The sequence below is a fragment of the Lathyrus oleraceus genome, chromosome 5, assembly GCF_024323335.1.
Source record: "Lathyrus oleraceus cultivar Zhongwan6 chromosome 5, CAAS_Psat_ZW6_1.0, whole genome shotgun sequence".
NCBI lineage: Eukaryota > Viridiplantae > Streptophyta > Magnoliopsida > Fabales > Fabaceae > Lathyrus > Lathyrus oleraceus.
The window spans coordinates 640,619,937-640,692,025 of record NC_066583.1 but is presented as its reverse complement, the minus strand read 5'-3'; the positions used below and the strand labels follow the sequence as shown (position 1 = coordinate 640,692,025).

The following is a 72,089-nucleotide window of genomic DNA, read 5'->3' as shown; positions in this document are numbered from 1 at the left end:
TGTCTCATTGTTTCAGGGTTTCTTGAATGTTCTTCACATTATCCCAAGCAAAAAGAGACATGTTGCAATTCTTAAAGATGTTAATGGAATTATTAAACCTCGTAGGATGACACTACTTTTAGGTCCTCCTGGTTCAGGAAAGACTACACTCCTTTTAGCCTTATCAGGAAAGCTTGATCCAAGTCTTCAGGTAAATCCAATCTCATAATCGCCATCATTAACGTATAATTCATTAGTAGTTAAAAAAGTGTACTTAATATGTAAAATTATCTTATCTCCTAACCAATGTTCAATTCATACAGCTAACCGGGAGTGTGACTTACAATGGACATGGACTGAATGAGTTTGTACCTCAAAGAACTGCTGCTTATATCAGCCAGCATGATGTTCATATTGGAGAAATGACTGTGAGGGAAACCTTGGCCTTTTCAGCAAGGTGCCAAGGAGTTGGATCACGTTACGGTTAGTCAATTTTTACCAGTTCAGTTTTCAAAATCTAATTTGGGATGTGCATAAAGCTTGACTTGTTATTACTTGGGATCCGCAGACATGCTTTCTGAGTTGTCTAGAAGAGAGAAAGCAGCAAATATCAAGCCTGACCCAGATATTGATGTCTACATGAAGGTATGCATAAAGAAGCTATTATCAGTCTTGAAATAGTCTTTGGGATTACTATACTATCTTTGCATATCTAATTGTATTTTAATATAACAGGCAATTGCAACTGAAGGACAGGAGTATAGCATTTCAACAGATTATATACTCAAGGTAATATATTTAATACGGTTCTCATAATCGCCAGATAATTGGAAACATTTTGGCTTATTTGTTGACCGTGTAAAACTTTTAAAACTGACCGTGTATCAAAATTAAACTCATTTTGCAGTTTTGATTGATTGCTCCCAATTAATATTGTCCTTGCATAGGTTCTATCATGTCCTGCATGCCATAATAAAGTTTTGCTTCGTGCTGTATGTTGAATTTTCTTATAAGCCAAAGGTATTAAGTTTTACATTGTATCATTTTGCAGATTTTGGGGTTGGATATATGTGCTGATACGATGGTGGGAGACGAAATGTTGCGTGGTATCTCTGGAGGACAAAGGAAGCGTGTAACTACAGGAGAGATGTTGGTCGGACCGGCAAATGCATTATTCATGGATGAGATTTCTACTGGGCTTGACAGTTCCACAACTTTTCAGATTGCGAGCTCTCTCAGGCAATATGTTCATATTATGAATGGAACAGCAGTTATATCACTGCTCCAGCCAGCACCTGAGACTTATGATCTTTTTGATGACATTATCCTAATCTCTGATAGCCAAGTTGTGTACCATGGCCCCCGTGAATATGTTCTCGACTTTTTTGAATCTATGGGCTTCAAATGTCCTGACAGGAAAGGTGTTGCTGATTTTCTTCAAGAAGTAACATCAAAAAAGGATCAAGCACAATACTGGATGCACAGAGACCGACCATACAGATTTGTAACTGTTACTGAATTCGCTAAGGCATTTCAATCATTTCACATTGGTAGGAAACTTGCTGAGGAGCTTTCTGTTCCATTTGACAAGACAAAGAGCCATCCAGCTGCTTTGACCACCAAAGAGTACGGTCTTAACAAGCTGGAGCTCTTAAAGGCTAACTTCTCAAGAGAGTATTTGCTCATGAAAAGGAATTCATTTGTTTACATCTTCAAGCTAACTCAGGTTTGGAATCTATCTAGCTATTTTATTATAAATAAGTAAAAAGTTACTCTTTTTCATCCATGTATTCTGTGATTATGATTTTGAGTGACTAAACATATTGCTCTTGGTTTATGTTTTTCAGCTTTTCGTTATGGCATTGATGACAATGACACTGTTTTTTCGTACTGAGATGCACCACAATAATCAGGATGATGCGGGCGTTTATGCTGGTGCTTTATTTTTCACACTTATGAAAATTATGTTTAATGGAATGTCTGAGATTTCTATGACCATTGCTAAGCTTCCTGTTTTCTACAAACAACGAGACCTTCTCTTTTATCCCTCATGGGCATATGCTCTTCCTGCGTGGATTCTCAAGATTCCCATTAATTTAATGGAAGCTTCTCTTTGGGTGTTTCTTACCTACTACGTTATTGGATTTGATCCAAATGTTGGAAGGTAAAAGAAGTTGCTTTTATTCAGTTTGGAGCATGTAGTAATGATGTGAAGTCTTGAATTTTGGGCAGGTTGCTCAAGCAGTTCCTTGTAGTGATTTTCCTGAGTCAGATGGCTTCTGGATTGTTCCGAGCCATCGCAGCACTTGGTAGAAACATGATTGTTGCCAACACATTTGGGTCCTTTGCAATTCTCACATTTCTTACATTAGGTGGCTTCATTCTCTCAAGAAGTAAGTTAAATTGACAAACACATCATATTTTAATCAAAAATGAAAACTAATTTGCTAAACTTATTTCTTGTGACGAAAGGAAACCTTAGTTACTTGATGCTTATTGAATGTTATAACTGTAACAGAGGATGTCAAGAAGTGGTGGATTTGGGGCTACTGGATCTCACCTTTGATGTATGGGCAAAATGCTTTGATGGCCAATGAATTTCTTGGACACAGTTGGCACAATGTAATTTCTTGAGCTTTCTTGCATCTTTTTAATACATCTAACTTTTGATTGAGAAACTTACATGCCTGATTTACTTTACCTATAGGCTACTGTTGATTTGGGAAAACGATATCTCGATACCCGTGGGTTCTTCCCACATTCATATTGGTACTGGATTGGTGTCGCGGGATTGGCTGGATTTGTGTTCTTTTTCAATGTGGTGTTTGCTGTGGCTCTCGCTGTACTAGGTCCATTTGATAAGCCTCAAGCAACAATACCAGAAGATTCAGAAGATGATTCTTCTAATGACAGGACTGTACAAGAAGTTGAATTACCACACATAGGTGAACTTTCTTGATTATATGCATATCACTCATGATAGTTAACATATAGAAGTTTGTCATATAGTTTAGTAGCTGAACATTTTTTCTCTTCTCTTTCAGAAAGTTCAGGAAGAGGTGATTCTGTATCAGAGTCCAGCCACGGAAAGAAGAAAGGAATGGTTCTTCCATTTGAACCACATTCTATCACTTTTGATGATATTGTGTACTCTGTTGATATGCCAGCGGTAAGACTCACACAAAGTGATACATTCGGCATTTGGATATCTAACTAGACTCATGTTTAGTCAGACAAAAAGAATTTTTCTAACTTCAATTTCATCTGACAGGAAATGAAGGAACAAGGTGTTTCAGAGGACAGATTAGTACTTTTGAAGGGTGTTAGCGGCGCATTCAGGCCTGGTGTTCTCACAGCTTTGATGGGTGTAAGTGGAGCCGGAAAGACAACTCTGATGGATGTTCTGGCTGGTAGGAAAACAGGTGGATATATTGATGGAGACATCAAGGTTTCTGGTTACCCAAAAAAGCAGGAAACATTTGCTAGAATCTCTGGCTACTGTGAGCAGAATGATATCCATTCACCTCATGTAACAGTTTATGAGTCCCTGCTTTACTCAGCATGGCTTCGTTTACCTTCAGGAGTTGATTCCAAGACCAGAAAGGTCAGTTAATGCTTACAGCACAAGAGCTATGTCCTTTTAGGTTTCATTTCTACTAAAGAAAAGTTTAATCTACTTGAGTTTCATTGTTCTGACTTAACGGACATTACAAATGGTTGCAGATGTTTATTGATGAAGTGATGGACCTCGTGGAGCTGAATTCGTTGAGTAACTCCCTGGTAGGTTTGCCTGGCATTAGTGGTCTCTCAACTGAACAACGCAAGAGACTTACTATTGCAGTCGAACTAGTGGCTAATCCATCTATAATTTTCATGGATGAGCCTACGTCTGGTTTAGATGCTAGAGCTGCTGCAATTGTTATGAGAACTGTAAGGAACACAGTGGACACAGGAAGAACAGTTGTGTGTACTATCCATCAGCCTAGCATTGACATATTTGAAGCATTTGATGAGGTACGTAGTGAATAGCGATGATAAATAAATTTAATGACAAACGAAGCTGCCTTTAATAGTTCTTTTCCTCTCTATTATGCTTGAATTTGACATATTATTCATATGCAATTTAGCTATTCCTGATGAAGCGTGGAGGGCAAGAAATATATGTTGGACCACTTGGTCGTCATTCTACTCATTTGATCAAGTATTTCGAGGTAGGGTCCTATTTTAGTTTAACATTTACTCAAGTGAATGTCTCTATTTCTTGATTGCAATTAGTTGCTAAAGTTTTCAAATAACTTTCTTTGTCCAGAGCATTGACGGAGTGAATAAAATCAAAGACGGATATAACCCAGCAACATGGATGTTGGAAGTTACAAGTACGGCACAAGAATTTAATTTGGATGTTGATTTTACCGACTTGTACAAAAATTCAGATCTATATAGGTAAACTAGTGCATATCGATATGAATCTAAACTATAGTAGCTATTCCTGTCATTTTCGCAACATGCTCAAACTGTTCTGTATGGCTCTTCAGGAGAAACAAACAACTTATACAAGAACTTGGCCAGCCTGCTCCTGGTTCAAATGATCTTCATTTCCCTACTCAATTCTCGCAGTCCTTCTTGATCCAATGCCAGGCCTGCTTATGGAAGCAACGTTTGTCATATTGGCGTAATCCACCATACACTGCCGTGAGGTTTTTCTTCACTACATTCATAGGCTTGATGTTTGGAACAATGTTTTGGGACCTCGGCGGCAAACAGTAAGTCAAACTATTTATAATCAAAAAACAATTCCATATTATTCACCAAACATTATATTTTCTAATCTCTGTTTATTTACATTCAAATTATAATACCTTTTGGTGTCTTGCAGCGCAAGTAGACAAGACCTGTTGAATGCTGTGGGTTCAATGTATATTGCTGTTCTTTTCCTTGGAATACAAAATTCTTCTTCTGTGCAGCCAGTGGTTGCGGTTGAAAGAACTGTATTTTATCGAGAAAAAGCTGCTGGAATGTATTCTGCCTTACCCTATGCAATTTCACAGGTAATTAGTTGTAATCATCGTTTAATCTACAGACTTATTCTCTGCTTAATTTAATATCCAAACTAAAAATTCTGATATTAACACCTCCCTTTTCGTCACAGATTTTGGTAGAGCTACCTTATGTCTTTGCTCAAGCTATGGTATATGGAGTTATAGTCTATGCCATGATCGGATTTGACTGGACCGCAGAGAAATTCTTTTGGTATCTGTTCTTTATGTACTTCACATTGCTCTACTTTACCTTCTATGGTATGATGGCTGTGGCAGTGACACCAAATGCTCACGTTGCTTCTATCGTGGCTGCTGCATTTTATGCAATTTGGAACCTCTTTTCAGGATTCATCGTCCCGAGACCTGTAAGTATTAGCATTCCGAAAGACTGTTTGAAATAATGAATCTATATTCTATTATTGCTAATTATTGTGTTTGATAACAGAGCATTCCAGTATGGTGGAGATGGTACTACTGGGCATGTCCAGTTGCATGGACCATCTACGGATTGGTTGCATCTCAATTTGGAGACATAACTACTCCTATGGCTAGTGAAAGCGGAAAGGAGGTGAAAACTTTCCTTGAAGACTATTTTGGTATGAAACATGACTTCATAGGAGAGTGCGCAATTGTGGTTGCCGGTATTGCTGTTCTCTTTGCATTTATTTTCGCCGTTGCTATCAAATCCTTCAACTTCCAAAAGAGATAGATTGTACTCTCTCTCTCTCTTTCTCCAACAAGAATTCTTTATATTTTTTATTTTCCCTCCCCCCCTCAACTTTTCCTAGCTTGTATAATACTTGTATCTGTATTTCATACAGTAGTTTTTTAGGAAATTTATTTCCCCTTGTTTGACACAAGTTGAAGCTTGCTTTATAAATGTAAAAGCATTTGAATCTGAATAACACAATACTTTCTGTATTATTATTTTGATCATCAATGGAAGATAATGTATTTTGAGGCCAGCCTTCTGAGTTATTAATTCTTGGTTCCTTCTTGTTTCACTAAATGTTGAATTTGCATGCAACAAACTATGCATCAGCAGTGTCAATCTGTCCTGTGATTCAAGGCTGAAATATTAACTTCAGACTCTTCCATATGAAATATTAATTTGAAACTTTCACATTTATCAAGATAAATGATCAAAGAAACCTTTATAACAAAATTGTCACATAAAATATTTATAATTAAATTGTTTTTTTTAATTCATAATTTTAAGCCCCATTCAAGTATATCCGACATCCTATGTTTAGAATTTTTTTTAAATAATCATATTTTCAAAAATAATATCAAAATAATCAATTTTTAAAATTAATTATCAATGTAATCACTTTTCAAACAACAAAAATTATCCGTTTAAAGTAGTCGTCATACCAAATTGCGCATGCATTTGTTAGTTGCATTAAGACGTCATGCCTGGTGGCTCCTGCATGCACCACAAGCCAATGCAATTGGCGTATGTTTTGCCTTGTTCCACTATGGCGCCATTGCATATCGTGCATGCATGCATCACTTGGTGCATGCGCCACTCCATGTGGCTACTGCTTTTTTTGCACCTTTATAAATACAGCATCCCCTACCATTATTTTTCACACATCTTCTTCCATTTTTCTTCAATCTCCTTCAATTTTTCTTCAAAATATCTTCATATATGTGTCTTTATATTCACAAGAGAAATTTTGATTTAATTTATTCGAAAGTAAAGCCTCCGACGAAGACCCGACTGTGGAATATAGAAACGTTCGAATATCTTAACAGAACCTTGACCCGTTGGTTAGATGGAGACATTACAAAGGGTGAAAAGATCAGAAGAAATCAAAGGCTTGATACCACGTTCAACCAAAATGGAGAAGTTCATTTATGGGTGAATGTTAAAACTGACAGAGAATGTTCACATGATGATGTATAGTTCTCACAAAATTGTTTTGATGGTTGTAATCGCATTGTTATGTTGTTTAGTTGTTGTATTTGTTTGTGTTGTTGTTTAATTGATGTAGTTGTTTGTGTTGTTGTTTAAATTATTGTTTAGTTTTTGTTTTCAAGTTATTGTAACCGAATGTTATGATACTTATGAAATGAAAGTTGTTTTTAATATAAAACAAAACGGTTACATTTAAAATTATGTTGATGTGTTTGGTCCAACACTGTGACAGTTTGTACGATTATGTCCAGGATGACGACATGAACTACATAATCTCACCATTTTGTTCGTCGTATTCATTTCGGTTGAATACGGGGGTTGTTTGGGCGGCCATTTTTCTTTCTTCGCATTATTTCATTGTGGCAGAGTATTTTCCCTTGATATGTAGGCTAATAATCCTCTTTTGCTACCACCGAAAAGTTAATGTTGTAAACATTGCATATGTTTATGACTTTGTAAATGAAGGATAGTAAGTTGGAAGGATCCTGTCGAACCTTTGAACATGTCGATATGACATGGGAGCAAGGCATACGAAAGGCTTGGAACTTTTTGCAGTCACACCAACGTCTATCTAGTTCCACTCGATAGTGTCCCCTTGGCCTCCCTTGATTGTGATCCATTGACTCAGCAACACTGAACCAACCTTTAGTACAATCAAACATTGTGACCACATGTGTGTTAGCTTTAATAGCTTCCTCCTTAATGAATTTCATTGAAGCATCATTGAACAGTTGTCTCGATTGTAACACTGAACTCCATTTGGAACGTATGATCTAAAACAACGACCCTAACCTAAAATAGGTTGCTCGCACTAAAGCGGTTATTGGTAGATTTTAGATTCCTTTGAAGACAGAGTTCATTAATTCCACGAGATTTGTTGCCACGTGGCTCCACCATTGACCATTGTCGTATGCCCTAGTCCACTTCTCCAATGGAATATTGTTGATCCACCTTACTGCATATGCATTTGTCAATCTGATGTCTTTGCGGTAGTGTTTGAAGAAAGGTTCTGTTAATGCATACCCTGTGTTGACAACCTTCTTCTACAGTGTCTTGTATTTGATCTCCCGCATGTAATTTTGAGAGATATGCCTAATGCAGTAGACATGCATCGAAAGAGGATCCTGTCAGCCGCTATCAATGTTTTTATAGGCATTCACAATTGATAGATGTGTGTTTGAGATTAAACATAAGTTAGACTTTATACTAAGTTTATCTTAAATCTTCGAACTTGTTAGACTTTATACTACAACTGAGTATAACTAATATATTTTTAATCTTTTCGTTCTAGGTGGTCAGTTCTGAGGATCAACTACAACAGGTGTCCCAAACACGTTGTAGTAGTCTATCACAATCTTTTAGACCACATTGGACCACAAACACCTCAGGGAAATCGTGGGAGAACTCGATGGAAGACTAATGCACTGGGATGTGGAATAAGGGGCGTTTCGATTGGGCGGGTCATTGATTTTCTTGTAAATTGTTGTGTATTTTAATTTTATAACATAATATTATTAATTATTTTTTATTTTCTTTTTTATTTCAATTTTTTATAATTATAACTTAAAAATAAAAAAAAAATGTGCCACTTGCAATGACGCATGCTCTTAATGGCATAATGTATGCACCAATTGCATTGGCTTGAGTTGCATGTAGTAGTCATGCCTAGTGGCGCCTTAGTGCAACAACAAATGCATGTGCCATTTGATATGACGACTGCTTTAGACGAATAATTTTTTTTGTTTGAAAAGTGGTTATATTGATAATTAATTTGAAAAATAGATTATTTTGGTATTATTTTTTAAAATAGTGGCTATTTTAAATTTTAAAAAAAACATGTTTAACCATAATACTCTCATTTAAAAAAATATATCTTTCACAATTTGCAATATTATTTCTTGGAGTTTTTAAAAAACTTAAATTTCTATGACATTTTTTAAAAATTGTATCAGATATTAACAAGAAAGTGTAGTTTATTAATAAGAAAATGTAGTTTTTCATTAAATTTATGCATTTTTTAGTTTGCATTTATACATGATATTTTGTGAAAATCATGTTTTTTTATTGAATTTTTGAAATTGTTGCTAAAGAAGTACGGTCTTTTACCGACATTTTAGAAATGTCCGATAAACTACCAAAATTGTGCATGCATTTTTACCGGTATTTTTGAAATATATGATATATCTATATCTGTTTTATTGACGTTTTTGAAATTGTCGATAAAAATGCATACATGCATACCGAATACTTCGAAAAGTTCGATAAAACAAATGTAAAGGACCATATATTTTAAAAAAAATTGGTAGATAACTTTTTTGTTTTTGTTTTTTTGTCTGTAGTGAGGACAAGAGGAAGAGATGACAAGATTCTTTCTAGATTGATTGACAAAGCAGAGAGTGCAACTACAAAGTGCTCTGTTGGAGGCGACAAATGTGATAGAGTAGTTGCATATTAAGGCAGGTACAATACTCCCCACTTGTAGGAGGATTGAGCAGTCTCGTGCACCCTATAATCTTAAGTGTAGATGAGGTAAAGCTGGACAGGCTAGAGATTGTGATGTCGAACTAGATGTTGGGGTTGTTGATGATGTTGAGGTTGTACCTCATGATTGTATGGAGGTTCATCCTCATGTTGATATGGAGACTCCTACTCAGGATGATATGGAGGTTATTCCTCAATCTGATATGGCTGGGAGAGGTATAAATATTAAATTTTAAGTTATTTTTTATTTATGACGGGTTAATTGAATGTAATTGATTATTCATGATTTATTTGTTACAAAGTCTGGGCTCCTTTGAAAATGCACGCCCATGGGGAAAAGTTGAAGAAATTCTTAGACGTGTAGATGCTAGACGAGGTCAAGGTAATTGTTAGTGATGCCATTCTATTACCATTGGTAGATTTTTCCCTCACCATGCTTGACGATCCATTGTTGTCTGCTTTTGTTGAGCGATGACATAAGGAGCATCCTCCTTTCACCTTCCATTTGGTGAGATGACGATTACCTTTGATGATGTCTTCAGTCTCTTCCATCTCTCCCTTGCAGGTAACTACTTCACTGTTATAGTGATGAACCATGAGATTGTGAGTATGGTTTCTAAGACACACATGGGCGTTACACCAGGTTTGGTCTTGGATGAGTTTAGAGCTAACATGGATGCTCACTTCAGTCTAGGATTCAAGATATGTAGCAGCATCTAGTGGATCATTTTATGTATGAGGCACCCGCTAGGGTATACATGTTGCATCTTGTAGGATGTATTATCTTATAGAATAAGTCTTATGTATACATTGATGCCAGACAATATCTGATCGAAAAAATAGCAAGTGTACTATTTTTCCTATATAGTAATAATGGGGAAAGTTCCCCGAATGTCGATCTCAAGGACTGCTCGCAAATATTGAGTTCGAATTGTTGTTCAATTAAACAAAAACTTGTGTTTGGGGTTTTAGATTAAAATTTATAAAAATAATTGCAAATAAAATAAATAATGTTGTAAAAAGGGTATTCAAGGTAAAAGAACATGTCAGGAAGGTGTGTGATTTGTCCTTGTAACAACTCTGATCACTATTGCATCAACAAATATCAATTAATTACTACCAGTTCTCAAGGGTATTTTCTCCCAAGGCCTTGGTGAGAAAACCTTTAATCATTCAGCCTTAATCTCTATGTCCATAGAAAATTACCAGTGAAGTTAAGCCTTAATATATCGAGAATAATTTGGTTCCTACAGGGTATCCCTAGTCCTAGGTAATATCTACTGCAGAATAATCTTATGAAATAATTATCAACGGTGGTTCAGCCTAATTGATAATCATACAACAATCTTAATTATTCCGAAAGAGAAAGCATTAAGCACATCAAAAGATTAAGTAATTCTGAAAAACAATATTGTCATTGCAAATGTAAACTCAAAGTCATTACAGATTCAAATCAGGGGCATCCCCTAACATTGAGGGGTTTAGCTACTCATAATATTCAAGCAAATCAAAATATAATGGAATTGACATGCCACAGGATCAGAGACGCACTGAAGATCTAAAAGAATGGGGAAGCTCTGCCCTAGAGTTGTCATGTAATATGTACTTATGAGTTAGGATTTACAAATGGGAACATCTACCTAATGTTAGCATGCGAAAGAATGAGGGAATTCTACCTATGTTATCATACAAAAGAATGTGGGAACTCTATCTATGTTATCATACAAAGGGTTCTACCTAATGGGTGCTACCTAATCGGAACAAGAATCGACAAATGGAGCAAGGAAAAGAGTGGGGTAAAGGGTAGATGGCGATGCCTAGAGAAATCGACTTACATGTGGTAGATGGCGATTCCTGAAGCATTCGACTTACAAGATAAATGGCGATGCATGAAGCAATCGACTTACAAAAGGATGGATGAACACGTGCTGGTTATGTTAAGTTTGGAAAATGATTACTCGACGTTGGATCGAGGTTTTGATCTTATTATGAAATGGTTATCGGATGTTCATTTTATTTCTTGTATTAACAGATGAATAAAGAATGAAAGAATAAACATTATACAATTCATGGGAGAGGGATACATTTGTAATGAATGGGGATTGTTCATGGCAATCAGACAACAATAATATATGCCTCATACAACATACAAGTAGGCAACAGTTATCAAACAATAAGATATATAAACAAGTATATGATCAAATCAAATAATCAAAGAATGAAATGAATGAGCATTAGACAATGTATGAGAAGTATAGACATGTTAAACAATCAAACAATAGAAGCATGGATGAAATAAACAAGTATAAAAAATCTCAGATGAATCAGACAGGTGAAACTATGCACACAAAGGATCACTGAATAATTTAATCGGGAAATGATGCAAAGATCAAATTAAATCAAGATGAAAGGCCTCTAATATGTGGCATATGAGATGAACAAGGGAGGATCAAAAGATCTCTTCAATTGCCTTAAGCAATCCCTAAGTCAAACATCAATCATGGAAAAGTCAACTGAAAAGTCAAGTCAACTTGAAAATTATCAAATAAATAGTAAATTAATCAAGAAAATTATGAAAAATTAAAATAACTAAGATGGGGTCAGTACATCATCATCCCCCAAAAAGATTTTTAAAATAATGAAAATTGGTTATTGAATTAATTGAATCAAAACAAAGGTCAAACCAAAAGTCAAACAACAAGACTAGGTTAGAAATAAATCAAGAATAAATAGTAAATTAATCAAAAAAATTATGAAAAATTAAACTAAATAATGTGGGGTCAGAACATCATCATCCCCCAAAAATATTTTAAAAATAATGAAAATTAGTTATTGAATTAATTGAATCAAAACAAAGGTCAAACCAAAAGTCAAACAACAAGACTAGGTTAGAAATAAATCAAGAATAAATAGTAAATTAATCACAAAAATTATGAAAAATTAAAATAAATAAGGTGGGGTCAGGACATCATCATCCCCCAAAAAGATTTTAAAAATAATGAAAATTAGTGTATAATATAATTGAAATAAAAACAGAAGTCAAATGAAAAGTCAACCTAGCAAACTAGGTCAAAAATAAATCCAAAATAAATTAAAAATGGGAAATAAAATTCCAATAAAAGGTCAGGTTGACCATGAGACATTGGTCAACCCTCATTCCAAAAATCAGAATCTAAAAATAATTTTAAGTCATGAAAATAAAATTAATACAAATAAGTGTGTTAAAATGGACTATTTGAAACAAATAATTAAAATAAAATATTAACATTAAATAAATATGAAAATAAAAATTAAAAAAATTAAATAAAACATTAAAGAAAGTGAAAAATATTTTTTGGTATTTTTGTGAACAAATAAAATATTTTTATTAATTAAAAATCAAAACAGAAAATAAAATAAATAAAAGAATGGAAATAGAAATAAAATGAAGTGGAATTGGTAATGGGCCATGCATGTGGTGGTGCGAATAGCATCTGAGCGCGAAGGCCCGGTCCAAGCGTGATTAATGAACACGTGACAAAAAAATAAATGAACCAATTACATAAACCATGTAACATGCCCACGATCGGTCAACCTTGGAGTAAGTCACAAAATGACAAAAAAGCGGTTAGACGGATGAGATGAAAACTGGCACGCGGGATCCAGCGGACACAAGGGTGACACGTGTCTTTTTTCATGCAAACAAAACCTAAGCCCATGCAACATGAACGAAAACGCGAAAACGGCAGACAACTTTCTCCAACTTCCAATCCAAATATCTCACAACTCAAGGCACCAAATGGCATGATGTAAAAAGCAAAGTTCTAGTTTGAAATGAGTAGAACACAATGGTATCTTATTTCATTGAAAATAATGGCTTTAGCATGTAGAAAAGCGAACAACAAGGAGGCTTCATGCACCCGGATTCAACAAAAAATAATGTCACAAACTTAAAGTTAAAAGCAATGCCTCATGTTAAGGGCTTTGTAAGCATGCATAGCATATCATTTACATGGAAAATAATCATGGAACAAGCATGGCATAAATGAAAAATAACATGAAACAAGCATGGTAGGCATGACAAATAGTTGTGAACAAGCATGAAATGAAATGAACAAAGCCATGGAAGAGAGTGAGTAAAGGTTTACCTAGTGGATGCAAGGTCCACTGCCCCTTGATGTTGGAGAGGATGGAAGAAAAATGGAAGCTTTGAAATTTCAATAAACTTATGAAAATGGAAAAGGAATGAAACTTTCTTGCTCATTGCCTTGCTTGCTCTTGCTTAACTCGAAAATGGCAGCCTCCCTTTTCAGATTAGGGTTTTGAACCTTAAGTATGTAGGGTTTAAAGTGCTCTTAATGGGCTTGAAAGCTTTGTTTGGATTCATGAGCATAATGTGCAAAAATGAGGTGTGAAAAGAAATGGCTAAATGTGGCAAAACTTAAGTGAATGAACATAAAGCAAATGGCCAAATGAGGTAAAAAGTGTGTTGGTTGGTTTTGTGGTCTGACTTGGTTTGGCTTGTGCAGCACAAAAATAGTCCAACAGGGTGACTTTAAGGCTTTATATCTTGATAAGAACATGTCCAAATGGCAAGGCAATGCAAACAGTAGAAAGAGGGCATGGAGCTTAACATCTTTCATGTTGAACACAAGTTGAAATGATGAGTGGAAAGAGGTGAAAAATGGCCATAAAGTTCAGGTTCCATAGCTGCAAAATGGTTGGGCCAGTTTGGCCTAAATGCTGTCAAAAAATTCAGTCTATGATACCAACTTTAGATGAGTGTATCTTTCAAACCAATGATCCAAATGGGATGATTCCAAAAGGATGAGAAATAGGACATATCAAGGTACAACTGTCATGAAGAAAGTATTTTCAAAATATGCCTTGAAGTGCAAGAAATCTGGCCCATAATTCTTGACAAATCTTGAAGATTTTGGACTTTGAAAATTTTCTAAGTGTCCTAAAATAATGTCTCACTTTGACCAAGCATAACTTTCTCAATTTTAATCCAAATGAAACAAACTTTATATCTCTAGAAAGCTTGGAACAAGAGGAACAACTTTCATGTTGGAGAAAGTTTCGAATGGAGCTTTCATATTGATGGAAAATGGGCTTAAAGTGGGTGCAAAAACCATAAAAACTTGCCCTAAATGGAAAGTCAACCATTTCCAAATTAAGTAACTTTTCCAATTCCTGATTAAATGATGAATCCATGATCCAACCTTGATCAAATTACACATGTAGGCTCCCTTAGACATGAATTTTGAGATTCCACTTTCAAAATGCCAGGAGTTGACTTTTCTGGCCCCACAGTTGACTTTTCCCAAATTGTCTGATTTCCGATTCCATTGATCAATTGAAGCACCTCTGGCTCAAATAAAGAGCTGATTTTTTGTATGTAGACCCTTATGGACATATGGAGGGCCATGGAAATGAGTTTCACCCAAGGAATCAAAAATAAACCGATTTTATACCAAACCCTAGTTTTAGGGCAAAAATGACTAGGAACTGATTGCACTGATTACGAATGGATCTTTATGTGATAATTGTGGATCTTCTTAGGCCAAGATGCCTCTATAATCATGACATGAATGAGCCCCCTTTACTTCCCATCAAACATTGCCTGTTGCAGATAGCCATGAAACCCTAATTTCTGATTAAGTGCAGATGCACACTCTGGAAGCTCTGAATCTTCCACTGATGAACTGAGGACCATAATAAGACATATGGAACCCCTTGAGACTTGTATATTTGGAGAATGAAATCCAAACCCTGATTTCCAAGTCACTAATGCAGTATGCAATGAGTATGACCTAGTATGATGTTAATGCAATGTGAAACAATCCCATGCTTCCAAGGAAAGATGAAGGGTAAATTTTAGGGTATTACACTAATGCATGTTAGAGATTTGGTATAATGAACCAAACTCCTAAAGTATACCACACATTAAAAGAAAAAGATCAAAGGGATGAACCTATCTCACCCACACTTGTATTGGTTCATCTAACATAAAGTTATTGATGAACCAATTAGCCTTAGGATGTTGAGATGTCATTGGTCAATGAAAGGGATGGGAAATAATGGGATTGAAGATGAAAAGGGAGGGGAAATGAGATAAACACAAATTGGTCATGGGAGAAATTTTATCAAATTAAAATCATCCATTCATTTTGGGAGATGAAATGTATCAATCCCCTAAAGCCAATGATTTTAACTTAACAAAAGTCAAATCAACTTTGACCAAGGCCCAAACACATAGTCAAACATCACAAGTCAACAAAAATGGATCAACACAATTTCTATACAATTAATCAATTAAAAATCAAATTAAAATGAATTAAATTTAAATTGGCCAAAACCTAAAACCTCTTCAAAACACCAAATAAATGGCCAAGAGTTTTATCCTAGGTCAATGAAGGTCAAAGTACCTTGGTCAAAAAGTTTCATGATTTTTGAAAAGTTAGAAGTATTTTTAAACAATTAAAAATATGCACACAAAAAATTAATTCATGGAAAATATCAAATTTAATCCAAAAATAGTTTTAATAAAGAAAATTAAATAGGAAAATATTTAAAGATTTTTGGTGAAAGTCCCATATTTTTTGGATTAGAAATGAAATTTATATGAATTAATCAAAATAAAAGGATTAAACACAAAAATAAAAAAAATAAAAAAATAAGGGTCATCAGATCTCCCTCATTAATTGAGGTGACATATCTGATGGCCAAGTGTGTGCGTTCCACAAACACCTTAGTCAACTATGCCGCACGCTTGGTAATCAGAAGCAAGGGACGAGATTAAAATATTTCAACTGGATCCTATGGCTGAGATGTGTGACAACGCATCACCGGAGCTAGGGCTTCGGTCTTCTTCTCCGGTGGACCTCATCGGACTGGTCCACCATCAACCGTCACCAAAATGAAAAACAAAGACATGGATTTAAAGAAAAAATACTCAGGAGCTCGAATCTGGCCTCAATTTTCTCCAATTCCAAGTATATAAAAAGATACAAGGATTTGAATTTTGAGGATCATGAACTGAGTTGCTTCGACTTGATCTCAAAGCAACTTAATCTTCTTGCCTACATTGGTAGGACTTCAGACAACCAAAAATCACAAAGAATGGTGAAGAATTGAGGGAGAATCAAAGAGAAGAAAATTCTTAAAATTCACCTTCAATGGAGCTTCTGATTGGCACGATCTTGATTCCAATTGTGATTGACCTTGCTTCAGAGGCTTGTTGGAAGTGATTAGGATCAAGAAAAGGTATGGACTCTTGGAGTTTCAATCTCAAAACAGGTGGAAATTTAAAACTCGATTTTCAAAAAAAAAACCTTCAAGGTTATCCTTCAATGGTGAGGGTTTGGGATTGCAGATTCAAAGCTTGGGCATGAGGTCCTTAATTCTCAGCAATGAGGGTCTTATTTATAGCCAAGGAGATTCATTTCCACACACTTCTAAATTTGGCAAAAATGAGAAAATTCCCTTTGCATGCTTGGATGGGTGTGTGATAGGCCCATCAAGTGATGTAATCAGGTCTAAAAATGAGTGAGAACCATGCTGAAATCATGTTACAAGGCCATGCAATCGTGTATGAAAAGTGGAAGTGGAAATCATCCAAATGGTTCTTCATATTGCACCCATGCGTAAGTCCTTCATCCTTTGGCCAAATGAGATGATATTGGACTTTTTGGAAAGGTGAGATCAAAGGGAATAACTTTCATGTTGTACATGTTTTCATTTGAAGCTTGGATCATGATAAATTTTAAGGTGGAAGTTTGGAAAATCAGACATGTTTGAAAATTTTCTAAGTGTCAAGCCATATGTTCACTTCTTCCACCTTGAATAACTTTTTTCTATGGACTTCAAATGAGAAAAAGTTCCTTTATAAAAGTTGTAGGTCTTTCAAACCGCTTCAATTGGGTCACAAATTTGACCTCATTTGGATTTGGCATGAAGGAGTTATGCATTTTAGAAGTTGAGGAAAATCACTTGTTCAATGGTATTGATCCAAAATGACCTGTAATCGTTCCTTTTGGCACATGCATTTTCAAGTTGAATTTGAACTTACTCAAAACATTAAATTTGAATTAGACATCTTGAATTTGATCATGGAATTTTAATGGACTTCATATCATAAAAAATGAGCAAGTTATGATCTTGAGAAGTTGAACTCCAAACTAGGATTTAGACTAAATGGCCTATAATCTTTCACCATAAAAGATGACTTTCCAAGAAAAACTAGATCTTGACTTCAACATGAACGTTGTTTGGAATGTCATTTTGAGTAACTTTGATCTTGGAATAATTTTCATATGACAAAAATTGTAGGAGATAGGGTCTAGGAAACCTCAGTTTTGACTAGTTGACTTTCTCTGTGAAATTCTAGTTATCAGACTTTGGATGTCACACGGGTTGTTATGACATCCAATTCTGCATAGACAGGAATTATGCAGAACTTAAATGTAAGTGCAGTAAATAACACAAGTAATTGTTAACCCAGTTCAGTCCAACATGACCTACATCTGGGGGCTACCAAGCCAGGGAGGAAATCCACTATTAGTAGTATCAATTCAAAGCTAAACTCACCCGTTTACAACTTCTCACTTAATCCCTACCCAATGCAATTTCAATCTTACACTAAGATCAGAGTTCCTACTCACTCCCCCTCAATCACCTCAGTGATAACTACCTTTAATCAAATTAAAGACACTTTGAAGTCGCACTTCAAAGACAACTCTTGATTATGCTTCACAGCTTAAATCAAGATACACAGCACTCACGCTTACAAGCTTTGAGTGACACAACACTTACAACTCAATGAACACCCTATGCCATAGCAATCATCTACTTGATAATGGCTTGGCTTACAAGATACGTCTAATCCTAGACTCACAAAAATACAGCAGTGAAGTATGATGGACACACACAATCTTCACGCCTCAAAATCCCTGAAACTGAATGAAGGAACGCCTTCCTTTTATATTGCAGTGTCCTGGGCTTTTGCACCTGTATTCTCCTGAATTTAAGGTCACACAAGTTCCCATAAATTCAACATTTAGGTTACTAACAAATAGGCTATTTGTTAGGTTCATTGAATGTAGATTGGTTGTTGATTTCCTGGTTTTTCTCTAAGCTGTTGACTTCCTGAAGAATAGCCTGAGAAAAAGCTGAAACAGAAAACTGAACAACCTACAATATAGCATATGCTGTCAGGCATGAATGTCACGACATTCAGCTTGACATCAAGGTCCATATGCTGAGTCTGTTTTTCCAGAAAACAGACTGTACAATTTTGCTGACCTGTACATGATCAAAATGACCATACTACAGTAACAGCTTACATTAATAAATGTCAAAGTGTCCAACTTAACATTTACACAATTGGCCTTAAGTTAGTTCTGTTATTCTCTTGAAGAACAAACTAAGTAATATGCTGAAGTATAGCAGAACACCACTCTGCCTAATCTTCAGTAGCTGCTGTCAATGATGAATGTCACAACATCCAGTTTGACATTCAGTCAATAGGCCTTATGCCAGGTCTGGTTCTTCCTTGATAACCAGACTGCACATGAATACTAAGTTCTAGCAGAACTCCTGCTGTTCTATTCCTTAGTATCTGTTGACAGGTATGAATGTCACAGCATCCAGTTTGACATTCAATAAATCCTGTGTTAGCTAGTCCTGCAGTAACTACAATGTAGTCACACATACATGTCATGACATCAGTCAAGACATTAGTGTTTTACCATATAATGCAGCCAATTAAACACCTACAAACTCCCCCTTTGGCAAATTTTTGGCTAAAACACTTTGATCCCCATAACAGAGTTCATAGCAGCGGAATCACTCACCTAGCAGGAAATAATACTAGCTAATACACTTAGAGTGGCAGCACACTCACACACATGGAAGTTAAATAAAAACTTCACAAAGCAGCACAAAAACGGAAGTTAAATATAAACTTCAACACACAGCTGCTGCAGGGGAGGGAATCTTCAGATCTGTCATGAGAGTCTGTTGTAGAGACCCACTCTGTTTGTCAGGGGTAGTGGTGGTTATTACTCCCCCTTTTTGTCAAAAATGTTGCCAAAGCCAACAACATAGCCAGAGCACAATGACAGAGTTCCAGACTTGGTTTTACTTCACAGTTTCAACCAAGTTAACATCCACTTGATCTTGCTTCACAGCTTCGATCAAGTAATCACCCACTTTTGCTTTACAGTAGGTACCACCATATCAGATGCCATGATTTTGTTTCTGACATCCAGAACCACTCCTGCATGAACAGCATCCTTGAACTCCTGCAAGTACATTGGCCTTCTCACAGTAGGGTGTCTCCTTACCCTCTTATATCCACCCTTGTTGCAAGTAGCATAGCTATGATCTGGTGACCAATCATAGCCTAGTACAAATTGTTTAATAGGCAGAGATATTAAACAATTTATCCCAAACATCAGTGGTTGCTATAAGGTCTCAGAGAGACATATTCCCAGTTTGCTCCTTAAATTTTCAAACTGAGTAGCATCCAGCGCCTTTGTAAATATGTCAGCCAGTTGAAGCTCCGTGGCTACATGTTCCAAAGTGATCACCTTGTCTTCCACCAGATCTCTGATGAAGTGGTGCCTAATGTCAATATGCTTGGTCCTGCTGTGTTGGATGGGATTCTTGGAGATGTTGATGGCACTGAGATTATCACAGAACAATGTCATGACATTTTGAGTGACATTGTACTCAGTGAGCATCTGTTTCATCCAAACCAGTTGGGAGCAACTGCTTCCAGCAGCTATGTATTCAGCCTCTGCAGTGGACAGAGAAACACAATTCTGCTTCTTGCTGAACCAAGATATGAGGTTTTCTCCTAAGAAGAAGCATCCACCTGATGTGCTTTTTCTGTCATCAGCATTTCCAGCCCAGTCAGCATCACAGTACCCAGATAGGACAGGCTCAGACCCATGTGAATACAGCATCCCATAGTCACAAGTACCATTTATGTACTTGAGAATCCTTTTGACTTGATTCAAGTGGCTCACCTTGGGCTCTGCTTGGTATCTGGCACACACTCCAACTGCATAAGAAATGTCAGGTCTACTTGCAGTTAGGTACAGCAGACTACCTATCATGCTTCTATACAGGCATTGATCAACACTAGGCCCTCCATCATCTTTGGTTAACTTCAGATGAGTGGGAGCAGGAGTCCTCTTGTGCCTAGCATTATCCAGACCAAACTTCTTAACTATGTTCTTGGCATACTTGCTTTGGGAGAGAAACATAGAGTCCTCCATTTGGTTTACTTGCATTCCAAGGAAATAGGTCAGTTCTCCCACTAGACTCATTTCAAACTCAGACTGCATCTGGTGAACAAATTTTTGAACCATTTGTTCTGACATTCCACCAAAGACTATATCATCAACATAGATTTGAGCTATCATGATTTTGCCTTCTTCATCCTTCACAAACAAGGTTTTATCTATGCCACCTTTTCTGTATCCATTTGAGGTCAGAAATTCGGTTAACCTTTCATACCATGCTCTAGGTGCTTGTTTCAACCCATACAAGGCTTTCCTCAACTTGTATACATGCTCAGGTTGGTCAGGATCACAGAACCCTTTAGGTTGTTCCACATAGACTTCTTCATTCAGGTAGCCATTCAAGAATGCACTCTTCACATCCATTTGGAATAACTTAAACTTCAGGATGCATGCTACCCCCAACAGCAATCTGATGGACTCAAGCCTAGCCACAGGAGCAAATGTCTCATCAAAATCTACCCCTTCAACTTGAGTGTATCCTTGAGCTACTAGTCTTGCTTTATTTCTAGTAATTACTCCTTTCTCATCAGATTTGTTTTTGTAGATCCACTTGGTACCAATGATGTTGGACCCTTCAGGTCTTGGAACTAGCTCCCATACTTCATGCCTTGTGAACTGCTCGAGTTCCTCTTGCATGGCAATGATCCAGTATTCATCAGTCAGGGCTTCTTTCACATTCTTTGGTTCAACCTTGGAAACAAAGCAGGAATTTGAGCTTATTCCTCTTGACCTGGTAGTTACACCACTGGTGGGATCCCCTATGATAAGATCCTGAGGGTGGTCTTTCTGAATTCTGATAGATGGCACTTTGGTGGTTGCCTCTACTTCACATTCAGGAGGGGGTTCCTGTACTTCTTCAGACTTGACTGGACTGTCAGTTGGGCTGTCAAGGAATGTTTCAACATCCTCCATGACTTCGGTTCCTTCCTCTTTATCATCCACAATAACATTTATGGATTCCATCAGGACATTGGTCCTGTAGTTGAACACTCTGTAGGCTCTGCTGTTAGTGGACTATCCCAGAAATACACCTTCATCACTTTTGGGATCTAGCTTCCTTCTCTGTTCACGATCTGTGAGAATGTAGCATTTACTTCCAAAAATGTGAAAGTACTTCACAGTGGGTTTTCTACCCTTCCATATTTCATACAGAGTGGAGGAGGTTCCTTTTCTCAAGGTGACTCTGTTGTGAACATAGCACGCGGTATTCATTGCTTCAGCCCAAAAGTGCATGGGGAGCTTCTTTGCATGAATCATTGCTCTGGCAGATTCTTGAATAGTTCTATTTTTTCTTTCAACTATTCCATTCTGCTGAGGAGTTATAGGGGAGGAGAACTCATGACTTATTCCTTCAGCCGAGCAGAACTCATCAAACTTGGAATTCTTGAACTCCGTACCATGATCACTTCTAATCCGGACCACACAACTGTCCTTTTCCCTTTGAAGTCTTATGCATAGGTCTTTGAAGACATCAAATGTATCTGACTTCTCTCTGATGAAGCTTATCCACGTGTATCTGGAATGGTCATCCACCACCACGTAGGCATATTTCTTCCCACCAAGACTTTCAACTTGCATGGGTCCCATTAGGTCCATGTGCAATAGTTCCAGAACTCTGGAGGTTGTGGAATGTCCCAGCTTCGGATGTGACATCTTGGTTTGCTTGCCCACCTGGCATTCTCCACAGACTCTTCCTTCATCAATCAGCAGCTTTGGAATTCCTCTGACTGCTTCCTTGGATATGATCTTCTTCATTCCCTGTAAGTGGAGATGTCCAAGACGTCTATGCCACAACTTCACCTCCTGTTCTTCCTTGGCTGAGGAGCATGTTGTGGAAAAGTTTGAGACTTCAGGTTCCCACAGGTAACAGTTGTCCTTGGACCTGGTTCCTCTCATAACTTCCTGATTGTCACCATTTGTCACACTGCACAGTTCCTTAGTAAACTGAACATGAAAACCTTGATCACACAGCTGACTTATGCTGATGAGGTTTGCAGTTAGTCCTCTTACTAACAACACATTATTCAGTTTTGGCACTCCAGAACAATCCAGTTTGCCCACACCTCTTATTTTTCCTTTAGCACCATCACCAAAGGTCACATAGCTGGTGGTGTGAGGTTGAATATCTACCAGTAGATTTTCCATACCAGTCATATGTCTTGAGCATCCACTGTCAAAGTACCAGTCCTCTCTGGTAGAAGCCCTTAGAGCAGTGTGTGCTATCCTAGCATACCATTGTTGCTTCTTAATGGGAACATATCGCTTATGTGTTTTATGCTTAGGCCTGACATGCGAGGCTTGGTTAGGGAAACCATGAATCCAGTAGCAGAAGGCTTTTATATGACCAAGCCTACCACAGTGGTGACACCTCCACTCCTGGTATTTCCTCTTCTGATGATCATTCATCCTAGTTCCTCGATGTTGAGACATTGGCTTTGACTTCCGCTTGAACTTCTGAACTTTAGCCTTTGGGCGTTTGTGTTCAGTTGAGGATCTTTTCCCAAATCCAAGGCCAGATTTGGTTTCAGACTGCTGTCCCACCTTTAGAATCTCTTCTAAGGTGTCAGTTCCCTTATTCATCATTCTGATGGATTTATTCATCTGATTCAGCTTGGAAGTCAACAAGGTTATCTCACCATTTAGACCCTCTATGACAGACAGTTGCTTCTGTCTCTCATCTTCCAGTTCCTTGATGAGTTTCTTTTGCTTTTCTTCTTGTGCACGCACTTCTGCACTGGTGGAACACAACTTCTTATAGGCTGCAGCAAGTTCATCAAAGGTCAGTTCATCTGCACTTGAGTCATCTTCAGAGGCACAAACACTGGTTAGTGCAGTGACATGTTTGGCAGATTCTCCTTCAGACTCACTTTCAGAGTCTCCTTCAGACCATGTGATAGCTAACCCCTTACTTTGCAATTTGAGGTAAGTAGGGCATTCAGCTCTGACGTGTCCATACCCTTCACAGCCATGACACTGGATTCCCTTGCCGTGATTGAACTTCTCATCAGAAGTTGATCTTTTCTTAATGTCAGACGGGATGTTCTTGACATTGGGTCTACCTCTTTGATCAATCTTCTTCACGAACTTGTTGAACTGTCTCCCAAGCATGGCTAAGGCTTCTGATATACTTTCATCACCTCCAGTATATCCTGCTTCTGACTCCTCTTCAGTCTTAGATACAAAAGCTATACTTTTGTTCTTCTTCTCTGCATACTCACCCAAGCCCATTTCAAAGGTTTGAAGAGAACCAATGAGCTCATCCACCTTCATGCTGCAGATGTCCTGCGCCTCCTCTATGGTTGTGACCTTCATAGCAAACCTCTTAGGCAAGGACCTGAGAATCTTTCTCACAAGTTTCTCTTCAGCCATTTTCTCACCTAGTCCACCAGAGGTGTTTGCAATTTCAAGAATATTCATGTGAAAGTCATGAATAGTCTCATCCTCTTTCATCCTCAGATTTTCAAATTTGGTTGTCAACATCTGAAGTTTGGACATCTTCACCTTGGAAGTACCTTCATGAGTTACCTTGAGGGTATCCCAAACTTCCTTAGCTAGTTCACAGTGGTGTACCAGCCTGAAGATGTTCTTGCTGATTCCATTGAACAATGCATTCAAGGCCTTGGAATTTCCAAGAGCTAGTGCCTCTTGCTCCTTGTCCCACTCTTCTTCAGGAATCTGCACACTGACTCCATCTTCACCTGTCCTCATTGGATGTTCCCATCCTTTGTTGACAGCTCTCCAGACTTTGCTGTCTAGAGACCTTAAGAAGGCTATCATACGAGGCTTCCAGTCATCATAATTAGAGCCATCCAACATGGGTGGTCTGTTTGAGTGTCCTAAATCCTTGTCCATGGTACTAGAAAGTAACTTCCCTAGATCTCACCCAGAAATTCACAGGCAGGGTGCCTGCTCTGATGCCAATTGAAATTCTAGTTATCAGACTTTGGATGTCACACGGGTTGTTATGACATCCAATTCTGCACAGACAGGAATTATGCAGAACTTAAATGTAAGTGCAGTAAATAACACAAGTAATTGTTAACCCAGTTCAGTCCAACATGACCTACATCTGGGGGCTACCAAGCCAGGGAGGAAATCCACTATTAGTAGTATCAATTCAAAGCTAAACTCACCCGTTTACAACTTCTCACTTAATCCCTACCCAATGCAATTTCAATCTTACACTAAGATCAGAGTTCCTACTCACTCCCCCTCAATCACCTCAGTGATAACTACCTTTAATCAAATTAAAGACACTTTGAAGTCGCACTTCAAAGACAACTCTTGATTATGCTTCACAGCTTAAATCAAGATACACAACACTCACGCTTACAAGCTTTGAGTGACACAACACTTACAACTCAATGAACACCCTATGCCACAGCAATCATCTACTTGATAATGGCTTGGCTTACAAGATACGTCTAATCCTAGACTCACAAAAATACAGCAGTGAAGTATGATGGACACACACAATCTTCACGCCTCAAAATCCCTGAAACTGAATGAAGGAACGCCTTCCTTTTATATTGCAGTGTCCTGGGCTTTTGCACCTGTATTCTCCTGAATTTAAGGTCACACAAGTTCCCATAAATTCAACATTTAGGTTACTAACAAATAGGCTATTTGTTAGGTTCATTGAATGTAGATTGGTTGTTGATTTCCTGGTTTTTCTCTAAGCTGTTGACTTCCTGAAGAATAGCCTGAGAAAAAGCTGAAACAGAAAACTGAACAACCTACAATATAGCATATGCTGTCAGGTATGAATGTCACGACATTCAGCTTGACATCAAGGTCCATATGCTGAGTCTGTTTTTCCAGAAAACAGACTGTACAATTTTGCTGACCTGTACATGATCAAAATGACCATACTACAGTAACAACTTACATTAATAAATGTCAAAGTGTCCAACTTAACATTTACACAATTGGCCTTAAGTTAGTTCTGTTATTCTCTTGAAGAACAAACTAAGTAATATGCTGAAGTATAGCAGAACACCACTCTGCCTAATCTTCAGTAGCTGCTGTCAATGATGAATGTCACAACATCCAGTTTGACATTCAGTCAATAGGCCTTATGCCAGGTCTGGTTCTTCCTTGATAACCAGACTGCACATGAATACTAAGTTCTAGCAGAACTCCTACTGTTCTATTCCTTAGTATCTGTTGACAGGTATGAATGTCACAGCATCCAGTTTGACATTCAATAAATCCTGTGTTAGCTAGTCCTGCAGTAACTACAATGTAGTCACACATACATGTCATGACATCAGTCAAGACATTAGTGTTTTACCATATAATGCAGCCAATTAAACACCTACACTCTGGTCAACCACCATGAACCATCTTGCTAACTTGCCATTCTCTTGACTTTTTGGACTCATTGTAATACCACAAAATTTACCCTTCATTTTTCTTGGAAGCATGGGATTATGTTTTACACTTCCTTAGCATCATATTAGGTCATACTCATTACATACTACATTAGTGACATGGAGATCAGGTTTTGATCGATCACTCCTTAACAGAAGGAGCCCACACAAAGCAAGATTGAGAAATGGACTTCATTTTCTAAGTATACAAGTCTCAAGGGTCTCAGGGGGGTCCAAGTATCTTATTATGGTTCTCAGTTCATCAGTGAAGGATTCGAAGCTATCAGAGTGTTCATCTGGATTTAATCAAAAATTAGGGTTTCATGGCTACCTGCAACAGGAAATGTTTGGTTGGAAGTAGAGGAGCTCATCCATGTCATGATTAGAGAGGCATCTTGTCCTAGGAAGATTCACAATTATCTCAGAAAGATCCATTAGCAATCAGTGCAATCAGTTCCTGATCATTTGGCCCTAAAACTAGGGTTTGGTATAAAATCAGTTTATTTCTGATTCTTTGGGTGAAACTCTTTTCCATGGCCCTTCATATGTCCACAAGGGTCTACATACAAAAAATCAGATCTTTATTTGAGCTAGAAGTGCTTCAATTGATCAATGGAATCGGGAATCAGACAGTTTGGGAAAAGTCAACTGTGGGGCCAGAAAAGTCAACTCCTGACATTTTGAGAGTGTAATCTCAAAATCCATGCCTAGGGGATCCTACATGTGAAATTTTATCAAGGTTGGATCATGGATTCATCATTTAATCAGGAATTGGAAAAGTTACTTAATTTGGAAATGGTTGACTTTCCATTTAGGGCAAGTTTTCATGATCGTTGCACTCAGTTTAAGCCCATTTTGCATCAAGATAAAAGCTACATTTGAAAATTTCTCTAACATGAAAGTTGTTCCTCTTGTTCCAAGCCTTCTAGAGATATAAAGTTTGCTCCATTTGGGTTATAATTGAGAAAGTTATGCTTAGTCAATGTGAGACATTTTTTTAGGACACTTAGAAAAATTTCTAAGTCCAAAATCTTCAAAATTTGTCAAGACTTCTTGGCCAGGTTTCTTGCACTTCAAGGCATTATTTGAAAATACTTTCTTCACAAAAATTGTACCTTTCCATGTCCTCTTTCTCATCCTTTTGGAATTGTCTCATTTTGATCCATGGTTTGAGAGATACATTCATTTAAAGTGGGCACCATGACTTGATTTTCTAGGCAGATTTTGGGTATGGCTGGCCCAATCAGATTTTTAAAGCATGCTGTACAAACCAGTCACGTTTTTTTTACCTCTTTTGGCCATACATTGGACATACATTCACTTAAGTTTGGCCAAAAATAACAACATTTTACACCTCACTTCACACTTTTATTCTTATGGATAAATCACTTATTAAAAAGCCCTTGAGAACACCTAATCCACCCTATTTAAGAAGCTGAAACCCTAACCCTAAAGGAGCATTGGAATTTCGTGGCAAGGAGGAAAAGCTTCATCACAAGGAACCAAACCTTCATCACATATCAGATTCCATTCCACTTCTATTTTCCATTAGGTAATCATTTCTTCCATGGCCATGTTTTGATATATATATGCTTGCTTACCATGTTCATCACCATTAATCCTTCCGTTTACATATTTCTTTTTCTTATTCAAAATATTTTCTTCGTCTATAAAATTACCCAAAAATATTTTTCAATTTTCTTAAAGTTTTATTTAATTTTATATAATTTTTATTTTCGTATTTTTTTAATATTAATATTTTATTTTAATTATTTATACTAAATGGTCCATTTTAACACACTTTTTTTTATTGATTTTATTTTTATGACTTAAAATTATTGTTATCATTTGATTTTTGGGATGAAGGTTGAGCACTGTCTCATGGTCAACCTGACCTTTTCTTGAAATTTTATTTCACATTTTCAATTTATTTTGGATTTATTTTTGACCTAGTTTGGTTGGTTGACTTTTAATTTGACTTCTATTTTATTTTAATTAATTCATGTACCAATTTTCATTATTTTTAAAATCTTTTTGGGGGATGATGATGTCCTGACCCCACCTTATTTAGTTTAGTTTTTCATAATTTTCTTGATTAATTTACTATTTATTTGTTATTTTTTAAGTTGACTTGAATTTTCAGTTGACTTCTTTATGATCGATGTTTGACTTAGGGATTGCTTATGGCAATTGAAGAGATCTTTTGATCCTCCCTTGTTCATCTAATATGCCATGTATTAGGGGCCTTTTACCTTGATTTTATTTGGTCTTTACCTCATTTCCTGATTAAATTATTCAGTGGACCCTTCGTGTGTATATTTTCATCTGTTTGATTCATCTGTTATCTTTTATACTTGTTTCTCTGATTCATGCTTTCTATTGCTTGATTATTTAACATGTTCATACTCCCATGTGTTGTTTAAATGCTCCATTATTTTATTCTTTGGTTTGATTATATATTGTTTATTTATCCGATCGGATTGATAACTGTTGCCTACTTGTATGATGTATGAGGCATATATTCTTATTGTTTGTTTGCCATGAACAATCCCCATTCATAACAAATGTACCCCTCTCTCATAAAGTGTATAATATTTATTTCTTTATTTCTTTATTCACCTGTTAATACAAGAATTAAAATGAGCATCCGATAACCATTTCAAAATAAGATCAAAAGCTCGATCCGACGTTGAGTAATCATTTTCAAAACTTAACAGAACCAGCACGCATTCATCCATCATCTTGTAAGTCAATTGCCTCAAGCATCACCATCTACCTGTAAGTCGATTGCCTCCGGCATCGCCATCTACCCTTATCCGTAACTCCTCTTCGCGCTCTATCCGCCGACTCTTGTTCCGTTTAGGTAGAACCCTTTGTATGATAACATAGGTAGAATTCCCCTATTCTTTGCATGCTAACATTAGGTAGATGTTCCCCTTTGTAAATCCTAACACATAGGCCCATATTGCATGACAACTCTAGAGCAGAGTTTCCCCACTTTTAGACCTTCCGTGTGTCTCCGGTCTTGTGGCATGTCAGTTTGTTCTATTGCAAAGAGGTAACTACCTAAGACTCGATTCAGCGAGTTTCGACACCTACTGCTAGGACGTTGAACATATTGCCCACTTTCCTTTGACACAACTGGTGTCCTCTTTTGTAAGTCCATGTTCAGATGGCGATCCTTAACCCCCAGTTAGGCGAACTACGACAACTCTGATTCTCATGTTCATATGAGATACGTAGGCACGAGAAGCAATGTCTTGTCGAGTTTGACTGACGACTAACAACTAATCCTTGATTGCTTTCGCCCTTGTTGCGATTCTTTTCTCTCACCCTCGTTGCGATCGAGACCGTCCCTTTCCCTTGCCCTAGTTGCAATCGAAACCCTTGTTCCCGTAGTTAGCCGAACTACGTTTTGCTCTGATTCTCATTCCAGATGAGATACATAGGCATAAGACGCGACGTCTTACCGAGCACACTTCTCTTTAACCCATAGGTAGCCGAGCTACGAAGACTCTGATTCTCATACCCCGATGAGATACATAGGCAGTGGATGCGACATCCTTGCGAGTTATTTTCTTTTAACCTTCCTTTTAGTAAATAGTACTTTAGATATACCTACACCCTTTAGACTAGAACAACACTTATGACAAGGGCTCCCTAGGAGTACCTAGGATGTTTTGGGTGCTTAAAACATTCCCATTGCATAACCAACCCCCTTACCCAGATCTCTGACATTTTTACTAGTTTTTGATTCGATAAAACTTTTAGGTTTTTGTTCGCTTTCTAACCATTTCTTTGGATAAATAGAAGTGCGGTGGAGACTCGACTTGTATGGTTTACCTTGGATTTAGTCAATATCTCTAATGGTAACGAATACCCCGCTACAGAAAAGTGGCGACTTCACTGGGGACTATCATTTGCCTAGTGGGTTTTGCCTACTTTTCATATTTGTTGTATTGTATGGTATATTGCTTTATGACATATTTTTGTGCAATTTTGAATTACTGTATTGTATGTAATGATTGAATTGTTTGAATATTAATTCCTTGTATGCTTGGTGATCTTTGTGAGATGAGTTCTATACCGGAACTCGAGTGCACTTAGGATAGGAAAATGGCATAGTCTTGTTGACTTGTGTGGAGTTATTCCTTAGCAAGTTGACTTGCAAGCCCATTCACTTGGTGGAGGTTATGTTGGGATCAATAATGTCACACGAGTAGTCGTGGTCAGGCATTACTTTTTCCAATATATGCCTTAGAAGCCAAGAACCTTAGTTTACCACGCCCATCTTGGCCTATTTTTAGGACGTAGTGAGAAGATCGTTCAAGTGTAAGATTTGATACGATTGTTACGCGATACTACACTCATAAGAATCTCTATTGAGAATATTTTTAGAATACGAGTAGTCGTTTATCTGATAATATCCGAAAGATGGGATGATGACTATGGGAACCTCTTGTAGAACATGATTGTCAGGTTTAACCATAGTACACTCCCTTTGGGTGGTTCTTAACCAAGACTCCATGCTCGTGACTTGCAACAAACCCTTGATTCGTGGTTGATTCGTTCTTGTGTATCCTTAATATCAATGGAACTTGGGTGTTGATAAGGTGTAAACCATAATCCACCAAAATGGATGATTGATATTAAGGATGACTTGATCCATCCCATGACCTTTGTGTGGTGTGATTTGCTTGATCCTTGAGTGTGATTGTTGCATCCATGCACTCATGCATTCATACACATCCATATCATCAACAATGAGAAAATTTTCAAGAAAGTATGGATCAGAAGTCTGGATCTAGAGTTGAGATAAAAGATCCCGCAGTGGACCATGTTGGTGGAATCGGGCGATTCACCAGAAGTGGTAGACTGTTCTCACCACCAGCTACCCAATCTGATATTGCTGACGTCGCGGCGAAGGCCAAAGGCAAGCAAGTTGTGAATGAGGGTACCTCTGCACCACAGGCTGGCTCTGAGCCTGCTTTTGCGAAGGATGTGGATGAACTTTTGAGAATTATAAAGAAAAGCGATTATAAGGTAGTCAATCAGTTGATTCAGACGCCATCCAAGATATCTATTCTCTCACTCCTGCTGTGTTCGGAGGCACACAGGGAGGCACTCCTAAAGGTCCTTAATGCTGCATATGTGCCTCAGGAGATCTCAGTGAACCAACTAGAAGGGATCGTTACAAATGTTCATACAGGCAACGGGTTGGGTTTTACTGATTCTGACTTGACGCCAGCTGGACGCGATCATAACAAGGCTTTGCACATCTCGATGGAATGCAAATACATTGTGTTATCACATGTTCTGGTGGATACAGGTTCCTCTCTCAATGTGCTACCCAAGAGAGCCCTGTCAAAGTTAGATGTAGAAGGTTTGATCTTGAAGCCTTCCGATCTTGTGGTAAGAGCCTTTGATGGTTCTAAGAAGTCGGTATTCAGAGAAGTAGAATTGCCAATTCAGATTGGATCACAAACCTTCAACACCGTCTTCTATGTGATGGATATCAGTCCTTCGTATAGCTGCTTGCTGGGTCGTCCTTGGATCCATAATTTTGGGGCAGTCTCCTCGACCTTGCATCAGAAGATCAAGTTCTCGGTCAACAGAAGAATTATCACTGTCTGTGGTGAGGAGGATATTCTGGTCAGTAACCTATCTACATTCAAGTATGTAGAGATAGAAGGTAAGATTCATGAGACACTATGTCAGGCCTTTGAGGCATTTCAAGTCAAGGATGCAGCTCCAGTGGAAGAGGTTGAAGCAGGTGCCTCTATTTTGTCCTTCAAGCAGGCACAAGCCTTGGTAAATTCAGGTGTTGCTCCCGGTTGGGGACGTCTGGTGGATTTACCTGTAAAGGAAGACAAGTTTGGGATTGGGTATCAGCCGGCATTGACTTCTACAACTTCAACGCCTCAGACTCGTCAGGGGCCGATTACTTTCTCCAGTGCTGGCATCATTCAGTACGGCCAGGTCTCTGCAATCAACAAAGAAGATGGGGATAATGATTGCGACATTGACAACTGGGTGCGTCCAAGGGTCCCGGGTGAAGTTTTCCGCAATTGGTCTTCTAAGGAGATTATCCAAGTCACTCTTCTTGAAGAGTAATTTTCTTTGTTTATTCATGCATATCCAAGTCTTATGTTCCGCCCAGGGCGTAATGACTCATTGTAGGGCTCATCTATGTGAATACCTGCATTTTTTATCATAAATAAATGACGTCTTTTTGCATTCAAATATTTTGTTCACTGTCTTTCTATTTTTGTAGTTTTCAAAAATCAAAAATAAAAAAAAAATACATTTGGCAATGGTTTGTTTAGTTTTCACTTCTTGTTCACACTCATAAGCACATACCATCACTCATGCAGATGCACGTCACCGGATCCTACTGATAATAGTTCTGCTATGGCTCGCTTCGACTTTGAAAATCCAATCTTTCAAGCTGAAGAAGAGGGTGATGAAGACTGTGAACTCCCTGAAGAACTTGCCAGATTGTTAAAACAGAAGAAAAGGTCATTCAACCGCATCAAGAGTCTACTGAAGTGATTAATCTCGGCACCGAGGACGTCAAGAGAGAAATCAAGATATGGGCTGCTTTAGAAGATAATGTGAAGAAAGGACTGATTGAATTGCTGCAAGAGTATGTTGACATCTTCGCTTGGTCTTATCAGGACATGCCAGGGCTTGACACAGACATTGTGGTACACCGTTTGCCTCTCAAAGAGGATTGTCCCCCGGTCAAGCAGAAGCTCAGAAGAACAAGACCAGAGATGGCTGTCAAGATAAAGGAAAAGGTGCAAAAATAGTTGGATGCAGGGTTTCTAGCGGTTACAAGTTATCCGCCATGGGTTGCAAATATCGTTCCAGTACCTAAGAAGGATGGAAATGTACGGATGTGTGTCGACTACCGGGATCTGAACAGAGCTAGTCCTAAAGATGATTTCCCATTACCTCACATCGATGTTTTGCTGGATAACACGGCTCAGTTCTCGGTATTCTCCTTCATGGATGGCTTTTTCGGCTATAATCAAATTAAGATGGCGCTAGAAGACATGGATAAGACAACTTTCATAACCCCATGGGGCACCTTCTGCTATAAGGTGATGCCGTTTGGTCTGAAGAATGCTGGGGCAACATATCAATGAGCTATGGTAACTCTTTTCCATGATATGATTCATCATGAAATCGAGGTTTATGTTGATGATATGGTTGCCAAATCTCAGACAGAAGAAGAACATTTGGTGAATCTGCAGAAACTGTTTGGGCGTTTGAGGAAATTCAAGCTGAGGCTTAATCTGAATAAGTGTACTTTCGGGGTAAGATCTGGAAAACTGTTGGGTTTTATTGTTAGTGAAAAAGGGATTGAGGTGGATCCTGCCAAAGTGAAAGCGATACAAGAAATGCCTGAGCCAAGAACAGAAAAACAAGTTCGTGGTTTCTTAGGAAGGTTGAACTACATTGTAAGGTTCATCTCTCACCTAACAGCCACGTGTGAGCCAATTTTCAAATTGCTAAGAAAAGATCAGGCTATCAGGTGGAACGATGATTGCCAAAGGGCTTTTGAAAAGATAAAAGAGTATTTGCATAATCCTCCAATCCTTATGCCTCCAGTCCCAAGGAGACCGCTGATTATGTATTTGACAGTACTTGATAATTCCATGGGTTGTGTTCTCGGTCAACACGACGAGACAGGTAGGAAAGAGCATGCCATCTACTACCTGAGTAAAAAAGTCATAGATTGCGAATCGAGATACTCAATGCTTGAAAAGACATATTGTGCACTTGCATGGGCTGCTAAGCGATTAAGACAATACATGCTGACTCACACAACCTTACTAATCTCCAAAATGGATCCAGTCAAGTATATATTTGAGAAGTTAGCTCTCACCGGAAGGGTTGCTCGTTGGCAAATGGTACTGACAGAGTACGACATCCAGTATACATCCCAGAAAGCCATCAAAGGGAGTATTCTGTCAGACTATCTTGCTCAGCAGCCGATTGATGATTATGAGCCGATGAAGTTTGATTTTCTGGATGAAGACATCATGTTCCTCAAGATGAAAGACCGTGAAGAGCCAGTTGTTGAGGAGGGACCTGATCCAGATGAAAAGTGGACTTTAATGTTTGATGGGGTCGTCAATGCCAAAGGAAGTGGAATTGGTGCTGTCATTACCACTCCGAAAGGTGCCCACATGCCTTTCACCACTCGTCTGACTTTTGAGTGCACCAATAATGAAGCTGAGTATGAGGCATGTATCTTGGGTATTGAGCAAGCCATTGATTTGAGAATCAAGACTTTGGACATTTTCGGAGATTCAGCTCTAGTGATCAATCAAGTGAATGGTGATTGGAATACTCTCCAGCCTAATCTGATCCCCTACAGAGATTACACGAGAAGACTGTTGACTTTCTTCACAACAGTAAAGTTGTATCATATACCTCGTGATGAGAACCAGATGGCAGACGCTCTTGCTACTCTATCCTCCATGATCAAGGTGACTCGGTGGAACCAGGTTCCCAGGATCGATGTTATGCGCCTCGATAGGGCCGCGTATGTGTTTGCTGCTGAACTGGTAGTTGATGACAAGCCCTGGTATCATGACATCAAGTGCTTTCTGAAGAATCAAGAGTACCCTGCAGGGGCATCCAACAACGATAGAAAGACTTTGAGAAGATTGGAAGGCAGTTTCTTCTTGAACAAAGAAGATGTGCTGTATAAGAGGAACTTCGACATGGTTTTGCTCAGATGTGTGGATAGACACGAAGTAGACATGTTAATGCAGGAAGTTCATGAAGGCTCCTTCGGTACTCATGCCGGCGGACATGCAATGGCTAAGAAATTGCTGAGGGCGGGTTATTACTGGATGACCATGGAATCTGATTGTTTTAAATATGCTCGAAAGTGTCATAAATGCCAGATTTATGCTGATAAGGTGCATGTTCCGCCAAATCCTCTGAATGTGATGTCTTCGCTGTGGCCGTTTGCTATGTGGGGTATTGATATGATTGGAAAGATTGAGCCGACTGCTTCCAATGGGCATCGCTTCATCCTTGTTGCCATTGATTATTTCACCAAGTGGGTCGAAGCATCGTCATTTGCGAAGGTCACCAGACATGTGGTTGCCCGATTCATTAAGAAAGAAATCATTTGTCGTTACAGGATTCCCGAAAGAATCATTACTACTAATGGTTCTAACCTCAATAACAAAACGATGAAGGAGTTGTGCAAGAACTTCAACATTCAACATCATAACTCTTCCCCTTATCGTCCTAAGATGAACGATGTTGTTGAGGCAGCAAATAAGAACATAAATAAGATTGTGCAGAAGATGGTCGTTACGTATAGAGATTGGCATGAGATGCTACCCTTCGCCTTGCATGGGTACCGTACTTCAGTACGTACATCAACCGGGGCAACCCATTACTCCCTTGTGTATGGTATGGAAGCAGTCCTACCTGTTGAAGTGGAGATTCCTTCTCTAAGAGTCCTGCTGGATGTCAAGTTAGACGAAGCTGAATGGGTTTGGACAAGGTTCAATGAGTTGAGTCTTATTGAAGAGAAGCGAATGACAGCCATTTGTCATGGGCAGTTGTATCAAGGTCGAATGAAGAGAGCCTTTGATCAGAAAGTGCGTCCTCGATGCTTCCAAGTCGGAGATTTAGTGTTGAAAAGGATCCTTCCTCCTCAGACAGATCACAGGGGCAAGTGGACTCCTAACTATGATGGACCGTATATTGTCACCAAAGTTTTTGATGGTGGAGCCTTAATGCTTGCAACTATGGATGGTGAAAACTTCACTTCCCCTGTGAACTCAGACGCAGTTAAAAAATACTTCGCATAAAATAGACCCGCTGGACAACAAAAAGAATAGTCCAGGCAAAAAATGGGCATCCCGACGAACCAAGAAAATGAAAAAGGTTTGGGAAAAAGTTAGGGATTAAAAAATGAAAAGATTGTACACCCGGTAAGTTGAAAATCTGAAAAAGGCAACTTAGGCAAAAAAATGGGTATCCAGGTGGATTGAAAACCTGAAAGGGCGATCCAGGCAAAAGTTAGGGATTAAGCGAATGACTGTGTTTTGAGTAGTTCTTAATCCCATCTCGTGTCGATAACTGGAAACTTCCGAAGGATAGGAAATAGTCCAATCACCTTTTTCAGAAAGCTGGTCATTTGGAGGATCTTGAAGACGAGCGAGTCATAGCAGAATTGGAACCCGATAGAAATCCATTTCACATTGCCATTAGATTAATTTCTATTTTTTTTATCTTTTGTGCAATCACCTCTTTCCAGGGATTGCTTCCTGATGTACATGCCCATTCAGAGGCCATTCAATCAATGAAATCATATTATTCAGTACATCTCTGTGGTCATTTTCATTTTACTGTTTTGTTTGCAAAAATGACGTCCGAATTTTTGATAAACATTGCATCATGAAACATAAGAGCTTTATAGGTACGTGCTTAATAAAAATTGAAAATTGTTGTAAATTTTTAGTGCTTTGGATCGTCTATTCAGAACAAGTAAACTCGGGGCATTTCCTTAAGGTCCCCATCAAATGATCGCGGATGTTTTTCCTCAACAGTTGGAATTTGGTATCTTATCCCTGTAGAGCTGGTCCGAGCGTTGGATTCTTCAATCCCCAGCAGGCTCTCACTGCTGTACTTCCCCAAGCATTTGTTTCAGATTATACATTCACCAGTAGAGTCGACAGTGATAGACTGTATATCCCCAGCGGAGTTGACAGTGCCAGACTGTATCTTCCCAGCAGAAGTGGCTGCTCCTCATAGTTCGATGCCAAATCGATGATCTCGACGCTAGACCCATGGTCTCTTTCCTTGAAGTAGAATCTCGGTACGGTATCGGTGTTTGCTTCCCCTGCTGAGTCGTCTCTCTCGCAGATTATGGTTGCCAGAACCAATGTCGTTTTCCTCAGCAACAAGTTTTCAGTGTCATTCTCTCCCCAGTCAGAGTTTCGGTATTTTGTTATTGTCAGAACACCGCGTGGTTGGCCATTTCCCCACAGAGTTCATGGTGCTGTGTATCTCCAACAGCATTTCCAGGATCCAGAAGATTGTGATCATTTCCCCAACAGAATTCCTTGCCTCTGCTTGGCCTTCTCTCTAACCTAGCATTTCACATCCCTGCATGTAGATTCATATTGCATTGCATCCTCCCAAATCGCGTAGCATTTCCATTTTCATGGAGCATTAAGCCATTGAAAAATTCAAACATACGCTTGTGAAGCATAAGACATTCTCAATATCCCAAGTGATAAGCCAGAAGTTATTTCCAGTACTCAAACTGAAGATTGTTCATGACTTATCTTTATTATTCCCAGCAGGGGTCGTTGGCCCATGCACCACCTCAATTATCATTTTCCCTATTTCTGCCGATGCTGACAGGCATGAAAGTTTCCGGTATTCAGACCGAAGTGGCATTCAGGCCAGTTTTCCGATGTTCAGATCGAAGAGGTTTCCGACGTTCAGGTCGATGCAACTTGTGGCATTCAAGCCAGTTTCCGGTATTCAGACCGAAGTGGCATTCAAGCCAATTTTCCGATGTTCAGATCGAAGAGGTTTCTGACGTTCAAGTCGACGCAACTTGTGGCATTCAGGCCAAGTTTCCGGTATTCAGACCGAAGTGGCGTTCATGCCAGTTTTCCGATGTTCAGATCGAAGAAGTTTCCGACGTTCAGGTCGACACAACTTGTGGCATTCATGCCAAGTTTCCGGTATTCAGACCGAAGTGGCATTCAGGCCAGTTTTTCGATGTTCAAATCGAAGAAGTTTCCGACATTCAGGTCGATGCAACTTGTGGCATTCAAGCCAAGTTTCCGGTATTCAGACCGAAGTGACATTCAGGCCAATTTCCCGGTGTTCAGACCGATGTTTGATAATCTAATATCTTCCGATGTTCAGTTTGAAGAAGTTTTCGACATTCAGGTCGATGCAACTTGTGGCATTTAGGCCAGTTTCCGGTATTCAGACCGAAGTGGCGTTCAGGCCAATTTCACGGTGTTCAGACCGATGTTTGATAATCTAGTATCTTCTAATGCTCAGATCGAAGTCATTTCCAGTATTCAGATTGATGAGCGGCATTCAGGCCATGGTTACTTTTGTGTTACCATTTATTTTGGTATTCAGGCTAACATTCCTTGTTTCGGTGTGCAGACCGACTCTCACCGTACCAGACGAATTCTTTTTCAAGACCACCTCTTGGCCGATCCTGACAGGCATTGTTACTTCATTTTTTCACTTCAGTGTAAATTTTCAGGCTTTTATTGTATTCAATCCCTTGATACCTCGAAAGTGAGAAAGCCGTTGCTATCTTCTTTTCGGGTCTCCAGTTGATTGAATAAGGGCAGCTGTAATACCCCAAATTTACCCTTCATTTTTCTTGGAAGCATGAGATTATGTTTTACACTTCATTAGCATACTGCATTAGTGACATGGAGATCAGGTTTTGATCGATCACTCCTTAACAGAAGGAGCCCACACAAAGCAAGATTGAGAATTGGACTTCATTTTCTAAGTATACAAGTCTCAAGGGTCTCTGGGGGGTCCAAGTATCTTATTATGGTCCTCAGTTCATCAGTGAAGGATTCAAAGCTATCAGAGTGTTCATCTCGATTTAATCAGAAATTAGGGTTTCATGGCTACCTGCAACAGGCAGTGTTTGGTTGGAAGTAGAGGAGCTCATCCATGTCATGATTAGAGAGGCATCTTGGCCTAGGAATATTCACAATTATCTCAGAAAGATCCATTGGCAATCAGTGCAATCAGTTCCTGGTCATTTGGCCCTAAAAAATTAGGGTTTGGTATAAAATCAGTTTATTTCTGATTCTTTGGGTGAAACTCTTTTCCATGGCCCTCCATATGTCCACAATGGTCTACATACAAAAAATCAGCTCTTTATTTGAGCTAGAAGTGCTTCAATTGATCAATGGAATCGGGAATCAGACAGTTTGGGAAAAGTCAACTGTGGGGCCAGAAAAGTCAACTCCTGACATTTTGAGAGTGGAATCTCAAAATCCATGCCTAGGGGATCCTACATGTGAAATTTGATCAAGGTTGGATCATGGATTCATCATTTAATCAGGAATTGGAAAAGTTACTTAATTTGGAAATGGTTGACTTTCCATTTAGGGCAAGTTTTCATGATCGTTGCACTCACTTTAAGCCCATTTTGCATCAAGATAAAAGCTCCATTTGAAAATTTCTCCAACAAGAGTTTTTCCTCTTGTTCCAAGATTTCTAGAGATATAAAGTTTGCTCCATTTGGGTTAGAATTGGGAAAGTTATGCTTAGTCAAAGTGAGACATTTTTTTAGGACACTTCGAAAAAATTCTAAGTCCAAAATCTTCAAAATTTGTCAAGACTTCTTGGCCAGTTTTCTTGCACTTCAAGGAATTATTTGAAAATACTTTATTCACAACAATTGTACCTTGCCATGTTCTCTTTCACATCATTTTGGAATCATATCATTTGGATCCATGGTTTGAGAGATACATTCATTTAAAGTGGGCACCATGACTTGATTTTCTAGGCCGATTTTGGGTCTGGCTGGCCCAATCAGATTTTCTAAGTATGCTGCACAAACCAGTCACGTTTTTTTTTACCTCTTTTGGCCATGCATTGGACATCCATTCACTTAAGTTTGGCCCAAAATAACAACATTTTACACCTCACTTCACACTTTTATTCTTATGGATAAATCACTTATTAAAAAGCTCATGAGAACAGCTACCCTAACCCTAAAGGAGCATTGGAATTTCATGGCAAGGAGGCAAAGCTTCATCAAATATCAGATTCCATTCCACTTCTATTTTCCATTAGGTAATCATCTCTTCCACGGCCATGTTTTGATATATCTATGTTTGCTTACCATGTTCATCACCATTAATCCTTCCGTTTTCATATTTCTTTTTCTTATTTAAAATATTTTCCTCGTTCATAAAATTACCCAGAAATATTTTTCACTTTTCTTAATGTTTTATTTAATTTTATATAATTTTTATTTTCGTATTTTTTTAATATAAATATTTTATTTTAATTATTTATTCTAAATGGTCCATTTTAACACGCTTTTTTTTATTGATTTTATTTTTATGACTTAAAATTAATGTTAGCATTTGATTTTTGGGATAAAGGTTGACCACTGTCTCATGGCCATCCTGACCATTTCTTGGAGTTTTATTTTACATTTTCAATTTATTTTGGATATATTTTTGACCTAGTTTGGTTGGTTGACTTTTAATTTGACTTCTGTTTTATTTTAATTAATTCACGCACCAATTTTCATTATTTTAAAAATCTTTTTGGGGCATGATGATGTCCTTACCCCACCTTATTTAGTTTAATTTTTCATAATTTTCTTGATTAATTTACTATTTATTTGTTATTTTTTAAGTTGACTTCTTTATGATCGATGTTTGACTTAGGGATTGCTTATGGCAATTGAAGAGATCTTTTGGTCCTCCCTTGTTCATCTCATATGCCATGTAGTAGGGGCCTTTTACCTTGATTTTATTTGGTCCTTACCTCATTTCCTGATTAAATTATTCAGTGGACCCTTCGTGTGTATATTTTCATCTATTTGATTCATCTGTTATCTTTTATACTTGTTTCTCTCATTCATGCTTTCTATTGCTTGATTATTTAACATGTTCATACACTCATGCGTTGTTTAAATGCTCCATTATTTGATTCTTTGGTTTGATTATATATTGTTTATTTATCCGATCTGATTGATAACTGTTGCCTACTTGTATGATGTATGAGGCATATATTCTTATTGTTTGTTTGCCATGAACAATCCTCATTCATAACAAATGTACCCCTCTCCCATAAAGTGTATAATATTTATTTCTTTATTTCTTTATTCACCGGTTAATACAAGAATTAAAACGAACATCCGATAACCATTTCAAAATAAGATCAAAAGCTCGATCCAACATCGAGTAATCATTTTCAAAACTTAACAGAACCAGCACGCATTCATCCATCCTCTTGTAAGTCGATTGCCTCAGGCATCGCCATCTACCTGTAAGTCGATTGCCTCCGGCATCGCCATCTACCCTTATCCGTAACTCCTCTCCGCGCTCTATCCGTCGACTCTTGTTCCGTTTAGGTAGCACCCATTAGGTAGAACCCTTTGTATGATAACATAGGTAGAATTCCCCTATTATTTGCATGCTAACATTAGGTAGATGCTCCCCTTTGTAAATCCTAACACATATGTCCATATTGCATGACAACTCTAGAGCAGAGCTTCCCCACTTTTAGACCTTCCGTGCGTCTCCGGTCTTGTGGCATGTCAGTGCCTTCTATTGCAAAGAGGTAACTGCCTAAGACTCGATTCAGCGAGTTTCGACACCTACTGCTAGGACGTTGAACACATTGCCCACTTTCCTTTGACACAACTGGTGTCCTCTTTTGTAAGTCCATGTTCAGATGGCGATCCTTAACCCCTAGTTGGACGAACTACGACAACTCTGATTCTCATGTTCAGATGAGATACGTAGGCACAAGATGCGATGTCTTGCCGAGTTTGACTGACGACTAACAACTAATCCTTGCTTGCTTTCGCCCTTGTTGCGATTCTTTTCTCTCGCCCTCGTTGCGATCGAGACCGTCCCTTTCCCTTGCCCTAGTTGCAATCGAAACCCTTGTTCCCGTAGTTAGTCGAACTACGTTTTGCTCTGATTCTCATTCCATATGAGATACGTAGGCATAAGATGCGACGTCTTACCGAGCACACTTCTCTTTAACCCATAGGTAGCCGAGCTACGAAGACTCTGATTCTCATACTCAGATGAGATACGTAGGCAGTGGATGCGACATCCTTGCGAGTCATTTTCTTTTAACCTTCCTTTTAGTAAATAGTACTTTAGATATACCTACATCCTTTAGACTAGAACAACACTTATGAAAAGGGCTCCCTAAGAGTACCTAGGATGTTTTGGATGCTTAAAACCTTCCCATTGCATAACCAACCCCCTTACCCAGATCTCTGACATTTTTACTAGTTTTTGATTCGATAAAACTTTTAGGTTTTTGTTCGCTTTCTAACCATTCCTTTGGATAAATAGAAGTGCGGTGGCGACTCGACTTGTATGGTTTACCTTGGATTTAGTCAATATCTCTAATGGTAATGAATACCCCGCTACACTCGTGGAGGATCATATATGTGTAAGATGATTTAATATTAAGTATCTCTTGAAATATTTGATCAAATGTTGAAGAAACTTGTTGAAGAAGTCACATAAGATACTCAGATGAATTAGGGTTTTCAAGGCAAACAATATCCGAAATCTTGATGAATTCTTGATCAAAATGACATGTAAAGATCATGGAGATCCATATATGACGCTCAAACCCTAGATATAAGCTTGATAGAGCACATGTGAGCATACACACTATCTACAAATGAGTTAAACTATATATTGACATATTTTTGGTATTTTGGTTAGTAAATAATGAAAAACAAAATATGATACAATCAAATGTGTTTGGTGATCTCTCCCAATACAAACCCAATGAAGGAGGGCCAATGAGGATGCCAAGGTGTGATTTCAATGCCAATGCATATGATGAGATGGTATGAGGGATCTTAGGGTCAAAATTGGGGTCTTGCATAGTTATTTTTAGATTCATTAATAATATTATTATAGATGCAATCCTTCTGGGATGCCTTTGAATCATTTATGTCATACTTAAATGTCAATTATTTTATAAGTATATTATAAATTCTTACATTGAAACACAATAAATCTTTGTGAAATCTTTGAGAGATATTATTCCTCCAATCCTTCTGGGATGCGTATAAATTATCATTGATGATTGATCAATACAAAATATATAGAATTACTAATATATATTTTAAAAAATAAATAAAACTAAAATAAATAATATTCTCTTCTTGAACCAAAATTATAATCGTATAACCAAAGTAATAGAAGAGATAAAAGAGAGAAATAAAATATATTGTATTATTCTCATTATCGACTTCTCTTTCGAATACAATATGAATTAATGAATAGAAAATCAATAAAAAATCCACTCATTTATAAATCTCCACAGTCATGTCATTTATAACAATTTTAATGATAATTATTCAAACTAAATTTTTATAAAAAAAAATTATAAAATCTTTTACACAATAATATTAAATTATAAAAAAACAAAACAAACCTTTCTTTATCTCACGGTTAGCAATAAAAAAAATTGGGACCTATAAATTGTAATGTTATTATTATGGTTTCTTTTCTCTAAGTAACTGACAGCAGATGAATAATAAATAGAGAGGGGATTTACTGGGAAACTGAAAGAAGAAGGTCAGACAGTGAAAAAAGGTAGAAGAAGGAAAACGCAATCGCATACCATCGTTTCCTTCTGATGTCGTCACTAGATCTGGCCCACTTTTGTTTTTGAGAAAACTTGTTTCCCTAGTCAGTAGAATCATCCTATTAATCACATTAAAAAAATATATAACCAATTATATAATGTTTTCATTTAATTTTAATTAATTTTAGAAACAAGTCAATGTCATGTTAGTCTTATTTACTTTTTCCCTTACTTAGACCAAATTAAATATTTTAAAAAAAACAAAGGATGATTAGAAATTTAAATAATATTTTCCATATAAAATTTTAATTTATTAATTCTACAAGTATCTTATTTAATGATAACAAATTCATTCTCAATCCAATCATTACAAAGAATAATATAATAATAATAATAATAAATTATTTTAAGAGTTATGCTATTCCTACTCCCAAATTGTTACTCCAATACTTTAAGGTGAACAGTATTTTATTAATAAAATAATATTAAATATTTATTTTAAATAAAAAATATTTTTAAAAAAATTAATTTTATAATAAAAATATAATATTTATTATTAATCAATTTTATTATGGGATTAATTACTATGTATGTCAATGTAAAAAGATTTATACGATTCATCACTATTACCAGTTTGCATTACTTTATAGGTTTTTAAAATAAAAGTCAAATTTATTTCAATATCCAACGGATAGGATTAATTGACATTGTAAAATCTTTTACACTGACATAGTATATCAATTAAATCATTTTATTATTACATTAATCATAAAAATATATATTATTAACCACCTATTTCCCTTAAACTAGCTTATTAACCGACTTCACTATTTCATTAACCAATAAAAGAGATAATATTAATCAAGTTCTGACATTAATTTATAAATTAATATCAGAATTTGGTTAATATTATTTGTTTTATTGATTAATAAAATAGTGAAATTGATTAATAAGATATTAGAAAAGTACTTTTTTAATAACATATATTTTGTGGTTAATAGAATAATAAAATTGGTTAATGACAAATATTATATTTTTATTATGAAATAAATTTTTTTTAATTTTTTTTAATATTATTTTATTAAAAAAACACTGTTCACCTCATAAATACGATGAATATTGTTTGGTCTAAGCATTGATGTATCAATTTGGGTGTAGAAATAACATATCTCTTATTTTAAACAATTGCTTTTATAAAAAAAATTGTTTAGATATCGCTTTTAAAAATAAAAAAATTGAATTCACTTGTCCAACCATGAAAAACACCGTAATCAACCGATGCTTGAGATTTTAACTCATGGGGTAATTCTTCGGTGTACTCAAACTGTGCATTATTGAGGCACACAAGCATTCAAGATTGCTTCATAGGATCATTTTCACTTGAAAAGTCGTGATGGTAACATTGAGAGCAGCCATATCAACAAACCAGAAGGCATAGTATTCAATTCCTTTTCTTTATGGCATTCTCTTGTATTGAGTTCCCTTCCCACTTTATTGCGGACATGGGTCCCGCTTCTAGTTGCACCTTAACTCCAAGAAGGAAATTTCCTCCTTCTTTGTTTGACCTCGTCTTCCTTTTAGACAATTCACTACTAAACTATTCAATCTTTGACTACTTTAAGCCGCCTCTTCTTTCAATCAAACATATATATACATACATATTTTCCCATTCTATATTCATCACCACAAGTTCTCTCTATCTTTTTATCACTTCACCATTCTTTCATTCTTTCGCTGTGCTGTCTTGTTGTTATACACTTGCTTTGTTGAATGGAAGGGGATATATACAGAGCAACCAACAGTTTACGTGCTCGAAGTTCAACACTATGGAGAAACAGTGGCGTTGAGGTTTTCTCTAAATCATCTCGTGAAGAAGATGATGAAGAAGCTCTTAAATGGGCTGCACTTGAAAAACTACCTACTTACAACCGTTTGAGAAAAGGTCTCTTAACCGCTTCTCATGGAGTTGCCAATGAAGTTGATGTTACTGGTATTGGATTTCAAGAGAAGCAGAAGCTTTTGGAGAGGCTGGTTAAGGTTGCTGAAGAGGATAATGAAAGGTTTCTCTTGAAGGTCAAGGAAAGAGTTGATAGGTAACTTAACTATTCCTCCTTCTTTGCTTTCTTTTGTTCTAATCTAAATTCTCTCATAACTCATCATGTTTTGTGTTTTTTTGCTTACTATTATTATAGAGTTGGACTTGATATTCCCACAATTGAAGTTCGATATCAGAACTTGAAAATTGATGCTGAAGCTTTTGCGGGAGGGAGAGCTTTGCCTAGTTTCATTAATGCCATTACTAATGTTGTAGAGGTAAGGAGTGATTAGAATTGATTCAAGGTTTTTTCTTTTTTTTGTTCTGTAATTGTTTAGCTTTTTCAGTTGAAGTTGGACCTCATAAGTAAAAATCTTTCTTTGTTTGGTCTTGTTTCAGAGTTTATTGAATGTTCTTCATATTATCCCAAGCAAAAAGAGACATGTTGCAATTCTTAAAGATGTTAGTGGAACTATTAAACCTCGTAGGATGACACTACTTTTAGGTCCTCCTGGTTCAGGAAAGACTACACTCCTTTTAGCCTTATCAGGAAAGCTTGATCCAAGTCTTCAGGTAAGTTGAATCTCCCTTTAGTATCATCGTCATCATCAAACAATTCATATGTAGCTAAGAAAATGAAACTTAATATTTAAGATTATCTAATTTGGATACTGATGTTTAATTCATACAGCTAACTGGGAGTGTGACTTACAATGGACATGGACTGAATGAGTTTGTACCTCAAAGAACTTCTGCCTATATCAGCCAGCATGATGTTCATATTGGAGAAATGACTGTGAGAGAAACCTTGGCTTTCTCAGCAAGATGCCAAGGAGTTGGATCGCGTTATGGTTAGTCAATTTTTACCAGTTTAATGTTTTCAAAATCTAGTTTGGGATGTGGCTTAAGCTTGACCTGTTACTATTTTTGGGATCTACAGACATGTTATCTGAGCTATCTAGAAGAGAGAAGGCAGCAAATATCAAGCCTGATCCAGATATTGATGTCTACATGAAGGTATACATAGAGAAGCTATCATCAATCTTGAAATAGTCATTGAATATATTATACTATCTTTGCATATCTAATTGTATTTGATGTTACAGGCAATTGCAACTGAAGGTCAGGAGTCAAGCATTTCAACGGATTATGTACTGAAGGTAATACTCTCATTGGCATGATAAATTTTGTACTAGGCTGTATACCAAAATGAACATTGTCCGAAGTTCGTATTGCATATTTTAATGGTTGCTCCCAATTAACAATGTCCTTGCATGCCATAGTAAAGTTATGTTCCATGTTTTATGTTGAGTTTTCTTATAAGCCAAAGATATTAAGTTTTATATTGTATAAATATGCAGATTTTGGGGTTGGATATATGTGCTGATACCATGGTGGGGGACGAAATGTTGCGTGGTATCTCTGGAGGACAAAGGAAGCGTGTCACTACAGGAGAGCTGTTGGTTGGACCAGCAAATGCTTTGTTCATGGATGAAATTTCAACTGGGCTTGACAGTTCCACAACTTTTCAGATTGTGAACTCTCTGAGGCAATATGTTCATATTATGAATGGAACAACAGTTATATCACTGCTCCAGCCAGCACCTGAGACTTATGATCTTTTTGATGACATTATCCTAATCTCTGATGGCCAAGTTGTGTACCATGGCCCCCGTGAATATGTTCTCGACTTTTTTGAATCTATGGGTTTCAAATGTCCTGAAAGGAAAGGTGCTGCTGACTTTCTTCAAGAAGTAACTTCAAAAAAGGATCAAGCACAGTACTGGGTGCGCAGAGACCAACCATACAGATTTGTAACTGTTACTCAATTCGCTGAGGCGTTTCAATCATTCCACATTGGTAGGAAACTTGCTGAGGAGCTTTCTGTTCCATTTGACAAGACAAAAAGCCATCCAGCTGCTTTGACCACCAAAGAGTACGGTCTTAACAAAAAGGAGCTCTTAAAGGCTAACTTCTCAAGAGAGTATTTGCTCATGAAAAGGAATTCATTTGTTTACATCTTCAAGCTAACTCAGGTTGGAGTCTATCTACGTCTTTTATATAATTAAGTAAATTGCCACTCTTTTTTCATTTATTCATTCATTCACGATTATTATGATTTTGACTTTTCATTCTCCTCTTGATGTTTTGTTTACAGCTTTTCATCATGGCGTTGATTTCAATGACACTGTTTCTACGGACTGAAATGCACCATGATAATCAGGATGATGCGGGTGTTTATGCCGGTGCTTTATTTTTCACACTTATAACGATTATGTTTAATGGATTGTCTGAGATTTCTATGACCATCGCTAAGCTTCCTGTCTTCTACAAGCAACGAGACCTTCTATTTTATCCCTCATGGGCATATGCTATTCCTGCGTGGATTCTCAAGATTCCTATTACTTTAATGGAAGCTTCTCTTTGGGTGTTTCTTACCTACTATGTTATTGGATTTGATCCAAATGTTGGGAGGTAAAATAAGTTTCTTTTATTCAGTTTGGAGCATCTAGTTTGCATTTGCATGTTACTAATGATGTGAAGTCTTGAATTTTGGGCAGGTTGCTCAAGCAGTTCCTTGTAGTGATTTTCCTGGGTCAGGTGGCTTCTGGATTGTTCCGAGCCATCGCAGCACTTGGTAGAAACATGATTGTAGCCAACACATTTGGTTCCTTTGCAATTCTCACATTTCTTGCATTGGGTGGCTTCATTCTCTCAAAAAGTAAGTTAAATTGACTAACATTATATTTTAACCAAAAATGAAAAAAACTTGCTTAACTTATTTCTTGTGAGGAAATGAAACCTTAGTTAATTGATGCTTATTCAATGTTCTTGCTAATGTAACAGAGGATATCAAGAAGTGGTGGATTTGGGGTTACTGGATCTCACCTTTGATGTATGGGCAAAATGCTTTGATGGCCAATGAATTTCTTGGACACAGTTGGCACAATGTAATTTCTTGAGCTTGCTTGCAACTTTATACACATACTTTTTGATTGAGAAATTTACAAGCCTGATTTATTTTATGTACTTAACTATAGGCTACTGATGATTTGGGAAAACTATATCTCGAAACCCGCGGGTTCTTCCCACATGCATATTGGTACTGGATAGGCATCGCGGGATTGGCTGGATTTGTGTTCCTTTTCAACTTGATGTTTGGTGTGGCTCTCGCTGTACTAGGCCCATTTGATAAGCCTCAAGCAACAATACCAGAAGATTCAGAAGATGATTCTTCTAATGATAGGACCGTACAAGAAGTTGAATTACCACGCATAGGTGAGCTTTCTTGATTATATGCATATCCCTCATGAAAGCAAACATATGTTCTTCAGAAAGTTTAGTAGCTGAATTATTTTTCTATTGCCTTTCAGAAAGTTCAGGAAGAGGAGATTCTGTTACAGAGTCCAGCCATGGAAGGAAGAAAGGAATGGTTCTTCCATTTGAACCACATTCTATCACTTTTGATGATATTGTATACTCTGTTGATATGCCAGCGGTAAGATTCACACGAAGTGATACATTCGGCATTTGGATATCTAACTACACTCATGTTTAGTCCGACAGAGAATTTTTCTAACTTCAATTTCATCTGACAGGAAATGAAGGAACAAGGTGTTTCAGAGGACAGATTAGTACTTTTGAAGGGTGTCAGTGGTGCATTCAGGCCTGGTGTTCTCACAGCTTTGATGGGTGTAAGTGGAGCCGGAAAGACAACTCTGATGGATGTTCTGGCTGGTAGGAAAACAGGTGGATATATTGATGGAGACATCAAGGTTTCTGGTTACCCAAAAAAGCAGGAAACATTTGCTAGAATCTCTGGCTACTGTGAGCAGAATGATATCCATTCACCTCATGTAACAGTTTATGAGTCCCTGCTTTACTCAGCATGGCTTCGTTTACCTTCAGGAGTTGATTCCAAGACCAGAAAGGTCAGTTAATACTTGCAGCACAAGAACTATGCCATTTAAGGTTTCATTTCTCCTAATCTACTTGAGGTTGATTGTTCTGACTTTAAGGACATTACAAATGGTTGCAGATGTTTATTGATGAAGTCATGGACCTCGTGGAGCTGAACCCGTTGAGGAACTCCCTGGTTGGTTTGCCTGGCGTGAGTGGTCTCTCAACTGAACAGCGCAAGAGACTTACTATTGCAGTCGAACTAGTGGCTAATCCATCTATAATTTTCATGGATGAGCCTACGTCTGGTTTAGATGCTAGAGCTGCTGCAATTGTTATGAGAACTGTAAGGAACACAGTGGACACAGGAAGAACAGTCGTGTGTACCATCCATCAGCCTAGTATTGACATATTTGAAGCATTTGATGAGGTATGTAGTGAAGGGTTATAACAAATAAATACTAATGACAAATGAAGTTACCTTTTATAGTTGTTTTCCTCTCTATTATACTTGAATCTGACATATTATTCATATGCAATTCTAGCTATTCCTTATGAAACGTGGAGGGCAAGAAATATACGTTGGACCACTTGGTCGTCATTCTGTTCATTTGATCAAGTATTTTGAGGTAGGATCCCACTTTAGTTTAAAATTTACTCAACTGAATGTCTCTATTACTTGATTGTAATTAGTTACTAAAGTTTTCAAATAACTTTCTTTGTCCAGAGTATTGAAGGTGTGAGTAAAATCAAAGACGGATATAACCCAGCAACATGGATGTTGGAAGTTACAACTACAGCACAAGAATTTAATTTGGGTGTAGATTTTACCAACTTGTACAAAAATTCAGATCTATATAGGTACACTAGTGCATATGGATATGAATCTATTAACTATAGTTGCTATTCCCATCATGTTTGCAACATGCTTATACTGTTCTGTATGGCTTTTCAGGAGAAACAAACAACTTATACAAGAACTTGGCCAGCCTGCTCCTGGTTCAAATGATCTTCATTTCCCTACTCAATTCTCGCAGTCCTTCTTGGTCCAATGCCAGGCCTGCTTATGGAAGCAACGTTGGTCATATTGGCGTAATCCACCATACACTGCCGTGAGGTTTTTCTTCACTACATTCATAGGCTTGATGTTTGGAACAATGTTTTGGGACCTCGGCGGCAAACAGTAAGTCAAACTATTGATAATCAAAAAATAATTCCATATTATTCACCAAACATTATATTTGCTAATCTCTGTTTATTTACATTCAAATTTCTAATACCTTTTGGTGTCTTGCAGCGCAAGTAGACAAGACCTGTTGAATGCTGTGGGTTCAATGTATACTGCTGTTCTTTTCCTTGGAGTACAAAATTCTTCTTCCGTGCAGCCAGTGGTTGCGGTTGAAAGAACTGTATTTTATCGAGAAAAAGCTGCTGGAATGTATTCTGCCTTACCCTATGCAATTTCACAGGTAATTAATTGTAATCATCGTTTAATCTACTGACTTATTCTCTACTTAATTTAATATGCAAACTAAAACTTCTGATATTAACACCACCCTTTTCGTCACAGATTTTGGTAGAGCTACCTTATGTCTTTGCTCAAGCTGTGGTATATGGAGTTATAGTCTATGCCATGATCGGATTTGACTGGACCGCAGAGAAATTCCTTTGGTATCTGTTCTTTATGTACTTCACATTGCTCTACTTTACCTTCTACGGTATGATGGCTGTGGCAGTGACACCAAACCATCACGTTGCTTCTATCGTGGCTGCTGCATTTTATGCAATTTGGAACCTCTTTTCAGGATTCGTCGTCCCAAGACCTGTAAGTATTAGTATTCAGAAAGACTGTTTGAAATAATGAATTTATATTCTATTATTGCTAATTATTGTGTTTTTGTTCTTCTTACCTTTTGATAACAGAGCATTCCAGTATGGTGGAGATGGTACTACTGGGCATGTCCAGTTGCATGGACCATCTACGGATTGGTTGCATCTCAATTTGGAGACATAACTACTCGTATGACTAGTGAAAGCGGAAAGGAGGTGAAAATTTTCCTTGAAGACTATTTTGGTATCAAACATGACTTCATAGGAGAGTGCGCAATTGTGGTTGCCGGTATTGCTGTTCTCTTTGCATTTATTTTCGCCGTTGCTATCAAATCCTTCAACTTCCAAAAGAGATAGATTTCTACTCTTTCTCAAACAACAAGGATTCTTTGTATTATTAATTTTTTTTCTCCCAAATTTTCATTTACTCATACTTGTATCTATCATCCTTGCTGTGGTTGATAGGAATCTTATTTCACCTTACTGCTAATTTGCAGCTTATTGTAAAAGCATATGAATGAGAGTACTTTTGTTTTTAGAATCGCTTGAGTTTTTAATTCTCTATTCCTTCTCTTGATAATTGATATTCATTCTTAATGCTGAATCTGCATGCAAGAAGACATGCCTTAACTGTCAATAGTACTTTGTACTTTTTTAATTCACCCTTTTGGAGGATAAAACTCCACCCTAAGAACAGTATGAGGCCATCATTTATTTAACTCAACTAGTTAAGAGTAACTCTAAGCATAAAGGCAAACATGTTTCAACTAATCAGGTCAGCTTCATTTCTCACTTTAGCTATAGGCCAAATGTAGCATTTGGTTCACCTTCCCTTAGCTTATCAATTGTCTTGTATCTACTAGAATTCTCCTTCAAATTGATTTATGCTTCACAACTTTGCAAATCATCTATTGAAAGAGTTTTATTTTATTTTATTTTATAATATTGTGTGTCTAATGAGATCATACTAGGATATATTTTTATTTGTATGAGTTGTATACAATAAGATAATACAATAATTACAATTGATTCTAATTGATATACATTGATGATGATTGATTCTTAATACTTCCTCTCAAGCGGGATCATATATGTCATATGAGTTGAGCTTCTTACAAATGTAATCCACTCGAGAATCTCTGAGAGAGTTTGTAAACATATCAACCAATTGGTCTTCGGACTTGACGAAATATGTGGTTATTTCTCCTAAAAGTATCTTGTCTTTTACATAATTAGAGCCTATTTCTATGTGTTTGGTTAGTTCATGAAAAATCATATTGGATGTAATGTGGAGTGCCGCATGATTGTCGCATATGAGTTATATGGCATGAAGATCTTTCAACATGAGCTCTAAGAGTGTATTTTTAAGCCATGTGTGCTCCTTTAAAGTTATTACCATGACACGGTATTCAGCTTCAGCACTAGAAAGTGCAATTGTGTTTTGTTTTTTTCTTCTTCATGAGATCATATTTTCTCTAATAAGAAGACAATATATAGAAGTGGATCTCCTATCCTACAGTGATCCAGCCCAACCTACATATGAATAACAAGTGATTTTAACATTACTCTTATCTTCATGTAATAGTCCTCTTCTTGGTGCATGCTCTATATATATGAGAATCCGAATAACTGTGTTCCAATGACTATCACAATTGTTGGTTCTATGGATTGACATCAATTTTGGTAAAACTTAGTGTTATTGCAAGATGTCACGCTTGTAGTCTTGACATGTGATATCAGCTTTCTGCAGGTTGTTTAATATGGCTGTGCAGAATTTATTCAAGATGTCAGACCCGATGCTACAACATGTGCATACAGAACATTCAGTCTGAATATTATGTATTTTGTTGTTGCGCTTTTCATGCAAGTCTTTGTGTGCTTATGTGGAGATTGCATGCGTTATTCAAGGAGTAATTCTATTTAAAGCCAAAATATTCTGTCTCCCTAAAAGGAATGATTAGTTGCTATTTCTTAGAAAATATACAATAAATAAAATTAGGGTTTCATGCTGCCCATGCCCATTTAGAAAGCTTCTATTTAAAGACTTTGTAAACCCTGTTTTAAACAGAAGAATATACGAACGTGAAGTGAGTGAGGATTAGGGTTTTAGTCTTGTGTGAGTTTGTGAATTGTGAGCCATTCATCCATCTTGTTGATGTGTGAATTTGACTGAGTGTTTGAGTTGTAATTTGTTCACTCTAAGCTTTGAAGTATGAGTGTATTTGTTTACTTGATTGAAGCTTTTAAGCAAGATCAAGTGTGTGTCATTGAAGTGTGTCTTCTTTCTTTTTGGTATTTGCTCTAGAATCACTGCTGTGATTGAGGGGGAGTGAGTAGGGTCTCTTGTTTAAGAGTTCTTAGATAGAAATCACACGGGTAGAGATTAGGTGAAAAGACTGTAACTTGAAGTTGTTTGCTGAGAGTCTTTGAACTAATTCTGTTTAGTGGATTTCCTTCTTGGCTTGGTAGCCCCCAGACGTAGGTGTGTTTGCACCGAACTGGGTTAACAATTGCTTGTGTCGTTTTTCAATTGTTTAATGATTTTTATTCTGTTCATATTTCATCTGTTGTTCAGATATTAGTGTCGTGACATTACCTTCGACATCTCATATCTGATACCAGAATTTCAATTGGTATCAGAGCAGGCATCCTGCTCTGGTTCTGGGTGAGATCTTGGGACGTTACTTTCTGGTACTATGGACAGAGACGGGGGATCTATAAACAGACCCCTAATTCTGGATGGATCCAACTATGATTATTGAAAACCTCGAATGGTAGCCTTCTTGAAATATTTGGACAATAAGGCTTGGAAAGTTGTTCTAACAGGCTGGAAACATCCTTTCACTACTGAGGATGGAAAAGTTACAACTGATAAGAAGCCTAAGGAAGAATGGACCAAGGAGGAGGATGAACTAGCTCTTGGAAACTCTAAAGCGTTGAATGCTATATTCAATGGGATTGATAAGAACATCTTCAGACTGGTGAACAATTGTGAGGTGGCTAAAGATGCTTGGGATATTCTCAAAACCACTCATGAAGGTACCTCTAGAGTGAAGATGTCTAGATTGTAGTTGCTTACTACCAATTGAAAATTAGAGGATGAAAGAAGATGAGAGTATTCATGATTTCCATATGAATATTCTTGAGATTATTAATTCTTCAGGTGCCCTGGGAAAGAAGATGTCAGATGAGAAACTTGTGAGGAAAATTCTCAGGTCACTTCCCAAAAGATTTTCCATGAAAGTGACAGCCATAAAAGAATCTCAAGATATCTGCAAGATGAGAGTGGATGAGCTAATTGGATCCCTCCAAACTTTCGAGTTGGGAATGAGTGATGGATCTGAAAAGAAAGTCAAAAGCATAGCCTCTATGTCCGACGCTGAAGATAAAAAGGAAGAAAGTAGTCAGGATACTGATGAAGGTATGTCAAATGACTTAGTGCTACTTGGAAGACAATTCAACAAAATCCTTAAGAGAATGGATGTAAAGTCAAAGTCTAATGTCAAAAACAACTCATTTGACATTAGTAGGTCCAATGATGCTGGAAGAAGAACAAGATCTGAAGAAAAATTCAAACAGAGCAAAGGAATTCAGTGCCATGAATGTGAAGGGTATGGTCACATTAGAGCTGAATGTGGGACCTATCTCAAGAAATAGAAGAAGAGTCTTGTTGCTACTTGGTCTGATGATGACTCTGAAAGTGAAACAGAAGGAGAATCTGCCAATCTTGTGATTGCCTTGACTGGGAGATGTGATCCTGATGAAGATTCCAGTGATGATGAATTAACCTTTGATGAATTAGCTACTTCTTACAGGAAGTTGTGTTTCAAAAGTGAAGAAGTGTGTCAACAAGTGGAGAAGCAGAAGAAACTAATAACCCAACTAGAGGATGAGAAGACAAAACACTTAGAAACCATTTCTAATTTGAAGATTGAAGTCGTGTTTCTGAATTCCAAACTGGTTAAGATGACTAAGTCTGTCAGAATGCTAAATAGTGGATCTGACACCTTAAACAAAATCCTTCAGGCTGGAAAGATGACAAGAGACATGACTGGCCTTGGGTTCAATGAATCGTCTCCTGATTGTAGTCCCTCTGATAGCAAACCAAAGATGTCGCATCAGGTGTCTCAGCGTCACAAGGGAAGACAACATAAGCACTCAGAAGGAAAATACCAAAGATGGAGATGCCATTACTGTGGGAAATTTGGTCACATAAAACCATTCTGTTTTAGGCTGTATGGTTATCCCAGTCCTACTCATCAACCTAGACTCAAACAACACAGAAAACAGTGGGCTCCTAGGGTTGGTGCTACTATCTTGATAGCTCACACTTCCTTCAGAGTCTCAGCTAAAGAAGATTGGTACTTTGACAATGGATGCTCCAGACACATGACTGGAAGCAAATATCTGCTGGTTGACCTTCAATCTCATGTTGTTAATACCTTAGGATTGGCATTAATTTTGTAAAACAAATAATGTAATCATCTCTGTTGTTTTAATATGTTGGGTTGAAGAAGTTCAACATCTAGACCAACATGTCATGTACGATGTCACGACATCATGTCTGTGACATCGCACATGTGTAGAAAACTGAATTAATTAATTCAGTATATATTCTGGGATTAGTGAGGATATTTGGTGAATATCCTAACTGCCATGTGGAGGTTTTAAAGACTCAATCAGAAGATATATAGGCTCCAAATATGGAGATATATATGGAGAGATTTTAGGATTGAAGACCTTGTTTGTAGCAGAAATTTTCTGATGTATTTGTAACAGCAAAGGAGAAGTTTGCTGCGATTTCTGAAGGCCCAAATCCAGTTGGGTGATTAGGTTATAAATAGCATATTGTAACCTAGTATTTGTAAGCCTCATGGAATGAAAATTTAGGGGTGTGTGTGAGGTAAACCTCCCAATCTGTGGGAAGGTTACCATGTGTTTCTCAGTGGTCAAAGCTGAGAGTATTTGTAACTCAAAGCCTGTAGGCAAGAGTGATTATGTGCTTGAACGAAGTTGTGAAGCAAGTTCAAGTTGTTTAGCATTACATTGTATTTGTAGTGATAGGAATGGAAACTGGAGGTTTTTATCTAGGAGTTCCTAGGTATAGATTGCATTGGATAGGGATTAAGTGAAGAGTTGTAAACGGGGGAGTTTAACTCTGAATTAATACTGCTGATAGTGGATCTTCTTCCTGGCTTGGTGTAATACCCCAAAATTTACCCTTCATTTTTCCTGAAAAAAAAAATCAAAAAAAAAAAAAATCAAAAAAAAAGAAAATAAAGTTAAAAAAAAAAAAAAAAAAAAATATAACAATTTTTTTTTTTGGACTTGGGTCTCCCTCATTTGAGCCCACTACCCACGAAAATCAGTCTATAAATACTGAAGTTTCAGTAGAGGAAAACACACTTGGAGTCACACAGAAGAGATAGAAGAAGGAAGAGAAGCAAAATACTCTGAGGATTCCTTGGAACAAAACCCTAAGGAAAAAGATAGTGAGAGAAGAACTAACAGAGTTCAGAGCAGCCTCCAAACCCTGAAGGGAACTCAACTGCACAGAATCACCTCTGCCTCACATAAACCCTAAAGATTGTTTTGTAAACCTCACGGGTACAACTCAATTTCAATCAAGTTCTCCGATCATGTTTGCCCTATATCCATCATCTTTATGCCTTTAATTTGAATGCTCTAAATGTATGAGGTATTATGGGTGAATTTGATACCCTTTTGATGCATGTGTTTGACAAGAGGTTTAGGCCTCCTACCCTTGGTTGCTTTTTGTGAGCTTTTTGTGAATTTTAATGGCATGATTCATGTGGTTACATTTTGATTTGGGGGCAACCCTTGATTACCCTATTTTTTTGTCTCTAACCTGTTTGTTGAGTTTTTGTGAGGGCTCACATGACTTTTGCAGGGATAACTTGCGTGATTTTCCACTTTATTTGTGGGATACCCCTGGAGGTTTCATTCTGATTACCTGTACTGACTCACTTTCTTTGATGGTGTTTAGCTTGGAAGGATCCCTGGGTTTCCCATTCCTCTAACTGCTGTTACTTCGGATCTTTATCCGTGTGGTAATTTTTTCCTTTTCTCGTACTTTATCGCTTTCTTAGCTGGAAGACCTCGATAGGAGGTAATGTTTGAGCCCCTTGGTGGCATTTTACTTTGAGATACATGTTTTGTGTTTTGTATTCATATCCCCACATGTGGTGCGGTTCCTTCGTCAATGACTGCTTGTTTGCCCTCGAGTATCCCAAACCCTAAAACCCATAACACACGTTTACTCCTTCTACTACAGACGAGTAAGTCTCCAAAGGTCGAGCATCTGGTAGATTGCGTAGTAACGTTGTTCGTCCAAAACCCAATCCATAACCCCGTAGTTAGCCAAACTACGGCTTGCTCTGATTCTCATTCCAGATGAGATACGTAGGCATAAGACGCGATGTCTTAGCGAGCACACATCCCCTAACCCATAGGTCAGCCGAGCTACGAAGACTCTGATTCTCATATTCAGATGAGATACGTATGCAGTGGATGCGACATCCGCGCGAGTCATTTCTCTTAACCTTTTTTAGTAAATAAACACATTAGTTAAACCCACACCCTTTAGACGAAAACCACAAAAGTGGATCCCGTAGAGTACTATGGATGCGTAGGGGTGCTAATACCTTCCCTTCGCATAACCGACTCCCGAACCCAAGATTTGGTTGCGAGACCCCGTCTTGTCCTTTCCTTTTTCAGGTTTACTTCGAGCGTTTCCTTTCCCTCCTTTGGGATGAATAACGCACGGTGGCGTCTCTTCTGTCTTTTTCTTTCGCCGGTTGTTTTTTTCGCGCACTGTATTTTTCAGGTTGCGACAGCTGGCAACTCTGCTGGGGAGTTAAGAAGTTGACCTCTTGCTGGTCCATCTTCCCTAAGCGAGTCCCTCCTAGCTTTTGTGATTTCTTGTTCATTGGGTGTTTATGCTTTTGTACATTTATTTACTTACCTGCTTGCATTCATCTGCTGTATCTGTTGGAGCTGTTGTTTGTTTGTTGGGATGGGATGTTCTACGAGAGATAAGCCCATTACCCAGGCTTGAGTGCACACATAGGTTTTAGAGTGGATGATCATGAGGCTTGCGTGGCATGTTGCTACGTTAAGTCGTTCGTGAAGAACCACACCCAGACGAGGTTTCTCTTGGATATATTATGTCCTACGGATGTTCCGTAACGACATGATGTTCCTTTAGAAATCGTCGACTCTGGTGACCATTTCCCGAGAACTCAGTCGAGGCCTCTCCTCCGAGACGTGATTATGTTAGCTCTGGTGGGCGCATTCTCGCTGATCAATCCGAGGACCCCGAGACTGGGAACTTGCTTTAGGATGTCCTGTTGAGGGGAGTCAGTGGAGGTCTTTTATCCCGTAATAATGCCAAACCTTCAGTGGTAAACGTATTATTCGCGACTGAAGGGCTGAAGTTGATGAACTTCTGTTCTTAGAACCTACCAGTAAGGGGCGGGCTAAATTCAGGAAACCTTAACCTCCAACCAACCCGGTTTTCTAGAGCAGAGCTTTGATCTTGTATTATACTCCTCAGTGGTTTTCTCTTCAGACAGTGTGACCCGACAGATGTTCAAGCAGATACAGCAATCCTAATTGACATGCCACTGCATTGCATTCACATCATCACATCATTTGCATTCATATCATTTAACACATGTTTATCCATTTCTGTGGGGTTTATATCTTCTACTTGATTCTAGTCGGAATTTTCTTGGTTCTCATCAACGGCTTAGTCTTTTTTTTTACATCGTTTATCTATTGAGAGACTGGAATCAAGGGGATAGAATACCTTTGGAATTGATAAACATGTCATTGCATTTACATATTCATTAGCATGTCTTGCATAACAGGTACCGCCACAGTGTTTTCAGTTTGTTTGGTGTTCCATCAGCAGGATAGCTGACTCAGGCATTCACCGATACGGTACCCGAAGGAATCAACAGAGAGCGATGGAGAGCCTACAAGCAGAGCTCGCCGAGATGAAGATTCGCATGAATCGATTCATGGATTTGGTTCAAGGGGTGGCTCAAGGACAGCAGGAGCTTAGATTGTTGGTACAGAGGGATCCCCCTATTACTCAACCGGAGACGTTGGCTGATCCTCCAGCTGGAGAGGCTAATGGTCCCAATGGACCGGGGCCTATCCCGATCCCGCATGTCAACCTAGATCAACAACCCATTCAGGATGGTCAGGATGATCAGTTCCCCTTGCTTCAGGAAGACTTTGGCATGGACCCCATGTTTAGAAGATTGGAAGAGAGGTTGAAGGCAGTGGAAGGACAGAATCTTCTGGGAGTAGATGTTGCTGACTTGGGGCTGGTCCCAGGTGTGAGAGTGCCACCGAAATTCAAGGTCCCGATATTTGACAAATACCATGGCAGCTCTTGCCCCAAAACTCACGTGCAAGCCTATTTCCGTAAAATGGTTGCATACTCCGTTGACGAGAAGCTACTTATGTACTTCTTCCAGGATAGCCTAGCTGGGGCATCCTTGGAATGGTATATGAGGCTGGACAGAGCCCACATCCGTTGCTGGAGGGATTTGGCGGAGGCTTTCGTGAAGCAGTATCAGTATAATGCAGACATGGCTTCAGACAGAACTCAACTTCAGAATCTGTCTCTTAAAAGCAATGAGTGCTTCAGGGAATACGCTCAACGCTGGAGGGATACAGCTTCCCGTGTTCAGCCTCCTATGTTGGAAAAGGAAATGGCCAACATGTTCGTGAATACGCTGCCTGGACCTTATCTGGAGCGTCTGGTGGGGTGCAATGCTTCCAACTTTGCTGATGTGGTCTCTACTGAAGAAAGGGTGGAGAATTACCTAAAGACCTATAAGAGCCAGAGTGGAGGTGGATCCTCATCAGGGGTGAAGAAGCCGTTCATTCAGGGACAGAAGAGGAGAGAAGGGGATGCAAATGCCATATCTTCTTATCAGAACAGGGATAACCGGAGGAATATTTTTCAGAATTATCATCAGCAACCGTATGTTGCGGCTGTGACCATTCCAGCTGCAGCACCACTACAACAACAACCACAACGTCAACCAGCTCAGTATCAACAGCAGCAGCAACCGGGTAACAGACCCGCCTATCAACAGAGGCAAAGGATGATGGACCGGCGTTTCGACACCCTTCCAATGTCGTACGCTCAGTTGCTTTCTAGTCTTCAACAACTACAACTTGTGCAACTGCGCACTCTGGCTCCTCCTGTTGGTAGACTTTCGGTGGGTTACGACGCCAACGCTAGGTGTAGCTTCCACTCTGGGGCACCTGGCCACAATATTGAGAACTGCAAAGCTTTTAAGCACGTAGTTCAGGACCTCATAGATTCAAAGGCCATCGACCTTGCACTGGCTCCGAATGTCGTTAACAATCCCATGCCCCAGCATGGTGGTGCGAACGTTAACATGATAGAGGGAAAGGCCAAGTCCATTAAGGATGTGTTGAAGTTGAAGACTCCATTGTTGGATATCAAGGGATGCTTGCTGAAGGCCGATGTTTTCCCCGGTTGTGGGAAGGGTTGTTTGGATTGTGCCACTCAGAGTGGAGGTTGTTTGAAGCTACAGCAGGGTATCCAGGCCTTGTTCGACAAGGGTATCCTCCAGGTTGAAGATTTGTCTGTCCAAGAGTTTGTGGAAGGGGTTGAGGAAGAAGGGTTTGAAGATGCTACTGATGAATTCGCAGATGTTGTTCCTACTAACTCTGTAATCCATGATGTAATTGAACTTGATCCCGATGTTTCGGATGCTTGCACTTCAATGAATGAGATTTCCGAGTACGGCTGTGATGTTGCTACTATCACTATTTTCTATCCAACTAATCAGATCAGTATGCCAGAAGCGCAACCCGTGCCACCAGTGCGACGATCTACTATGACCATCACAACCCCTGGTCCTTTACCTTTCACCAGTGAAAGGGCCATTCCGTGGCATTATGGGGGGAGCGTGTATACGCACGATCATAGGGTGGAATGGCCACTAAAAGTAGAAGAGGGTCAGAAGCCTGAACTTGACGGTCCCGCAGTGGATAATGTCGGTGGAATCGGCCGATTCACCAGAAGTGGTAGATTGTTCTCACCACCGGTTACCCAAGCTGATAATGCTGATGCTGTGGCGAAAACCAAAGGCAAGCAAGTCGTGAATAAGGGTACCTCTGCATCCCAAGATGGTTCTGAGCCCACTTTTGCAAAGGATGTGGACGAGCTTCTGAGAATCATAAAGAAAAGCGACTACAAGGTAGTCGATCAGCTGATTCAGACTCCGTCCAAGATATCCATTCTCTCACTCCTGTTGTGTTCGGAGGCACACAGGGAGGCGCTTCTGAAGGTTCTTAATGTTGCCTATGTACCTCAAGAAATCTCGGTAAACCAACTAGAAGGGATCGTCGCCAATGTGCAAGCAAGCAACAGGTTGGGTTTTACCGAATCTTACTTGACACCAGTCGGACGCAATCATAACAAGGCTCTGCACATCTCGATGGAAGGCAGAGACACCGTGCTATCGCATGTTCTGGTGGATACAGACTCCTCTCTCAATGTGCTACCCAAGAGAGCCCTGTCAAGGATAGAAGTAGAGGGTTTGGTCTTGAAACCTTCAGATCTTATTGTGAGAGCCTTCGATGGTTCTAAGAGATCGGTGTTTGGAGAGGTAGAATCGCCAATTCTGATTGGATCACAAACCTTCAACACTGTCTTCTACGTGATGGATATCAGTCCTTCCTACAGTTGCCTGCTGGGTCGTCCTTGGATCCATAATGCTGGGGCAGTCTCTTCAACTCTACATCAGAAGATTAAGTTTCCGGTCAACAGACGAATTATCACCGTCTGTGGTGAGGAGGACATCCTGGTCAGTAACCTGTCTACATTCAAGTATGTAGAAGTAGAAGGTGAAATTCATGAGACTCTGTGTCAGGCTTTTGAGTCAGTTCAAATCAAGGATGCAACTCCGGTGGAAGAGGTTAAAGCGGGTGCCTCTATCTCATCCTTTAAGCAGGCACGGGCCGTGGTGGATTCAGGTGTTGCTCCCGGTTGGGGGCGTCTGTTGGAGTTACCAATGAAAGAAGATAAGTTCGGGATTGGGTATCAGCCAGTTCTGACTTCTACAACTTCAACACTTCAGACACTTCAGGGGCCGATCACTTTCTCCAGTGCTGGCATCATTCAGTATGGTCAAGTCTCTGCAGTCAACGAAGAAGATGGGGATAGTGATTGTGACATTGACAACTGGGTGCGTCCGAGGATCCCGGGTGAAGTCATCAACAATTGGTCTTCTGAAGAGATTATCCAAGTCACTCTTCTTGAAGAGTAATTTTCTTTGTTTATTCATGCATATCCAAGTCTTACGTTCCGCCCAGGGCGTAATGACTCATTGTAGGGCCCGTCTATGTGACACTTGCATTTTTATCATAAATAAAGGACGTATTTTTGCATTCAAATATTTCGTTCCCTGTCTTTCTATTTTTGCAGTTTTTCAAAATAAAAAAATGGCAATGTTTTGTTTAGTTTCCACTTTTTTTTCACACTCATAAGCATATACCATCACTCATGCAGATGCACATCACCGGATCCTATTGATAACGTTTCTGCTACGGCTCGTTTCGACTTTGAAAATCCAATCTTTCAAGCTGAAGAAGAGGGTGATGAAGACTGTGAACTCCCTGAAGAGCTTACCAGGTTATTAAAACAAGAGGAAGGGGTTATTCAACCGCATCAAGAGTCTGTTGAAGTGATTAATCTCGGCACCGAGGACGCCAAGAGAGAAATCAAGATAGGGGCTGCTTTAGAAGACAATGTGAAGAAAGGGCTGATTGAATTGCTGCAAGAATACGTTGACATCTTCGCCTGGTCTTATCAGGACATGCCTGGGCTGGACACAGACATCGTGGTACACCGCTTGCCTCTCAAAGAAGGTTGTCCTCCGGTCAAGCAGAAGCTCAGAAGAACAAGACCAGAGATGGCTGTCAAGATAAAGGAAGAAGTGCAAAAGCAGTTGGATGCAGGGTTTCTAGCAGTCACCAATTATCCGCCATGGGTCGCAAACATCGTCCCAGTACCTAAGAAGGATGGAAAGGTACGGATGTGTGTCGACTACCGGGATCTGAACAGAGCTAGCCCTAAAGATGATTTCCCATTACCTCACATCGACGTTTTGGTGGATAATACAGCTCAGTTCTCGGTATTCTCCTTCATGGATGGTTTTTCTGGCTATAACCAAATCAAGATGGCACCAGAGGACATGGAAAAGACAACTTTCATAACCCCATGGGGCACCTTCTGCTACAAGGTGATGCCGTTTGGTCTGAAAAATGCCGGAGCAACATATCAACGAGCTATGGTGACTCTGTTCCATGATATGATTCATCATGAAATCGAGGTTTATGTGGACGATATGATTGCCAAATCTCAGACAGAAGAAGAACATTTGGTGAATCTGCAGAAATTGTTTGAACGTTTGAGGAAATTCAAACAGAGACTTAATCCGAACAAGTGCACTTTCGGGGTGAGATCGGGAAAATTGCTGGGTTTTATTGTTAGCGGAAAAGGGATTGAGGTGGATCCTGACAAAGTGAAAGCAATACAGGAAATGCCTGAGCCAAGAACAGAGAAGCAAGTCCGTAGTTTCTTAGGGAGGTTGAACTACATTGCAAGGTTCATCTCTCACCTAACAACCACGTGTGAGCCAATTTTCAAATTTCTGAGGAAAGATCAGGCTATCAGGTGGAATGAAGATTGTCAAAGGGCTTTCGAGAAGATAAAAGAGTATCTACAGAAACCTCCAATCCTTGTACCTCCAGTTCCTGGGAGACCTCTAATAATGTACCTGTCAGTGACTGAGAACTCGATGGGGTGTGTATTGGGACAGCATGACGAGTCTGGTCGAAAAGAGCATGCCATATACTACCTTAGCAAAAAGTTTATCGAATGTGAAATCAAATATTCGCAGCTTGAGAAAACTTGCTGTGCTTTGGCCTGGGCTGCTCGCCGACTGAGGCAGTATATGTTGAACCATACTACCTTGTTGATTTCTAAGATGGATCCAGTGAAGTACATCTTTGAGAAGCCGGCTCTCACCGGACGTGTTGCCCGTTGGCAGATGATTTTAACAGAGTATGATATCCAGTATACATCCCAGAAAGCCATCAAAGGGAGTATTCTGTCAGACTATCTTGCTCAGCAGCCGATTGATGATTATGAGCCGATGAAGTTTGATTTTCCAGATGAAGACATCATGTTCCTCAAGATGAAAGACTGTGAAGAGCCAGTTGTTGAGGAGGGACCTGATCCAAACGAAAAGTGGACTTTGTTGTTTGATGGGGCTGTTAATGCTAGAGGAAGTGGAATTGGCGTTGTCATTACAACTCCGAAAGGTGCGCACATACCTTTCACCGCTCGTTTGACTTTTGAGTGCACAAATAATGAAGCTGAGTACGAGGCCTGTATTTTGGGTATTGAGCAAGCCATTGATCTGAGAATCAAGACTCTGGACATCTTCGGAGATTCAGCTCTGGTGATCAATCAAGTGAATGGTGATTGGAATACTCTCCAACCCACTCTGGTCCCCTACAGAGATTACACGAGAAGACTGTTGACTTTCTTCACAACAGTAAAGTTGTACCATATACCTCGTGATGAGAACCAGATGGCAGATGCTCTTGCTACTCTATCCTCCATGATCAAGGTAATTCGTTGGAACCATGCTCCCAGGATCGATGTGATGCGCCTTGACAGGGCCGCATATGTGTTTGCTGCTGAACTGGTAGTCGATGACAAGCCCTGGTATCACGATATCAAGTGCTTTCTGAAGAATCAAGAGTACCCTGCAGGGGCATCCAACAATGACAGAAAGACTTTGAGAAGATTGGCAGGCAATTTCTTCTTGAACAAAGACGATGTGCTGTATAAGAGGAACTTCGACATGGTTTTGCTCAGATGCGTGGACAGACACGAGGCGGACATGTTAATGCAGGAAGTTCATGAAGGTTCCTTCGGTACTCATGCCGGCGGACATGCAATGGCTAAGAAATTGTTGAGATCGGGTTATTATTGGATGACCATGGAATTAGATTGTTTCAAGTATGCTCGGAAGTGTCATAAATGCCAGATTTATGCTGATAAGGTGCATGTACCGCCGAATCCTCTGAATGTGATGTCTTCGCCGTGGCCGTTTGCTATGTGGGACATTGACATGATTGGAAAGATTGAGCCGACTGCTTCCAATGGGCATCGCTTCATCCTTGTTGCCATCGACTATTTCACCAAGTGGGTCGAAGCAGCGTCGTTCGCGAATGTCACCAGACATGTGGTTGCCCGTTTCATCAAGAAAGAAATCATTTGTCGCTATGGGATTCCCGAAAGAATCATTACTGATAATGGTTCTAATCTCAACAACAAAATGATGAAGGAGTTATGTCAGAACTTCAATATTCAGCATCACAATTCTTTCCCTTACCGCCCTAAGATGAACGACGCTGTTGAGGCGGCAAATAAGAACATAAAGAAGATTGTGCAGAAGATGGTCGTCACGTACAGAGATTGGCATGAGATGCTACCCTTCGCCTTGCATGGGTACCGTACTTCAGTACGTACGTCGATTGGGGCAACCCCTTACTCCCTGGTGTATGGTATGGAAGCAGTCCTACCTGTTGAAGTGGAGATTCCTTCTCTAAGAGTCCTGTTGGATGTCAAGTTAGACGAAGCCGAATGGATTCGGACAAGGTTCAATGAGTTGAGTCTTATCAAAGAGAAGCGAATGGCAGCCATTTGTCATGGGCAGTTGTATCAGAGTCGGATGAAGAGAGCCTTTGATCAGAAAGTGCGTCCTCGTTGTTTCCAAGTCGGGGATTTAGTGTTGAAAAGGATCCTTCCTCCTCAGACAGATCACAGGAGCAAGTGGACTCCTAACTATGATGGACCGTATATTGTCACCAAGGTTTTTGATGGTGGGGCCTTAATGCTTGCAACTATGGATGGTGAAAACTTCACTTCCCTTGTGAACTCAGACGCAGTTAAAAAATACTTCGCATAAAATAGACCCGCTGGACAGTAAAAAGAATAGTCCAGGCAAAAATGGGCATCCCGACGAACCAAGAAAATGAAAAGGTTCGGGCAAAAATTAGGGATTAAAAATGAAAAGATCGTACACCCGGTAAGTTGAAAACCTGAAAAGGCAACTTAGGCAAAAATGGGTATCCCGGTGGATTGAAAACCCGAAAAGGGCGATCCAGGCAAAAGTTAGGGATTAAGCGAATGACTGTGTTCTGAGTTAGTTCTGAATCTCATCTCTTGTCGATGACTGGAAATTTTCGAAAGGTAGGAAACAGTCCAATCACCTTTTCAGAAGGCTGATCATCTGGAGGATCTTGAAGACGAGCAAGTCATAGCAGAATTGGAACCCAATAGAAATCCATTTCACATTGCCATTAGATTAATTTCTGTTTTTATCTTTTGTGCGATTACCTCTTTCCAGGGATTGCTTCCTGATGTAAATGCCTATTCAGAGGCCATTCAATCAATAAAATCATCTTATTCAGTATATCTCTGTTTTCATTTTCATTTTACTGTTTTGTTTGCAAAAATGACGTCCGAATTTTTTATAAACATTGCATCATGACACATAAGGGCTTTACAGGTACATGCTCAATAAACATTTAAAATTGCTGTAAATTTTAAGTGCTTTGGATTGTCTATTCAGAACAGGTACCCTCGGGGCATTTCCTTAAAATCCCCTGCAGATGATCGTGAATATCTTCCCCAGTGAAGTCGCCAACAGACGAATCTGGTGTCTTATCCATGCAGAGCTGATCAGAGTGTTGGATTCTTCAATCCCCAGCAGGTTCTCACCACTGTACTTCCCCAAGCGTTTGTTTCAGGACATACACTCCCCAGTAGAGTTGACAGTGCCAGACTATATATCCCCAGCGGAGTTGACAGTGCCAGACTGTATCTTCCCAGCAGAAGTGGCTGCTCCTTAGAGTTCGAGGCCAGATCGATAATCCCAATGCCAGATCCATGGTTTCTTTCCTTGAAGCAGAACCTCGGTACCGTATCAGTGTTTGCTTCCCCTGTTGAGTCATCTCTCGCAGATCGTGGTTGCCAGAACCACTATCGCTTTCCCCAACAGCAGGTGTTTAGTGTCGTTCTCTCCCCAGTCAGAATCTCGGTATTTCGTCATTGCTAAAACACCGTGTGGCGGGTCATTTCCCCACAAAATTCTTTGCGCTGTGCATCTCCAACAGCCTTGCCAGGGTCCAGAAGATGGTGATCATTTCCCCAGTAGATCCCCTTGCCTCAGTTTGGCATTCTACCCAGCATTTCGCATCCCTGCATGTAGAATCATATTGCATTGCATCCTCCAAAATCGCGTAGCATTTCCATTTTCATGGAGCATTACGCCATTGAAAGATTCAAACATACGCATGTAAGCATAAAACATTCTCGGTATCCCAAGTGATAAGCTAGAAGTTGTTTCCAGTACTCAGACTGAAGATTGTTCATGACCCACCTTGGTTATCCCCAGCAAGTGTCATTGGCCCATGCGCCGCCTCTATTATCATTGCCTATTTCTGCCAATGCTGACAGGCATGAAGTTTTCCGATGTTCAGATCGAAGAAGTTTCCGACGTTCAGGTCGATGCAACTTGTGGCATTCAGGCCAGTTTTCCGGTATCCAGACCGAAGTGGCGTTCAGGCCAGTTTTCTGGTATCCAGACCGAAGTGGCATTCAGGCTAGTTTTCCGGTATCCAGACCGAAGTGGCATTCAGGCCAGTTTTCCGATGTTCAGATCGAAGAAGTTTCCGACGTTCAGGTCGATGCAACTTGTGGCATTCAGGCCAATTTCCGATATTCAGATCGAAGTGGCGTTCAGGCCAATTTCCGATATTCAGATCGAAGTGGCGTTCAGGCCAGTTTCTGGTATTCAGACCGAAGTGGCGATCAGGCCAGTTTTCCGATGTCCAGATCGAAGAAGTTTCCGACGTTCAGGTCAATGCAACTTGTGGCATTCAGGTCAATTTTCCGATGTTCAGATCGAAGAAGTTTCCGACGTTCAGGTCGATGCAACTTGTGGCGTTCAGGCCAGTTTTCCGATGTTCAGATCGAAGAAGTTTCCGACGTTCAGGTCGATGCAACTTGTGGCATTCAGGCCAGTTTTTCGATGTTCAAATCGAAGAAGTTTCCGACGTTCAGGTCGATGCAACTTGTGGCATTCAGGCCATGGTTATTTCTGCGTTACCATTTATTTTGGTATCCAAGTTAACATTCTTTTTCGGTATTCAGACTGACTCTCACCGTACCAGACGGATTCTTCTTTCAAGACCACCTCTTTGCCGATTCTGACAGACATTGTTACTTCACTTCACTTCAGTGCAAATTTTTGGGCTTTTATTGTATTCAATCCCTTGATACCTCGAAAGTACGAAAGCAACTGTCATCTTCTTTCCGGGTCTCCAGTTGATTGAATAGGGGCAGCTGTAATACCCCAAAATTTACCCTTCATTTTTCCTGAAAAAAAAAAACGAAAAAAAAAAAAAAGAAAAAAAAAAACGAAAAAAAAAAACGAAAAAAAAAAAGTTAAAAATAAATAAATAAATAAAATTAATTAAATAAATAAATAAAATATAACAATTTTTTTTTTGGACTTGGGTCTCCCTCATTTGAGCCCACTACCCACGAAAATCAGTCTATAAATACTGAAGTTTCAGTAGAGGAAAACACACTTGGAGTCACACAGAAGAGATAGAAGAAGGAAGAGAAGCAAAATACTCTGAGGTTTCCTTGCAACAAAACCCTGAGGAAAAAGATAGTGAGAGAAGAACTAACAGAGTTCAGAGCAGCCTCCAAACCCTGAAGGGAACTTAACTGCACAGAATCACCTCTGCCTCACATAAACCCTAAAGATTGTTTTGTAAACCTCACGGGTACAACTCAATTTCAATCAAGCTCTCTGATCAGGTTTGCCCTATATCCATCATCTTTATGCCTTTAATTTGAATGCTCTAAATGTATGAGGTATTATGGGTGAATTTGATACCCTTTTGATGCATGTGTTTGACAAGAGGTTTAGGCCTCCTACCCTTGGTTGCTTTTTGTGAGCTTTTTGTGAATTTTAATGGCATGATTCATGTGGTTACATTTTGATTTGGGGGCAACCCTTGATTACCCTATTTTTTTTGTCTCTAACCTGTTTGTTGAGTTTTTGTAAGGGCTCACATGACTTTTGCAGGGATAACTTGCGTGGTTTTCCACTTTATTTGTGGGATACCCCTGGAGGTTTCATTCCGATTACCTGTACTGACTCACTTTCTTTGATGGTGTTTAGCTTGGAAGGATCCCTGGGTTTCCCATTCCTCTAACTGTTGTTACTTCGGATCTTTATCCGTGTGGTAATTTTTTCCTTTTCTCGTACTTTATCGCTTTCTTAGCTGGAAGACCTCGATAGGAGGCAATGTTTGAGCCCCTTGGTGGCATTTTACTTTGAGATACATGTTTTGTGTTTTGTATTCATATCCCCACATGTGGCGCGGTTCCTTCGTCAAGGACTGCCTGTTTGCCCTCGAGCATCCCAAACCCTAAAACCCATAACACACGTTTACTCCTTCTACTACAGGCGAGTAAGTCTCCAAAGGTCGAGCATCCGGTAGATTGCGTAGTAACGTTGTTCGTCCAAAACCCAATCCATAACCCCGTAGTTAGCCGAACTACGACTTGCTCTGATTCTCATTCCATATGAGATACGTAGGCATAAGACGCGATGTCTTAGCGAGCACATATCCCCCAACCCATAGGTCAGCCGAGTTACGAAGACTCTGATTCTCATATTCAGATGAGATACGTATGCAGTGGATGCGACATCCGCGCGAGTCATTTCTCTTAACCTTTTTTAGTAAATAAACACATTAGGTAAACCGACACCCTTTAGATGAAAACCACAAAAGTGGATCCCGTAGAGTACTATGGATGCGTAGGGGTGCTAATACCTTCCCTTCGCATAACCGACTCCCGAACCCAAGATTTGGTTGCGAGACCCCGTCTTGTCCTTTCCTTTTTCAGGTTTACTTCGAGCGTTCCCTTTCCCTCCTTTGGGATGAATAACGCACGGTGGCGACTCTTCTGTCTTTTTCTTTCGCCGGGTGTTTTTTTTCGCGCACTGTATTTTTCAGGTTGCGACACTTGGTAGCCCCCAAACGTAGGTGATGTTGCACCGAACTGGGTTAACAATTTCCTGTGTTTGTTTTACTTATGCATGTTATAATCCTTCTGCCATAACACAGCTGGTATTCCAGTCTGCTTGTCAAGATGATAACAGACCTGGTATATAGCCTACTGTTTGAATGTCAATCAGAATGTTGTGACATTCATCATTAACAGCATATACTGAATACTAGGCAGGTTGGTTTCAATTCAGTAATTAAGTCTGGTCTTCAAGAGGATAACAGACCTGGCCAAATGACCATTGTGAAACTGTCAAACTGGATGTCCTGACAGTTCTTCCTGTAGGCTGATACTGAAGTAGAGACTGGTTGGTCTTTTACAGTACAGTAAATTTAGCACAGTCGGTTTTCAGGAACATAACAGAATCAACATGAGGTATATGTTCTGGCTGTCAAACTGAATGTTGTGACATTCATTCCTGACAGCATGTGCTAAATTGTAGGATGATTAGTTTTTCTGTTTCAGTATTGTTCTCAGGCTATTCTTTAAGAATTCAACAGCTGAGCTAAAATCTAGGAAACCAACAACTAATCTATAATTAATGAACCTAGCTAATAGCCTATTAGTTAGCTCCTTAATACGTGGAAATTGGTTTGACTTGTTCAACCTTAATTTTAGGAAATACAAGTACATGGTCAACAAACTGGAATAATGTAACAGATGATGTCCAAATCACTATTGAGACATCATGCTGATAACTGTGTAGGAAAACAACAGAAGTGAGTGCTTTGATTGATCTCTGTTGAGTCTTTCTACCTGATGCACAGAACTAAGTGTTCCTCCATTCTAGGGTGACATAGAAGGAGATGTCGTGACATCTGTGAACGTGTGCATAGTAGTACAGGGTTTAGTAACTGTCTTGTTGTATTAGTTACAATGTTGGATCAGATGTCATGACTTGGAGTAGAACATCTGAAATCTGACTACGCCAGAATTTCAATTGGTATCAGAGCAGGCATCCTGTCTGTTTCTGGATGAGATCCATGGGTGATACTTTCTGGTATCTTGCAAGGAGTTATGTTAGCACTAATGCTGGAACCTGTGAAAGGTTCTGTAATTTCCCTGAATGGTCCCTTGAAGTAGGTGGGTGGACTGTTCATGACGGGAATGGTGTGTACCTGTCTCTGGAGGTTGGCAATTGGCCTTTGTGTGGGACAGCTGTGCCAGTATTGAATCACATTCAAACTTGGTATGGTCTTGGAGGCTGATATGGTGAAGTGTGTGTTCATAGGTTGAGTTGTATTATGATTTCCGCTGCATAATACCTGGCAAAACTCAAACTTTGATGTAGTTTCCCCTCATGTGGATGAAAGGCTGCTGTATTCAAGATTTCATCATAATCTATTGAAGATGTCAAAGATACTCGAGTCTCCTCAAGTCCACTCATCATGACGCTCTCACTTCAGGATGGTAAGAATCAACTGATCACTGATTCTTTTACTCTTTTGGGTAATGTATATGAAGACCTTGAAGAATGTCAAGGAAAGTTTGTTCCAAGGAGGTGGAACTAATGTTCTATGTGATGTTAGAACATGTTGTTCAACAAGTATGCAGCTACTGGTTGAAGAGCAGATGTTTTTAGGTGTCAAACAAAAGGAGACCTTGTTTGGAACCTACTCCTGACCTGGAAGAGGAGACAT

The 72,089-nt window shown here is 38.9% G+C and overlaps 2 protein-coding genes across 2 annotated transcripts in view; both read left to right on the top strand.

Moving 5' to 3' along the window:
• The window catches only part of LOC127087531 (pleiotropic drug resistance protein 1), a 6,662-nt gene extending 679 nt beyond the window's left edge, over nt 1-5,983 (top strand). The window contains exons 3-20 of the mRNA XM_051028422.1: nt 17-190; nt 303-462; nt 548-624; nt 715-768; nt 1,031-1,705; nt 1,827-2,143; nt 2,212-2,372; nt 2,498-2,601; nt 2,687-2,924; nt 3,024-3,148; nt 3,251-3,583; nt 3,703-3,993; nt 4,107-4,190; nt 4,289-4,422; nt 4,515-4,742; nt 4,856-5,027; nt 5,129-5,383; nt 5,464-5,983. Coding sequence (XP_050884379.1) covers nt 17-190; nt 303-462; nt 548-624; nt 715-768; nt 1,031-1,705; nt 1,827-2,143; nt 2,212-2,372; nt 2,498-2,601; nt 2,687-2,924; nt 3,024-3,148; nt 3,251-3,583; nt 3,703-3,993; nt 4,107-4,190; nt 4,289-4,422; nt 4,515-4,742; nt 4,856-5,027; nt 5,129-5,383; nt 5,464-5,727 — 3,846 coding nt within the window. The 3' untranslated portion in view covers nt 5,728-5,983. The remainder of the gene's footprint in view (nt 1-16; nt 191-302; nt 463-547; nt 625-714; nt 769-1,030; nt 1,706-1,826; nt 2,144-2,211; nt 2,373-2,497; nt 2,602-2,686; nt 2,925-3,023; nt 3,149-3,250; nt 3,584-3,702; nt 3,994-4,106; nt 4,191-4,288; nt 4,423-4,514; nt 4,743-4,855; nt 5,028-5,128; nt 5,384-5,463) is intronic.
• Nucleotides 5,984-45,107: 39,124 nt separating this feature from the next.
• Nucleotides 45,108-51,744, top strand: LOC127087530 (pleiotropic drug resistance protein 1). Its single transcript, XM_051028421.1, has 20 exons — nt 45,108-45,531; nt 45,631-45,751; nt 45,873-46,046; nt 46,165-46,324; nt 46,414-46,490; nt 46,580-46,633; nt 46,835-47,509; nt 47,632-47,948; nt 48,035-48,195; nt 48,321-48,424; nt 48,515-48,752; nt 48,848-48,972; nt 49,073-49,405; nt 49,513-49,803; nt 49,919-50,002; nt 50,101-50,234; nt 50,329-50,556; nt 50,671-50,842; nt 50,944-51,198; nt 51,297-51,744. Exons 1-20 carry the CDS (start codon nt 45,209-45,211, stop codon nt 51,558-51,560), a joined length of 4,290 nt encoding a protein of 1,429 aa, XP_050884378.1. The 5' UTR covers nt 45,108-45,208; the 3' UTR covers nt 51,561-51,744.
• The last annotated feature ends 20,345 nt before the right edge of the window (nt 51,745-72,089 follow it).

Excerpts from the sequence above, each read along its gene's own strand:
- LOC127087530 (XM_051028421.1), top strand. The coding sequence starts at position 45,209 with ATGGAAGGGGATATATACAGAGCAACCAACAGTTTACGTGCTCGAAGT. Across the intron at positions 48,973-49,072 it reads ACTCTGTTGATATGCCAGCG|GAAATGAAGGAACAAGGTGT; the intron begins GTAAGATTCACA and ends TTCATCTGACAG. Across the intron at positions 50,003-50,100 it reads ATTTGATCAAGTATTTTGAG|AGTATTGAAGGTGTGAGTAA; the intron begins GTAGGATCCCAC and ends TTCTTTGTCCAG.